Source organism: Boleophthalmus pectinirostris, unplaced genomic scaffold (genome assembly GCF_026225935.1).
Source record: "Boleophthalmus pectinirostris isolate CB_2022bp ecotype Guang Dong unplaced genomic scaffold, ASM2622593v1 HiC_scaffold_17, whole genome shotgun sequence".
NCBI lineage: Eukaryota > Metazoa > Chordata > Actinopteri > Gobiiformes > Gobiidae > Boleophthalmus > Boleophthalmus pectinirostris.
In genome coordinates this window covers 5,184,226-5,256,314 of record NW_026571115.1, presented here as the reverse complement: position 1 = coordinate 5,256,314, position 72,089 = coordinate 5,184,226, and the positions used below count along the sequence as shown (strand labels likewise).

The 72,089-nt window shown below is 43.1% G+C and overlaps 1 protein-coding gene across 1 annotated transcript; it reads left to right on the top strand.

Moving 5' to 3' along the window:
- The first annotated feature begins 25,125 nt into the window (after positions 1-25,125).
- gsg1l (gsg1-like) lies at positions 25,126-62,274 on the top strand. Its single transcript, XM_055152773.1, has 5 exons — positions 25,126-25,414; positions 38,340-38,387; positions 47,341-47,493; positions 60,929-61,040; positions 61,953-62,274. Exons 1-5 carry the CDS (start codon positions 25,126-25,128, stop codon positions 62,272-62,274), a joined length of 924 nt encoding a protein of 307 aa, XP_055008748.1.
- Positions 62,275-72,089: the final 9,815 nt, after the last annotated feature.

Below are 72,089 nucleotides of genomic sequence, written 5' to 3'. Positions count from 1 at the left end.
AGATCACATACAAGTCACATTAAACTGGAAATGTGAACGACCTCGCAAAAACATTGGATTTCACCAAAAAAAATTGGAATCGAGCATTAAGCCCTGCAGTCTGAACGTGGCCTATTTCTTATTCTGTAAAACACTTTGAATTACTGTGTGTAATTTACCTTGCTTATACTTAGAGATTCTTGTATGATTACAGTACAGTCGTCCCTCGCTATAACACGGTTCACCTTTCATGGTCTCGCTGTTTTTTTTTTTTTGCAATTTTGCATGCTTTTTTTTTTTTTACAGTGTATGAATGTGCATAGTGTTCTGTAGACACTGTCAATCACTCTCCTCCATGTCCTGTCTCCTGTCTAGTACAGAATGTGCTGACTTTGCCATATTTCCATCAATGTTGGATCTGTATCAGTGTGATTCTGAAGTGCTGTATGTTTACAAGTTTTCTCCCTGACAAAACCCACAATGTCGACAAAACATTCTGCACCGACAAAGTCTCCTGCGCTCACACCCAAAAGACAGAGGATGATGTAACCATCACACAAAAAGTTGGACTTGTGGACACGCTGAAAGAAGACAGAAGTTACCGTGGTTGTGACAGAGTCCTGCGTTGGTACGAGCAAATAGCTGCTGAAATGGGCAGTTTTTAACATTCTGTAATTTTACGGGCGGGTATGCGGGCGGATAGACCACTACGCTGGAACACTGGTCCTTTCTCCTGCTGTCTCCCCCGAGCCCGTCCCGACAGTGAGTCCTGGTTTAGTCCTGGTTTAGTCCTAGTTCAGTCCTGATTCAGTCTGTGGCATAGGCAGTGCAAAAGTTCGATATAATCTCGGGTTACCGGGCAGGTGAGGCTGGGTGTGGTGTTGTACCGTGCGAGTGCGAGTCTCCAAAAATGGACCTGTACAGGACTGTGCGCAGTAGTATTACAGAATAAATGAATCTTCAGTTCGTTATATAAAGAAGGAGGAAAATAACAAAAGGATGACAGCAGCAATTAGTTTTAAGAAGGATTAAAAAAGGTTTGTAACTGTCCTGTGTGACAAAAAAGTGTATCAAGTGTGTGGTGATGGGTTTTACACACTTAAAACATTTAGAATCATTGTAAAATATAAAGTTGACTACTTTGTGGATTTCACCTGTTGTGGGTTATTTTTAGAACAACCCCATGATAAACGAGGGATCAGTGCATACACAAGTTTAATGTCATACTGTGGAACATGTCTATGGACAAAAGCGTTTTCCAGACCCTCCAGCACAAATGTTACACAGTGTACTTTAAAGTGTAAGCAGACGTCGACAGGAGTGACAGAAGTGAGTGTGGTGAGTGTGGTCTGCTGGGTGAGGGTTCGATGGACAGATGTTGTGTAAATGTGGACTGTGACACAGATTTGTGTTTCAGCTTCAGCGTTTGTGGATTGAACGTTTTTGAAAAGAGCGTCAAATGAAAAGAGGAAAGAGAGAGGCTCTCCCTCTCCACATTTGACTGAAAACAAATGTAGTTCAAGTTCCATCCGTCGGCGCTCAAATGGACTTTTTCAACCAGGTGAGATTCCTCGACTCTGCACCTGATTGGCTCATTTCTCTTCACCTCCTTTTGGGGTTTGTGCCGAAAATGAACCTGAGCCCTGGAGAGACAGAGATGGAGAGATGAGAGAGAGAGGAGAGAGGATGAGAAGAGAGGAGAGGGAGATAGAGGGAGAGAGGAGAGGAGAGAGGGAGAGAGAGAGAGAGAGAGGAGAGAGAGAGAGAGAGAGAGAGAGAGAGGAGAGAGAGAGAGAGAGAGAGAGAGAGAGAGGAGAGAAGAGAGGGAGAGAGAGGGAGAAAGGATAGAAGGAGAGAAGAGAGGAGGGGTAGAGGGTAAGGATGGGTGGAAGCAGAGGGAGAGAGAAAGGAGGAGAGGAGGGGAAGAGGGAGCAAATCCAAAAGTCCATTTTCCTGCTGTAATATCAGACACAAGTTACTGATCAGTTGAACAGACATGGATTTACTGAGTCATTGTTACTCCTTTTTTTTTTTTTTTTTAATTAGAAGTCATATTGATGTAAATAAATGAAGTAAAATATATAAATCTTGTCTTAATTAAATTAAATGATTTGTGATGAAATAATCAAATAAATATTACAAGTCTAGTGTTTAGTGGAGATGTAACGATATCCAAATATTATCATGATATACATCTCCTGGTCAAATATTTACTGTCATATTCTGAAGAGGTTAATATAAATGGAGATGGGACAGTTAAAATACCTTGTCAAGATTTTGGTGTGAATTATTTGCATCATAATCCCAAAAAATCAAGTAAAAACATATAACTTCATGTTGTCTGTGCTGAACTGAATCATGGGAAATGTAGTTCTGTATGTTCATAAGCTGTTGCAACTGTAAAACTGCATTTACGCAAAATAATTTTTGATTTGATATATTTTTACAGTCTACGATATTATTATTTTGACGATACAATCTCACCATATTTCAGTTATTGTTACATCACTAATATTTACTGATGAATCATAAATGGTATTTTTTATATAGCACACACACACTGCACACACACACACACACACACCCACATGCACACACACACACACACACACACACACACACACACACACACACACACCTGCACACACACACACACACACACACACACACACACACACTGCACATGCACACACACACACACACACACACACACACACACACACACACACACACACACACACACACACACACCTGCACATGCACACACACACACACACACACACATGCACACACACACACATGCACACACACACACACACCTGCACATGCACACACACACACACACACACACTGCACATGCACACACACACACACACACACACACACACACACACCTGCACATGCACACACACACACACACACACACACACACTGCACATGCACACACACACACACACACACTGCACACACACACACACACATGCACACACACACACACACACACACCTGCACACACACACACACACACACACACACACACACACACCTGCACACACACCTGCACATGCACACACACACACACACACACACACACACACACACTGCACACACACACATGCACACACACACACACACACTGCACTGCACACACACACACACACATACACACACACACACACCTGCACATGCACACACACACCTGCACATGCACACACACACACACACACACACACACCTGCACACACAGACACACACACACACACACACACGCACACACCCTGACACACAAACACACACACACACACACACACCAGGGTTTTAATTCTGTTAAGAGTGAGATTTGAACCATCAACCTTGAGATCAGTGGACAAACACTTGAACGGTCAAACGAACTGCTGCATAATTTTACTTCATTTATTTACATTAATATGACTTATAGCTTTAAAGAAAATGTAGTAGTATTTCCTCAGTAAATCCATGTCTGTTCATGGTGGAGGTAAATATATTTGACTTCATCCTGACAAATAAACTTAGTCTGATATTACAGCAGTGAAATTCCTTTAAAAGTGTGAGTGCAAATTGTTATAAGGATTTTTTCTACTAAATCTTACAAGTGATTTTTTCAGTGCAGAAAGAGAGACGGGGGAGAAAGAGTGAAGAAAGAGAGAAGGAGGGAGGGGAAAGGAGAGGAGAGAGAGAGAGAGGGATTTAGAGTGAAAAATACAGAGAGAGCACGTGCAGGGGAGGAAAAGAGGGAGAGAGACAGTTTGACGTTTGTCTTCCGTCAAAGTGAGCGTGTGGAGAACCAGAGCAGGTCGACTGGAAGTTTAACCAAATCTCTAAAACACAACAGAAGTTAAAGACACATTCTGTCACTTTTCTTTTCTGTTGTTTCTGTTGGATTTTCTGCTGCCTCTTGGCTCCATGGAGATGTTACTTCTTCCTCTGGGATTCTCCACGGTATGGCGTTAAACATATCTGTGTGGCCGTATCACTTTGTCAGCGCCCGATCTCCACGGAGACAAACCAGAGGACACCACTTGACCGAGTTATGAGTCAGATCTGTGGAGAAACGAGCCCAGACGCAATAAAAACACATGTCCAAGAAAATACTAGATACATACGTTTATTAGTTTAAAGGCTAGTTTACTTTTTTGACATTCTGAGTCCCACCTCCCTTTGCTCTCTGCACTAAGTCACTCCCCCTTCAGAGCACGTGCCCCCCGTAAATGAAACTCCTGCACATCACATCGGGTTGGTCAAGTTGCTGTTACAGTTTTGCATCTTGTTTTTGTTTATTTATGGAGAATCGTCGTACCGCAGCTGACCGCGAGGAAGGTTTGAACAGGTCCTAGGAAAGATCACTGGATGACTCAAACATGCACGGATGACTCTCAAACCTCTTCAGACATGTTTCTGATGAGGGAACGAGGTTATAAAGGTGGTAAAACTATCCAAAAAGTCGATATTTTTGCATACTACCCCGATACTACCCCCTCTTTAATGCTCTACCGTGTAATATTCCAGGAAAAGTGAAGCATCTCCATGGAGACGAGCAGGCGGCACTGGTCAGCGTCTCTTCATTACATTCACACTCTGCTGGTTCGCTGTAATAAAGTTGCTGTTGTTGTTTTTGTCTCTGAATTTTCCTCCTCGTTAATAACGATGACACTAATGAAACACCTCCTCCAGTCTGTCCCTTCTGCCGACGCGCGGACACACCTGGTCTCCACGGCGACGCCACCTGGTCTCCGCGGCGACGGCACCTGGACTCCGCGGGAGCCAATGGGAGCGGGGCGTTTGAGTCCCCGCCCTCCCCCCGAGAGTCACACGTCACGGTCCAAAAGCCAAGTCTTTAAGTGTTGACTTTTACAGACGGATCTCTGCTCGTTTGGCAACGCAGCTCCCACTCGCACCACCCACCTGGTCTCCACGGCGACGACGCCTGGTCTCCACGGTGACGACGCCTGGTCTCCACGGTGACGACACCTGGTGTACGCGGTGACGATGTCTGGTCTCCACGGTGACGCACAGGTGTGGAGCGGCCCTGGGAAGATTGTGTAATGAAACACCTTTATCTGAGCTCAGGCCAAAGACAGAGACAGAGACACAGAGAGACACAGAGAGACACAGAGAGAGACAGAGAGACACAGAGAGACACAGAGAGACACAGAGAGACAGAGACAGACACAGAGAGAGACAGAGACACAGAGACAGACACAGAGAGAGACAGAGACACAGAGAGACACAGAGAGACAGAGACACAGAGAGACAGAGAGAGACACAGAGAGAGAGACAGAGAGAGACAGAGAGACACAGAGAGAGAGACAGAGAGAGACAGAGAGAGAGACAGAGAGACAGAGAGAGACAGAGAGAGACAGAGAGACAGAGAGAGACAGAGAGAGACAGAGAGAGACAGAGAGAGACAGAGAGAGACAGAGAGACAGAGAGACAGAGAGAGACACAGAGAGACACACAGAGAGACAGAGAGACAGAGAGACAGACACAGAGAGAGACAGAGAGACAGAGACACAGAGAGACAGAGAGAGACACAGAGAGACAGAGAGAGACACAGAGAGACAGAGAGAGACACAGAGAGAGACAGAGAGAGAGACAGAGAGACAGAGAGAGACACAGAGAGACACACAGAGACACAGAGAGACAGAGACAGACACAGAGAGACAGAGAGACACAGAGAGAGACAGAGAGAGACACAGAGAGAGACAGAGAGAGACACAGAGAGAGAGAGAGAGACACACAGAGAGAGACAGAGAGACACAGAGAGACAGAGAGAGACACAGAGAGACACACAGAGAGACACAGAGAGACACAGAGAGACAGAGACACAGAGAGAGACACAGAGAGACAGAGAGAGACACAGAGAGACAGAGAGAGACAGAGAGACACAGAGAGAGACACAGAGAGACAGAGAGAGACACAGAGAGAGACACAGAGAGAGACAGAGAGAGACAGAAGAGACAGAGAGAGACACAGAGAGACACACAGAGACACAGAGAGACAGAGACAGACACAGAGAGAGACAGAGACACAGAGAGACAGAGAGAGACACAGAGAGAGACAGAGACACAGAGAGACAGAGAGAGACACAGAGAGAGACAGAGAGAGACACAGAGAGAGACAGAGAGAGACACAGAGAGACACACAGAGACACAGAGAGACAGAGAGAGAGACACAGAGAGAGACAGAGACACAGAGAGACAGAGAGAGACACAGAGAGAGACACAGAGAGACAGAGAGAGACACAGAGAGAGACAGAGAGAGACACAGAGAGAGACAGAGAGAGACAGAGAGAGACACAGAGAGAGACAGAGAGACACACAGAGAGACACACAGAGACACAGAGAGACAGAGACAGACAGAGAGAGACACAGAGAGAGAGAGACAGAGAGAGACCACAGAGAGACAGACAGACAGAGAGAGACACAGAGAGAGACAGAGAGAGACACAGAGAGAGACCAGAGAGACACAGAGAGAGACAGACACAGAGAGAGACAGAGAGAGAGACACAGAGAGAGAGAGACAGAGAGAGACACAGAGAGAGACACAGAGAGAGACACAGAGAGACAGAGAGAGAGACAGAGAGAGACAGAGAGAGACACAGAGAGACACAGAGAGACACACAGAGAGACAGAGACAGACACAGAGAGAGAGAGAGAGACACAGAGAGACAGAGAGAGACACAGAGAGAGACAGAGACACAGAGAGACAGAGAACAGAGAGAGACACAGAGAGAGACAGAGAGAGACAGAAGAGACACAGAGAGACAGAGAGACACACAAGAGACACACAGAGACACAGAGAGACAGAGACAGACACGAGAGAGACACAGAGAGACACAGAGAGAGACAGAGAGAGACACAGAGACAGACACAGAGAGAGACAGAGTGAGACACAGAGAGACACACAGAGACAGAGACAGAGACAGAGACAGAGACAGAGAGACAGAGACACAGACACAGAGAGACACAGAGAGACAGAGAGAGACAGAGAGAGACAGAGAGACAGAGTGAGACACAGAGAGAGACAGAGAGAGACACAGAGAGAGACAGAGAGAGACACAGAGAGACAGAGAGAGAGAAAACACACAGAGAGAGACAGAGAGACACACAGAGAGACACAGAGACACAGAGAGACAGAGACAGACACAGAGAGAGACAGAGAGAGACACAGAGAGAGACAGAGAGAGACACAGAGAGAGACAGAGAGAGACACAGAGAGACAGAGAGAGAGAAACACACAGAGAGAGAGAGCCAGAGACACAGAGAGAGAGAGACACAGAGAGAAACACAGAGAGAGAGAGACAGAGACAGACAGAGAGAGAGAGAGACAGAGAGAGAAAGACAGAGAGAGAGAGAGAGAGAGAGAGAGAGAGACACGGAGAGACAGAGAGAGAGAGACAGAGACACAGAGAGAGACAGAGAGATTAAGTAAGAGAGAGACTGAGAAGAAGAGAGAGGGAGAGAGAGTGTGTGAGAGGGACAGAGAAAGTAACAGAGGGAGAGAGAGAAGAAGAGAGGGACTGAGAGAGAGGGAGAGAGAACGGAAGTGTGGGATGAAGATATATATATATATATATATATATATATAGAGAGAGAGAGAGAGAGAGAGAGAGAGAGAGAGAGAGAGAGAGAGAGAGAGAGAGAGAGAGGTGCAGTGTAAAAGACAATAATCACTTTAATAGTGAGTGTGGTGTTTGCTGTTAAACAGAGATTTAAACACTTAAACATTATATAATGTGAAATGTTACAAATATTACACAGAGATTTGGGTTTGTCATGAATGATTTGATTGTTTTTATTCAGGTTCATGATAAAGACAAGAGACACTTTATTTAGAAGAAATTAGTGCTTAGTGTATGTGTGTGCCTGTATGTATATATATATATATATATATATATATATATATATATATATATATATATACACATATACATATATATATATATATATATATATATATATATATATATATATATATATATATATATATATATATATATATATATATATATATATATATATATGCATGGGTATGTATATGTGTATATAATGTGCATGTAGGTATGTATATATTATATCTGTGTATATGATGTGTACTATATCTGTGCAAATAATATACATATATTTGTTGTTGTTGTTAGATTTGTAATGCAGTGCAGGTACTGTGCAATTATCACTTACATTGTACAGGAAATGAGAAGTCTGTATATGTTCTTTGTTCATTTGGGACGGTAGAAAAAAGGGGTGGGGTTAAATAAGTATCTACTTCCTCCCACTCCGTTTTCGGACACAAGGAAAAATTGGCGTAACATTTATTTTGCCTGTTATTATAGAATAGAAATAGTTACTTTTTGTGTTATATCTATGTATTTACGTTTTTTTAAATTTATGTTCTGTGTATTACATATGAATATATGTTATAACACATGAATGAACATTCAGTCATATTCAGTCATTTATCCCTCAAGGAAAATGCAGTCTCTGAAGGCACCTGTGAGGAGCAGAGAGTCACTGTTGAATCTGGTCATTTGTGTAGGAGATTAGAGTCAGGACCTGAGTGTCTAACAACATGTCTACATTCAACTGTAAACATTTGATTTGTCTCCATGTGAGTGAAATAATATTGACCTGTACAGAGTTGTGATGTGATCAAACACTCATGTTTGTGTGAATGAAACAAAAAACAAAAAGCATAACAGCTCAACCACAGACTGTGTGGAGCAGCGACTCTACCCTGAGCTCCTCTTATCATCCCTCTCTGTCTTGTTTGTCTTCAGCTTTCCTCTTTCTCTCTCCTGTCTCTCCCCATTCCTCTCTTTCACCACCTTTCTCTGCTCTCTCATCCCTGTCACCTCTCTGTTTCCTTGTCACTTCTCCTCCCTCTCTTCTCTCCATCTCCTCCCTCTCTTCTCACCTCCCTCTCTCCCCTCCCCTCTCCTCCCTCTCACACCTCTCTCCTCTCCTCTCTCCCTCTTCTCTCCTCTCTCCCTCTCCTCTTTCCTCTCCTCCCTCTCTCCTCTCTCCCTCTCTCCCCTCTCTCTCCTCACCTGTCTCTCTCCTCTCTCTCTCTCCTGTCTCTCTCCTCTCTCTCCTCTCTCCTCTCCTCCCTCTCTCTCTCTCTCTCCTCTCTCCCTCTCTCCCCTCTCTCTCCTCACCTGTCTCTCTCTCTCTCTCTCTCCTCTCTCTCTCTCTCTCTCTCTCTCCTCACTCTCCTCTCTCTCCTCTCTCTCTCTCTCTCCTCACCTCCCTCTCTCCTCACCTCCCTCTCTCTCCTCTCTCTCTCTCTCCTCACCTCCCTCTCTCCTCTCCTCCCTCTCCTTCTCTCTCCTCTCTCTCTCGTTCTTCAGTGATTGCGTTGTCGTAGGTGAGCTGTGATTTGTGGTGGTGTTTCTCTAGGAGTAAACGACAGAGTCAGACCTGCTCCGCTCCGATACTCCGCTCTGATTTCCCCGACACACGACGCCTTCGCTGACCTGAGGGATCGCAGGAATCCTCATTACCGGGTCTCAGCCAGGAACGAGATACAGAGAGGTTCATTTACTTCACACCGTCTGCACTTCAGCATCCTCTGACATATTTCCCTGTTTCAGTGTGAAAGGAGCTCCACTCACTCCACACACTCACACAAATTATCACTTTTTTTTTTTTTTTTTTCATTTTGAATGAATTGTTTCTGTTACATTAAAGAGGCCATATTTCCTAAATCTGCTTTTGAAAGGTTTTAACTCTACATAAATATGTTTCATACTGGACTTGTCTTGGGGCCCGGTCAAGCAGAAGTAAACAACAAGGCCAAAAATTCAAGTTAATGCATCTGATATAAAAATGTATTCAACAGATACATATGTACTCTAGTTTATGAAACTGTTGACCTTTTTTCTGTACCATTTTTGGTTCTAAAGTTCCATACGTTTTAAACAGACCATGTATGAAACATGGAACAAAAATTATTTCCCAGATTTCAAAGACCTGCAAATCATGTAAATAAATGGATGTATTTCATCATATCTTGTGTTATTCCATCTTTGAACTGTTGATGAAGGTACAGGATTAAAAAAAAAAAAAAAAGTATTTAAAATGATAAAAATTTGCTTGGAAGGACTGACATATTTTATAGAAATAGTTTCCTTTCATTTTGAAGTAATATTAAAGTATTCAGAAGAAAAAAGTTGACAAATTATGTAAAATCCTGCACCTTCTACTTGTTTGTACAATTTTCCCTCCGTTACCATGACCTTTCTTAATAAAAAATCTCATTAGTCAAAAAGTAAGAGGTTTTTCAACCTAATCTTGTACCATATGGTAGAAAACTATATGAAGCAAATATTCAAACCAGTTTGTTAAGGATATGGAAGTGAGAACCAAGAGTTATCACTGTTTGGATTTATTGCCCAAAAAGTGCTGCATATTTCATTCCCTCTGTTACCAACATGAGTTTTTACATTTTTTGTCAACAACTTGAAAGAATATAACAGGTTTAACTTGACCCTGTTGGAGTGTAACTCTTTCCTACATTCTGATACTTTACTTATTTCAATAGTTCCTCTAGTTTCTGAATAAGAGACATTTAAATGTCAAAAATCTGCCCCTGTTTCCCTCCGTTACCACTTGACCTGACCCCTTGTTTTATACATGTTTGAGTTTTATACATTGTTTGCCCTGTGTTTGAGGCTTAAGTGCTCAGAAATTTTCAGTTTTCACCTTCCCCCTATCTCCGCCCATTATTCAGACATAAGATTCAAAATCTTAAAAAGGTCCAATATTAGTAGTGCTGTCAAGAGATAAAAAAATGGAGAGATTAATTAATTATGACCTGTAATTAATTAATCTAATGAATATCTTTTTTAATCTCACCTTAAAACTGGTGAGAAAAGCCTTCAATTTGAGGTGTTTTCATTTAAATTCATTATTACATTATTGTGGCAGATCAAAAGACTGATACAGAACAAAAAAAGTGACTTTATAAAGTCATTTATTGTTTAACAAAGATGCAGTCACATTCCACAGTATCATCATTATTATTACTATTACTAATCTGCATAAATAAACTCAACTTTACAACATATAAACCATAATCACTCTACATCAGGAGTGTTCACACTTTTTCAGCATGCGAGCTACTTACAAAATGACCAAGTCATAATGATCTACCTACTACAAAGCCAAGCAAACTGCACTGAAACACTCTGTGTCCCTTTTTGGACCCTCACCCACACTTTGAGAACCCCTTCTTTAAGAGATAATAATGAACATTTCCAAAAATGTTAAATTAACTCTTGAACAGATTGGACTCATATAAACACAGAGAAAATGTTCAAATTCAGTCTGTGAAAGTCAATTTTAACACTCCACTTTTTGCTGTGTAGAGATTGGCAGTTCCAGAGCTGAAATGATCCAAATGATTCTAGTGAAGTTGTGTGGAGTTTAAAAACACAATGGAGCACTTCCTGTATTACCACATGACATCACAAGGTGGAACAGAGTGTGTGAATGAAACAAAACACAACTCCAGGTCTGTTTGTGATGAGGAAACAACTTTAGAGCAGAGATTAGAAAACAGTGTAATAACGTAAAAAAAAAAAATGCATCTGAAAGCTGCTGGAATGAAGAAAACAGAGGAGGAAAAGTTCCACAGTGCAGCTTTAACTGGAGTCATATCACTGTGGTAACGTTTATGATCTGACAGTGTGTTGTTGTTTACTGCAGCCTGCGGTTGAAAGTTCATTCATAAAAACTCTCCAGTCCAATCTTCTGTCTGTTTCTCAAACGTAATTAAACCAAAGCTCAGAGGAGCATTTCTGCCACACTCCTGCGCTTATGAATCACAGAAGAAGACAAACAGGAAGCTCCTCCAGGAACTAGCATCTGCGCTAACCCCACTGAAGCCCATCACAACAGCAGACTTTATTAAACCCAATCGAGCGACTCATTACAAACACTCATGACTATTCTGCACAACAACCACCACGAGTAACAGAGAGACATCCACGAGTAACAGCCATGAGCGACATCCACGAGTAACAGCCATGAGCGACATCCACGAGTAACAGCCACGAGCGACATCCACGAGTAACAGCCACGAGCGACATCCACGAGTAACAGCCACGAGCGACATCCACGAGTAACAGCCACGAGCGACATCCACGAGTAACAGCCACGAGCGACATCCACGAGTAACAGCCACGAGCGACATCCACGAGTAACAGCCACGAGCGACAACCACGAGTAACAGCCATGAGCGGACATCCACGAGTAACAGCCACGAGCGACATCCACGAGTAACAGCCACGAGGGACATCCACGAGTAACAGCCACGAGCGACATCCACGAGTAACAGCCATGAGCGACATCCACGAGTAACAGCCACGAGCGACATCCACGAGTAACAGCCACGAGCGACATCCACGAGTAACAGCCACGAGCGACATCCACGAGTAACAGCCACGAGCGACAACCACGAGTAACAGCCATGAGCGACATCCACGAGTAACAGCCACGACGGACATCCACGAGTAACATCCACGACACCACGAGTAACAGCCACGAGGGACATCCACGAGTAACAGCCATGAGCGACAACCACGAGTAACAGCCATGAGCGACAACCACGAGTAACAGCCATGAGCGACATCCACGAGTAACAGCCATGAGCGACATCCACGAGTAACAGCCATGAGCGACATCCACGAGTAACGGCCACGAGTAACCACCACGAGTAACAACCGTGAGTAACGGCCACGAGTAACAACCGTGAGTAACGGCCATGAGTAATGACCACGAGTAACAACCGTGAGTAACAACCACGAGGAACGATCACGAGGAATGACCACGAGGAATGACCACGAGCGACAGCCACGAGCGACATCCACAAGGAATGGCCACGCCACGAGTCAGGACCACGAGTAATGGCCACGAGTAACGACCACGAGTAACGGCCATGAGTAACGACCATGAGTAACGACCATGAGTAACTACCACGAGTAACGGCCACGAGTAATGACCATGAGTAACGACCACGAGTAACGACCATGAGTAACGGCCACGAGTAATGACCATGAGTAAGGACCATGAGTAACGACCACGAGTAACGACCACGAGTAACGACCACGAGTAACGACCACGAGTAACGACCACGAGTAACGACCACGAGTAACGACCACGAGTAACTACCATGAGTAACGACCACGAGTAACTACCACGAGTAACGACCACGAGTAACGACCACGAGTAACGACCACGAGTAACGACCATGAGTAACGACCACGAGTAACTACCATGAGTAACGACCACGAGTAACTACCATGCCGCGAGTAATGGCCGCGAGTAACGACCACGAGTAACTACCATGCCGCGAGTAACAGCCGTGAGTAATGACCACGAGTCAACACAAATCCCTGCATTTACCATACTATCTGACAACAACAGGAGCCACCACATGACTAAACGCCTCAGTCAAGTTTGTCGTCCCATTGACAGACGCTGACTCGTGCAGTGGAGCAGACACTGAACTCACTCGTGTCTGGATGGATGAATGATGATAATAATGATAATAATGATAAGTGTTTGTACAGAGCTGTTTTATCCATTTTGGTGTGCTCTGTGGTTGAGGGCAGAGGATGAAGAGGAGCAGAGGATGAAGAGGAGCAGAGGATGAAGAGGAGCAGAGGATGAAGAGGAGCAGAGGATGAAGAGGAGCAGAGGATGAGAGGATGAAGAGGAGCAGAGGATGAAGAGGAGCAGAGGATGAGAGGATGAAGAGGAGCAGAGGATGAAGAGGAGCAGAGGGTGAGAGGATGAAGAGGAGCAGAGGATGAAGAGGAGCAGAGGATGAGAGGATGAAGAGGATGAAGAGGAGCAGAGGGTGAAGAGGAGCAGAGGATGAGAGGATGAAGAGGATGAAGAGGAGCAGAGGGTGAAGAGGAGCAGAGGATGAGAGGATGAGAGGAGAGAGGATGAAGAGGAGCAGAGGGTGAGAGGATGAAGAGGAGCAGAGATGAAGAGGAGCAGAGATGAGAGGATGAAGAGGATGAAGAGGAGAGAGGGTGAGAGGAGCAGAGATGAAGAGGAGCAGAGGATGAAGAGGAGCAGAGGGTGAAGAGGAGCAGAGGGTGGAGGATGAAGAGGTGAAGAGGAGCAGAGGATGAAGAGGAGCAGAGGATGAAGAGGAGCAGAGGATGAAGAGGAGCAGAGGGTGAAGAGGAGCAGAGGGTGAAGAGGATGAAGAGGAGCAGAGGATGAGAGGATGAGAGGATGAAGAGGAGCAAGGGTGAAGAGAGCAGAGGATGAAGAGGAGCAGAGGATGAAGAGGAGCAGAGGAAGAGGAGCAGAGAGAGGTGAAGAGGAGGCAGAGGATGAAGAGCAGAGGATGAGAGGATGAAGAGGATGAAAGAGGAGCAGAGGATGAAGAGGAGCAGAGGGTGAAGAGGAGCAGAGGATGAAGAGGAACAGAGGGTGAAGAGGAGCAGAGGATGAAGAGGAGCAGAGGGTGAAGAGGAGCAGAGGATGAAGAGGAGCAGAGGATGAAGAGGAGCAGAGGGTGAAGAGGAGCAGAGGATGAAGAGGAGCAGAGGATGAGAGAGGATGAAGAGGATGAAGAGGAGCAGAGGATGAAGAGGAACAGAGGATGAAGAGGAGCAGAGGGTGAAGAGGAGCAGAGGATGAAGAGGAGCAGAGTGACCGTGCGGTGTTAAATCGGTGTGACATGTTGTTTTAGAGGCGGCTGATTCCCGTCGCTGGTGTTTCGTGGTTATCTGCCGGAGCTCAGGGCGGCCGGGGGATTGGTTTGTCCAGATTTGGTGAAGGATTTTGGGGATTATCTGACCTCCTGCTCTGCTCCTGTCACGGCGGGCGACAGGTGCAGGAGGAGCAGGCGATAATGGAGAGAGCGTTAAAGCCTGACAGATCCAATAGACTAAACCTGCACTGATCAAGAGCACAGATGGAGAGAGATCGCTACAAAGATGAGAATTTTAAAGGAGGGTTTCCCCACATCTGAGACAAAAATTCAAATCAAAAATAACTTTTACTGACAACAATTATAATGCTGATTGATTCTTAATTACAAAAACACTGGACATGTTATCATTTGGTGTTTTCTCCAGACGATTCTCGAGCCTCACATGAGTCTCATCTGTGCTGCCACTTTTAAAGCTGAAATCCACTTGCTTTAAAGGTTGTATGGAGGATTTTTTTTTTTTTGTTTCAAATTGTCAGTGAAAGTTTAAAATATCATTACAGGGACGCAGCAGCCTTGTAATTATGATGACCAAAAAAAAAAGAAAATCTATCAAGTGTGGACGTAGTGAGGGCAGATAAACATCAGCCAATAGAGGCTTTGCACCGTCACGTGACCCCTATAGCAACGGTAACTACGCCGCCATAACACTGGGTACACTATGTCATTGACTTCAGCAGCATCGGATTTGTTGTGGATTTGGTTGTTCTAGACCAGAGGTGCTCACACTTTTTCAGCATGCGAGCTACTTACAAAATGACCGAGACATAATGATCTTCCTAATACAAAGCCAAGCAAACTGCACTGAAACACTCTGTGCTCCTTTTTTGGACCCTCCCCCACACTTTGAGAACCCCTTCTTTAAGAGAACTTCCTCTGGCACTTTACACAAAACTGTGAAAAAAATGAAGGAAGATTTTTAAACCTGTTCTTTAAAGTTCCAAACTGGAGTTGCATTCTTTTCTGGTTTTGCAGTGATATTTACCAGCCTCTGCACGTTTACCAAACCAAACGCACATCGTGACAAACACAGATGCATTTGTGCACTTTTGTTAGGCAAACTTCAGCCAAATGTGGCAGTAGGTCTGTTCTGTAGATCTGCTCTATGCTGTAGACCTGCTTTGTGCCAACACTGGAACATAAATTTAGACTGGTTTTTGCTTCACGTTTGGTCTTGCTCTTCTAATCAGCCGCACTGTGGGAGGGGCTTGTGTTCGCTGTACGCAGGAAGGAGCGAGAGCGTGAAAAGGCGAGGGGCGGCGTGCTGACGTGAGGCAGATGGACAGGTAGGATGTTTAGGAAGTTGAACCTGCCCTGTGATGCACGCTGGTACACGAGGGCACACGCTGTTGCAGACGAGCCGTGCATAGGGAGCGTGTGTGTTTTGGGATGTGCTGTAGAGTCTCCGCGGGTTTCAAATGAGCGCACAGGCTGCACTGAGACGCCCCACACGCTCCTGCACCCGCTACAAGTTTATTACCAACAGCAGCGGCCGTAATGAAATATGATCGCACTTGTTGAGTGTCAGACCTTGAGTGAGAGACAAGACCGAGTCCAAACGCGATCGAGTCCGAGATGAGACACGGCGATCTACCCACATGACCTTGGCGATTGACTGGTAGATTGCGATCGACGTATTGAGCACCCCTGTTCTAGATGCTCTGAACGGGATAAAACGATTTGTTTCTTCACTGTTCCTCTGGAAATTACTCATCAGGAGCTCAAACAAGGGAATTCAAAAAACAAAAAAAAAAAAAAAAAAACGGGAATTATGGCTAGAGAACATAAATAGCGAAGAGATTTCCTCTGGTACCATCAAGACACACTCACGTCACTTTTATCAAGGTATTTGCTATTTAAATAGTTTCATAGTTTATTTAATGAGAGAAGCACATTTACTGAACTAAAATGTAAAAAGAAAACATTTACAGTGTGAGTGGCAGTAGAAACTGTATCTTCCAACGCACATATAAACATGTCACTCTTCGTAGGACCCATGTTTTCTTTATTGTCTTGTTTATCCACAACTATGTCTTCTAGAATGAATCACTTTTTGCGAGTGGATCTTTCTAACATTTGCAAGGATCTTTTCATGGCCGATTCTTTCGAGGTTCGGCTCACAGACTCTTCGACTCGTGCTTCATGTTGATCACAGGAGCCCAGTGTGGGTTCGTTGAATCGTAAACTAGTGCGGGTTTTCCTGGATAAATTAATGAAATTTTAGTTCAGTAAATGTTCTCCTTTCATTAAATAAGCTATGAAACAATTTAAATAGCAAATACCTTGATGAAACTTTGGGGGTCTTGATGGTACCATTGGAAATCTTTTCACGGTTTATTTTCTCTAGCCATAATTCGCGTCTTTTTTCGATAATTCCCTTGTTTGATCCTGATGAGTCATTTCCAGAGGAACTGTGAAGAAAAGATTCGTTTTATTCCTTTCAGAGCGTCTAGAACAACCAAATACACAACAAAACTGCTGAAGTCAATGACATAGTGTGCCCGGTGTCATGGCGGCGTAGGTACCGTTGCTGTAGGGGTCACGTGATGGTGCAAAGCCTCTATACAATAAATCTGACACAATTTACTGAAATAAGTGGAAGAAATCACATACAGGGCAATGAAATTAGAAAACAGAAAACAGAACTAGTGATGTGCACTTTAAAAACACACAGGATCAGTTGGATGATGTCAACAGAGACTGACTAAATAGTAAACAGGATTATACAAACACATAAGTAGTACACACAAGTACATAGAAGTGAAAGACAGAATAAAAAACAGCATTATGACATGACTGGAGAGTTAAGAGTTCATGTGTTCATGTGGCGGCGGCTGTGATTTCAGTCTCTTACCGCCGTCTGCTCCGCTTGGATGACTCCTCTCTGTTTTCATAATTAAACGGTTTTTGAGGCTCAGACCTGAGAAAATAACATTTATGTAAATGGAGAGTGAGCGGATCAGTGACGCGACGTGTGACAGTTTTCAAGAAGAGAAAGAATCACCGGAATGTATTTTTCAAACATGAGTGGCGAAAGGGGGTTGAGATGTGCTTTTATTTTATCTTTTGTAAATAATCTTTCATATGATCTGTGTTGTTTATGATGACATGAGGTCAGATATAACTGAAGTAACAAATAACTGAAGTGTCCGTGGGGAATGCAGTGATCACATAAAAGAGGAAATACATTCAACTGTGTTTTAATGATGTGGTGAACATTTGTGTAGAGCACACGTGTCAAACATACGGCCCGGGGGCCAGATCCGGCCCTCCAAGACCTTTAATGTGGCCCTCGGCTGATTTTCTACTAAAATATTTAAATTATATTTTCTATTAAAATCTTGTTAATTTTCTGTGGTGTTTATCACAGCAGCGTCTCCAGCGTCTCTGTACGTGGCCCCTCCCACCACAAATGAAGACTTGTCTCTTTCCAAACGCTCTTAAAGGACGATCGTTTTGACTGTTGACCGTGACACCCTCATCAGAAAAATGTCCAACATGAGAAAAGTGGAGCCAAGTGCAGGATTTTAAAACAAAAATTGACTTATTCCTGTTTACATACAAGTTAATGTTAAAACATTGTGTTGATATTGCATTTTTTTTAAGTTTCAGGTTGTTCATAATATTATAATATTTTGTAAAAGAAAGAGTTCATCAATTAAAAAAAGATTTCTGTAATAGATTTGTGTTTCTCTGCACAAATATTTGAACTTATTGATATTTTTGGGGTTTATATGCCATGAGTTTTCTGATCCAAACACTTTGGGATCAAAGTAGGTTGGATACAGCCCTCGGACCAAAATGAGTTTGACACCCCTGGTGTAGAGGAAACCTGCAAACAGTGTGTGTCTGCTAAAGTCCATCACTTCTGCTGTGTGCTGGAGGCCAAATCAACACAAATCTAATACATACATCATGAATTTCAGACGTCCGGTCATTGCACAATTCATACTGGGAAGGATTTTCTGAAAAAGTGAGCATCAAACCTCCATGTTTGTTTTCCCAGTGGGATGAGTCTATTGACAAAGTCGATTTTTTCAAGTCTTTTGAACCATATCACTTTTGTTTCTCCTTCTGGTATCGTCATGTTTTAGTTCTGGGATTTGGACATCGTAATTGTGTGGTTGTTGGGTGTTGGATCTGCACTATAGAGACCTGAACCAGGACTGAACCAGGACTGAAGTGACCATAATCTCCTTTATGGAGATTATGACTACATGTATAATCATGCAAAATGTATAATAAAATTATTTATTTATATTTATTTATTTAATTATAATACAATACATTTACAAAACAATATTATATCTATTCTAACTCATATCTTTCAGTAGAAATCACATGTTTTTATTACTGTTGTGACAGTAATTTAGATTGTGGAAAGATTTCTTTCAATCTGTCTTTGTGTAAATGAATGTGATTTGTACCTGAAACCCAGAGCAGTCATGAACATGTGTAAAGGTTCATCAGACACAACTGTCTCCTCCTTCAGGAAGCCCTTTGTTATCATCAACTGTATGTTCATTTAGCACCAGCCTCTGAAACCAAAGTCACTCTGCTTTGATATGTATGTAACTTGTATTTCTGTGTAAATACTCAGAGCTCAAATGCTCTGGGGCAGATACGTCGGCAGATACTGGAGAGATACTTGGAAGTGGGGAGATGTAGTAGGAACATACTGCTGGTGGGGTGGGGAGAGGCTGTTGGGCTTTGGCCAGAACAGACGTAGGCCCTGTCCATATCTGCTGTAACAAGAATAAACCTCGACCTATATTCCAAAAACTCATCGGGCTTCTCAAATGGATTCATTATTTATCTTCAAGAGATATATTATTTTTGCCACAACACGGTGTAAATGAAAACGATGCATAAACTATTCATGTTTGAATCATCTCAAACTCAATCAGGTTATGTTGACAGGTGAAACTTATGAAACAGGTGAGACAGATGAAACAGGTGAGACAGGTGAGACAGGTGAGACAGGTGACATGACAGTGACACAGATGAAACAGGTGAAACAGGTGAGACATGAAACAGTGAGACAGGTGAACAGGTGAGACAGTGAACGACAGGTGACAATGAGACAGGTGAGACAGAAACAGATGAGACAGATGAAACAGGTGAGACAGATGAAACAGATGAGACAGGACAGGTGAGACAGGTGAGACAGATGAAACAGGTGAGACAGGTGAAACAGGTGAGACAGATGAAACAGGTGAGACAGGTGAAACAGGTGAGACAGATGAACAGGTGAGACAGGTGAACAGGTGAGACAGACAGGTGAAACAGGTGAGACAGATGAGACAGATGAGACAGGTGAGACAAGACAGGTGAGACAGATGAAACAGGTGAGACAGATGAAACAGATGAGACAGATGAGACAGATGAGACAGGTGAGACAGGTGAGACAGGTGAAACAGGTGAAACAGGTGAGACAGATGAGACAGATGAGACAGATGAGACAGGTGAGACAGGTGAGAGATGAGTGCTGCACCCAGGGACCCATCTCCATCTGAGGAGCTCAGTCACACGGAGGAGCTCGGAGTAGAGCCGCTGCTCCTTCACGTCCGGAGGAGGACACACCGGAGCTCTGGAAACCACAGGAGCTCGTCAAAGAACTGGAGAAGGACAAAGAAAACAAACTGTCCAGTATTAAAGCCACACTCTGGATCATGCTGGTAAAACATCCCCACAGAGACAAAGATGGCTGTAATTTGTGACTTGTAGAAGAGGCTGGATCTGGAGCACAGAGAGTGACGGTCCTCTGTCCAAACTCAGGACGGTCCAATCGGAGATGCTCATTTGTGTCACGAGTCTCTCAAATGTAGAAATAACTCTTCTCCAAAATCCTCCTGTCACTCAGAATAAAATCTAGAACTTATAACAAAGACAAATAACAGTTTAGTGCTTTGTTTGTCTGTGTGTTTTTATATCTGAACAGACCATGCACCTCTCTGATTGGTTAATCCACCTGTCAGTCACAGCCTTTGGAATCAGGGAGACAGGATCCCAGCACGTCCACACACGTTTGGAAAGTTTAGTGGGTTTATGTACAGCCCTCTCTCAGTAAGTTGTCAGTTTCCTTCTTCACTGACGCCGAGATCTGGAGCGAGCAGATTTCAGAGGAGATGTTCTTCAAAGATCTGTGAGTCCGTGGCTTCAGTCTGGGCTTTGTTTGACTTTAGATAAATCCAGACACGATCAGGGTGATTTACTCTGCTCTGATAGGACGAAAATCACCACGGAAACAAGTAACAAGGGACCAAAGAGTGGACACCCAGCTTTTGTCTCAGCTTCTCTCTTTTCTTTCATGTGAATAAATCTAAATTACAGAGACTCTGTAACTCTGCAGCTCAACAGTGGACGCCTCCTTTGACATTCACAACCTTTTACATCAAATAATATTGAACGACCGTTATTACACTAGTTTCTCTTTTGTGCTGATGTTGTTTTCTCATCACAAACACACCTGGAGTTGTGTTTTGTTTCATTCACACATGTTTAACTCACAAACTCGAGCTTGTGATGTTATGTGCTCCATTGTGCTTTTAAAGTTCTTACACCTCCACTAGAATCTTTTGGATCATTTTAGATGCCACAAGATGGAACAGAACATTTTGAGCCTTGGTACGACGGAGTCAGATTAAAAAAAAAAAAAATGCTGGCGCTACGAGAATAAAGTCGTAACATTTTGACATTAAAGTCGTAAAATTATGAGAATAAAGTCGAAGCCAGAAAAAGTCATAATTTTACAGGAATAAAGTCGTAATATTATGAGAATAAAGTCGAAGTTAAAATAAAGTTGTAATATTATGAGAATAAAGTCATAATATTACGAGAATGAAGTCATAATAAAATCAAAGTCAAAGTGAAAAATGCAGCAGAAGAAAAACCTTGTTTTTCAATATAAAACCAAAAATAAGAAAATGAACAACAATTTTCTTCATTATTTGCGCCTCTGGACTGAACCAGGACTAAACCAGGACTAAACCAGGACTAAACGAGGTCCGAGACTAGGACTTAGACTGGGATGAGACAAGGACTGAGACCAGGATTGAGACCGGGAACAGGACCAGGACTGAAAACGGTTTAGTCCTGGTTTAGTTCAGATTCAGTCCTGGTTCAGTCCTGGTTCAGTCCGTATGCGGCACATTAGTCCCGCATTGCATTTAAAGTCACGGAAACGCCATTTCCCATTTCCGTGACTTAAACCAGGACTAAACTAGGACTAAACCGTTTTCAGTCCTGTCTGGCCCCGGCCTCAGTCCTGGTTTGGTCCCGGTCTCAATCCTGGTCTTTCTGGTTTGATTCCGGACCTGGTTTAGTCCTGATTCAGTCCTGGTTCAGTCGAATGAACGAATGATACACGGATTCTTCTCCTTTACAAAATGCTCCAAATTCTCCATTCTCCACTTCTTCAGAGTTTCCGAGCAGCCGATATTCTCCTAATATTACCACTTTATTTTCACTACGACTTTATTCTCGTAAAATTATGACTTTATTCTCGTAAAATTACGACTTTTTCTGGCTTCAACTTTATTCTCATAATATTACGACTTTAATGTTGAAATGTTACGACTTTATTCTCGTAGCGCCAGCATTTAAATTTTTTTTTAATCTGACCCTTATACTCCGTCGTACCTTGGAGATGAAGACAGACTAATAATAACGTGCTACTCAAACATGTGAATGAAACAGAACACCGGTGTTGGCCTCTTTTTTACAGTCTTGGTCTTGTCTTGGACTCGAGGTCTGAGTGCGATCATATTTCATGATGGTAAATGTGCAGAGGTGCAAAACCAGGAAGATCAAGTCACTGTAAATGTTCTGAAGTGGAAAAAAACTCACTTGATTCACTTTGAAGCAGTTTTGTGCAAAGTGCCAGTGGAAGTGGGATTTTCGGTGCAGTACAATTTACTTGGATAATCTTAAACCTAAATGAAGATTAATCAGATCAAATGGAGATAGATTTATAAAAACATTGACATAAATGTGCCAAAATATCTGTAAAATACAAATACATGTAGAAAATGACAAAGAAGGTCTTGATTTGGTCTCGATGGGCTGTGGTCTCAATCTTGTCTTGGTCTCGACCTTTATAATTCTTGGTCTTGTCCTGGTCTCAGGACCCTGTGATCTGGACTGGTCTTGGTCTCAGGACCCTGTGGTCTGGACTGGTCTTCCTGGACTGGTCTGGTCTCAGGACCCTGTGGTCTGGACTGGTCTTCAGTCTCAGGACCCTGTGGTCTGGACTGGTCTTCGGTCTCAGGACCCTGTGGTCTGGACTGGTCTTCAGTATCAGGACCCTGTGGTCTGGACTGGTCCTGGTCTCAGGACCCTGGTCTGGACTGGTCTTGGTCTCAGGACCCTGTGGTCTGGACTGGTCTTCGGTCTCAGGACCCTGTGGTCTGGACTGGTCTTCAGTATCAGGACCCTGTGGTCTGGACTGGTCTTCAGTCTCAGGACCCTGTGGTCTGGACTGGTCTTCAGTCTCAGGACCCTGTGGTCTGGACTGGTCCTGGTCTCAGGACCCTGTGGTCTGGACTGGTCTTCAGTCTCAGGACCCTGTGGTCTGGACTGGTCCTGGTCTCAGGACCCTGTGGTCTGGACTGGTCCTGGTCTCTGGACCCCTGTGGTCTGGACTGGTCCTGGTCTCAGGACCCTGTGGTCTGGACTGGTCCTGGTCTCAGGACCCTGTGGTCTGGACTGGTCTTGGTCTCGTTTAGTGTGGTTTTAACTTCAACACTAATGACACTCGTCCGATCATTTTAGGCTCCTTAAAATCTTTTGTTTTGTCGAGTTAAAGTTTGAAATGTGCTTTTGAACTGAAGACCGTCGCGTCACAGACTTGAGTGACTGACTGTGTAATTAAACTCTTAAAGAAACATTTGGAAAATGTGTCAAAACTCGGATGGATCGAACGACAGGAGCCACACGAGCCACATGAGCCACAGGAGCCACAGGAGCCACACGAGCCACAGGAGCGACGCCTGCCTCTGACACTGCTCTTTCCTCTGAACGGTCCAAATCAAATCCACTGTTTAAATCTACAGAGAGAAAGAGAGAGAGAGAAGACAGGGAGAGAGAGAGTGATAGGGATGGGGTAGGGGGAAAGGAGGGAGAAGAGGAGAGAGCAGGAGGAGGGATGGAGAGGTGGAGTGACAGAGGGAGATGAATGAATCCATATTTCAGAGGATAATAATAATAATAATAATTATTATATATATTTTGTAAATTTGTTTCTAGTGACATACATTTACTCCTACTTGAGTCCTATTTGTATTGAAGTAGCAGTACTGTTACTTGAGTAAAGGTTGTAGTTGGTCTTCACTGTGAGTGTCGTGATGATCTGAAATAATGTGAACATTTGTGTTTCTTGGAGTTGATCAGATCTGACTGTGTTTGTATAAATGGACATGAGTGACCTGCACATTCCACAAGACGTGTTCATGGGGACGCCCCGTACCTGTTCAGATTCAGTCACTCTACATGATCCTGGATTTTTATTTTGCTGCTGTTTTGTCCACAAATCAATTCCTAAATATTGAACTCGAACCATCACCGCAGACCTCAGTGAGCTTCATTTGACTGGAGCCGAACGCTGTGAGTGACGTCACACTCCTTTAGTGTGTGGATGTGATTTAGTTTGTCTCATTCTTGTGTCGTGCAGATCCAGTGCAGTACAAATATTACAGTACACGAGACACTTGAATTACTCTTAGTACTTTTCCCAAACGCTCACAGGGAGGAGAGACACAGCACGTGTCACGTGTTTATTTCAGCCTATTAAAAGTTAAATAAAGACTGACATGAAAATAAACTGGTTTACAGACTGAGGGCTCCGCGTGTGACACGTGATCAGACTTTGGGGAGTTTCGTCTCAAACCTTTTGTAAAGCTCATTCATCTTGTGTTTTGTGTTGACAATAATAAAGTGCACAGCTCTGACTGTTGACTTTATTTACGAGGGGGACGTCAGTGACGCTGGTGACGCACGGGGAGAGAGAGCACGCGCGGCTTTATAGCTCCTCGCGCTCTGTTTTCTGGGACTTTAGAGGAGCGGGACACAGACGGGACCGGGCCGCTGGATATGTCACGTGCTTCTTTTTTTTACTCTGTCCTCCCGTTCACCAGAGCCTCCACCCGCGCGCCCTGAGCGCACCCTGAGGACCTCCACCCGCGCGCCCTGAGCGCACCCTGAGGACCTCCACCCGCGCGCCCTGAGGACCGGAGCCGCGGTGCCAAGCGCACGAAACATAGACTGTATCCAGAAGTAAAAGTACACGTAGAGCGTGTATAGAAGTACACATACACAGTCTGTGCCAGGGGCGCGTGCCATGCGTCTCCGCGGCGGCTCCACGCGCACCCTCTGACCGCCGTCCGCGGTCCGGACATGAAGAGCACGCGCAGGTGTCGCGCGCTGCTGTCCGTGGGTCTGAACTTCGCGGCGCTGCTCTTCTCCACCACGGCGTTCATGAGCACGTACTGGTGCGTGGGCACGCAACGCGTCCCCAAACCCACGTGCAGCAAAGTGCGCCGCTTCAACTGCATCGACTACGGCGTGAACGAGACGGACCAGAGCAAAGTGCACTACAGCTGGGAGACCGGGGACGACCGCTTCCTCTTCCGCCGCTTCCACACCGGCATCTGGTACTCGTGCGAGGAGAACGTGCACGAGGGAGGTGCGTGACGGGCTCATACACACACGGACATTTCACACACGTACAACTGAAGAGTTTTAAGTTTGTGTTTACAGTCACATGACCTGATGCACACGACCCACAGACCCGAGGTCACTCACACAGAGGTACACTTCACACAGAGTCACACTTCACACAGAGATACACTTCACACAGAGTCACACTTCACACAGAGATACACTTCACACAGAGTCACACTTCACACAGAGATACACTTCACACAGAGGTACACTTCACACAGAGGTACACTTCACACAGAGATACACTTCACACAGAGGTACACTTCACACAGAGGTACACTTCACACAGAGGTACACTTCACACAGAGGTACACTTCACACAGAGTCACACTTCACACAGGTGTCCAGTCCTCCCCCACACGGGTGACATATTGATCCAGCTCACGTCCAACATGTGGAGTCTCTCTCATCACACACACCTGTCCCTGGGTGCTTTGGGTAGAGCCACTGCTCCTCTCCTCTGAGTCTCAGAGCGCACAGCGAGTCACTCTGACTGACAGACAAACTCTAGAGACAAATAGAGACAGAGGAAAAGAGAAGGAAAGAGGGGAAGAGAGAGAGAGAGAGAGAGAGAGAGAGGACATGAGCTGCTGTGGATCTGAACAGAAGAGTAAGAATCAGATGATTATTCCCAGCCCCAGAACAGAGAGAAAAACAGATGGACAGAGGAGGAGAGAGAGAGAGAGAGAGAGAGAGAGAGAGGGAGAGAGAGAGAGAGAGAGAGAGGGGAGAGAGGGGAGAGAGAGAGAGAGAGAGAGAGAGAGAGAGAGAGAGAGAGAGAGAGAGAGAGAGAGAGAGAGAGAGAGAGAGAGAGAGAGAGAGAGGGGAGAGAGAGAGTTGTGTTGTTCTTCTCTGGGACACATTTATATATATATAATATAATAAAAGAAGTTTCTTGTAACAGTAGCTGCAGAGGTGTTTTTATCATCTGTGCATAAAGTCAAAAAGTTGAGTCAGACACTCCAAGTGTTGATAAAATAATAATATTTATATTTATACCATAAGATATTTATATATAATATAAATGTTGAAGTGAAAGTCATCCTCTCTCTGCTTCAGCTTCTGTTTGATTTCGTCAGTGAGGCTTTAGCCTCTTACTCTGTGTCCTGCCAAAATGATGTCATGCAAGTCTCACACGTCGCCATGACGACCAGCAGAGTGCTGATTGGTTCCTTTGGACTTAAAAAAAAAAAAATATATATATATATATATTTTTATGATTTATAGGACATATTTAAATGTAAATATTTAACACAATATGTAAATGTTCAAATGTTGAAACAGAGTGAGCGTTTCATTTGTTGTGTGTGCTGTTTGGATTCTTGTGTGTGACAGTGTTTGTTGTGGATAGGTCCAGGAGTTACAGAGAGGTCAAGCACAGTGACAGGGTCGCCTCACAGCAGCACAGACCCTCTGGAATCTCGGGTGTTTGTGTGGGAGTTTGCATGTTCTCCCTGTGTGTGGGTGGGTTTCCTCTGGGCCCAACATCCCCCCCCCACTGTCACTTTAGACGTACTCACAGTGAGCAGAGTAACCACAGCGTTTACTCTACTCGAGTATTGTTACTTCAGTAAAAGTCAGACTAAAAGTATGCTGCTAGAAAATACACAAAAACATAATACGACACTACAAGTGGACAAACCTGATGTGATGTGCAGGAGTTTCATGAACAGGATGGAACCTGACTGTGTTGTGATAGTGCTCTGAAGGGGGAGTGACTTAGCACAAGGAGCAAATGGAGTGAAACTTGTAAAATATGGGAATAGGTTGTTTTAGTGAATATTACATTTTCCAGAAACCTTCAAAGGGAACGTGAATATGTAAATATCTGATGAAACAAAACACAAGTCCAGGTGTGTATTTGAGGAACATTATAACAAAGCTTAAATCTCACAGGAGTCACTTGAACCGTCCTGCTGCCCTCACTACATTTTTGTACATCTGTGCTTTTCTTTTTAGTATAACTTTGGCTACATTGCACCAAATAACACCAAAATTGGCCAGTTTGTGTATTTTTAATGTCTGTGTTTTTTCAAGCTCACATTAATTAAACAGTCTATAATCAAAATACTCACACTTCTGCTCCTTCCGTACAGTTTTGTCCCATTGACTTCCATTCAAAATGATTTTGTTTACTGCCATAACTTTAATGTTTATTGCTAGGTGTGTTCTATCAAAAACGACAAATAGAATCGATCGATTAAAATCACAAAAAACTTATTCCCTTTCCAATACAATTCTAATACAGAGCTCTGGGTCAGATCGGGGTCCCTAAAGTATAGAGGACTTACTGTATTTTCTGGGCTATTAGACGCGCTCTTAAGCCTCCAACTCCATCAAAAAACGACTGTGCGCCCACAATCCAGACGCCCTATACACGAATCCACTCGAGTGTCCCAGCACGACTTCAGTAAACTACAAAGCCGCACCATGTAAACACGCATGGAGAAGACAGAGATCACACAGCCAAAACCACCCACAGACACACTCATCACTCCACGCCAACGAGGAACGGAACGGAGGAACAAACCGAAAAAGCCACGAGTGCAATGTGCCACTTCTAGACACAATGAACAACTGAGTCACTGCGAACACGCCGACAATCCGTTGGTCCCAGACAGCACCCTCCCTACACACCACAACTGAACAAAGCCCAGAGTCACCGTGAACGCCACAAACAAACAAAACCACTCACCCATCACACTGTTGTGTTTCCTTTAAAGTCCCACGCGGTTTCTTTGTGAAAAAAGTTTGACAATAGACCATTTAATGACAGTGCGTCTTATAATCCAGAACACCTAATTCGCCATTTGAGGAGCGTTCGTTCCTCCGTTCCGTTCCTCGTCGGCGTGGAGTGATGAGTGTGTCTGTGGGTGTTTTTGGCTGTGCGGTCGCTGTCTGCTCCGTGTGTGTTTGTAGTTTTACTGAAGTCGTGCTGGGACACTCAAGTGGATTCGTGTATGGGGCGCTCTGGATTGTGGGGCGCACGGTCATTTTGTGATGGAGTTGGAGGCTTAAGAGCGTGACCTATAGCCCGGAAAAAACGGTTACTATTTTTAAAGGCTTGCACAAGGTTTTAACATTCAATAGAAGTAAAATACATCCTCTTTAAAACGTTACAAGTAAATGTAAAGTATTTTCCGGGCTATTACACACACTCTTAAGCCTCTAACTCCATCAAAAAACGATCGCGCCCCACAATCCAGAGCGCCCCATACACGAATCCACTCGAGTGTCCCAGCACGACTTCAGTAAACTACAAAGCCGCACCACGAAAACCCGCATGGAGAAGACAGCGACCGCGCAGCCAAAAACACCCACAGACACACTCATCACTCCACGCCGACGAGGAACGGAACGGAGGAACAAACCGAAAAAGCGAGTGCAATGTGCCACTTCTAGACACAACTGAACAACTGAGTCACTGCGAACATGCCAAAAGTTTGACAATAGACCATTTAATGACAGAGCGTCTTATAATCCAGAGTGTCTAATTCGCCATTCGAGGAGCGTTCGTTCCTCTGTTCCGTTCCTCGTCGGCGTGGAGTGATGAGTGTGTCTGTGGGTGTTTTTGGCTGTGCGGTCGCTGTCTGCTCCGTGTGTGTTTGTAGTTTACTGAAGTCTGTGCTGGGACACCTGAGTGGATTCGTGTATGGGGCGCTCTGGATTGTGGGGCGCACAGTAGAGATGCGAGATTGCGGTTACAGCGGGTGGATGACGTGACGAAAAATAATATTTTAATTAAATTTGTGCGGGTGGCGGTTTAACTACTCAAATGAAAGAATATATATATTACAGGTTATATTGTTAAGTGTTATGGCGCGTTTATTGAGCCCACGCACTCACGGTGAGGTTCCGAACAGGGAGTTAAACCCTGAGCAAAGAGCAGCGTTTTGTTACGAACGATTAAGAATGCGAACATGCACGTTGAGCGAATTTTGGAATGAATGAGCTCTAGAGTTTGCATTTTTTACGAGTCTCTTTAGTTTGTTTGCTATATGATTGTTCTAAAATCTAAAATCAATGGGCAGATGGCGGGCGAGTGCGGTTTTGAAAATTGGTCAAAACCTTGGGTGCAAATGGACAGCGAGCGGATGATGAGTTTTGTGTCGTGGTTGCGGATGAAAAAATAGCCCATCCGCGCATCTCTAGCGCACAGTCATTTTTTGATGGAGTTGGAGGCTTAAGAGTGCACCCTATAGCCCGGAAAATACGGTAACTATTTTTAAAGAGGTGCACAAGCGTTAACATTCAATAGAAGTAAAATACCTCCTGTTTAAAACGTTCCGAGTACATGTAAGTGAGAATGACAAACCTCTGCGTATTGTCACAAGTTCCCAGAGCCCCTCCTCCACCTCTCCAACCTGTTTAAGTTTCATAATCCTGTTGAGATCTTCCTGTAGTTTAGCGACCGCGCTGTCTCCCTGATGAAGTGGAGACGCCCGGGTTTGTCTCGGAGCTCATCTGTCCTCGTTAAGACGTAATTACCTTCAAACGATTCAGAATCGGTAATGAGACCCGTGCAGCACCTCCAGAAGAGCCCGAACTGAAGCTCCTCTCCCAAAAACACATCTGGAGAGTCACCTGCACAAAAGAGTCTGACTTATACCGAGCAGCAGAGAGAGAAGAGACTGTACGTGTGTTTCATCTGACAAATATTACAGTCACATTTCAGATTTCAGCACTGTTGGACAAGTTACTTTAAAACTGTAATGTGTTATTTATTACTTATTACTGTCATTTCAACGTAATTTGTTACATTACAATATTACTGCATTTAAATGTAAGGCGTTACATTACTATTGCATTACTTTAAGTTACTCTCACCAAAATAACTGCGAAGATGCTGAACTTTTGCGCTGTATATGGACTGAAGCAGGACTAAACCAGAACTGAACCAGAGCTGAACCAGGACTGAACCAGGTCTGAACCAGGTCTATACCAGGACTAACCTCAGACTGATTCCAGGACTGAAGAGGAAGACTAAACCAGGACTGAACTAGGACTAAAACAGGACTCACTGTTGGGACGGGCTCGAAGGTGACCGCAGGAGAAAGGAGCGGCTCTGCTCCGCACCTCACGGGGGTAAGAACGGCTGTTGCCCGATTCGTGCTTTACGGTCACCCTGCTGCGCGGGCTCGCGGCCCTGATTTCAGCAACTATTTGCGGGGACCCGACCCAGTGCAAGACTCTGCTACAGCGCGTAACTTCTACCTTGCTTTAGCATGTCCAGAAGTCCAACTTTTTGTGTGATGGTTACATCTTCCTCTGCCTTTTGGGTGCGACTGCAAGACACTTTGTCGATGCAGAATGTTTCCTCGATGTTGTGGGTTTTGTCGGGGAGAAAACTTACAAACATACAGCACTTCAGACGACTGTAAACCAGGTCTAAACCAGAACTGACCTAAACAGCGTAGAGTTCTGTGTCGGTCCTTTCGCCCTCGGTTACCTGACGTCTACGCGGCCGTGTCTCCGGAGTTTCACCGCTGCTGATATCGCAGTGATTTTAGCTAATTTGTATGAAGAAAAACCCACCACTTCAATCCAGGTTAAAAAAGCTTTGTAACGCGTGTTACTGACATTTGTACTGAGTAAAATATTACTATTTTTTCCCCTGTAATGCCACATTACTGCGTTACAGCAAAAAGCAATGCATTACTGTAATTTGTTACTTTTATAACGCGTTACTCCCAACACTGGATTTCAACTGGAGACTGCGTTTTAAGTGGATGTTTTAAATCGGTCCAGGAGTGTTCACATTTGAGAGAAATTGAAATCTGAACGGTTAAACTAATACAAGAGTCTGATTCATTTAAGAACATATTTGTAAAGGTCTAGGGTTCAGGGTTTCAGCTTTTACACAGAAAAAGACCCCAGAGAGACGCAGTATTTTGGATTTCTACAGGGATTGGCCAGTCACCTTTCCACCCCCACCAATCCACGGACGCCACCTGTGGGAGCGCAATGTATAGGCGAGTTTCATTGTTGACAAAAGTGTGCGTTGCATGCTGGGAATTATTTTCATCAGCGGCAAGAAACTCTAATTCAACATGACGGACGGAGCGAGAAAACACGTAAAGGGTATTGGTCCTGGTTATTTATCCACTCTAACGGCAGAGGACCCAAGACCATTTGACCAGAAATTGGTCATAAGCATCGATGGAGCCAAATCACCCTTTTCAACCCCGACAAAAGGTGAAACCAAACCAAATTTCTGGTCAGAATCACCAACTACCTGGACAAATATTCACTTTGGCGATATCCACAATGACTTGGTGGAAACTCCTGGGCCATTCACAGCAGAAAAGATGAAAACCTCCAAGAGTCTCGATGTGTTGTTGAACTTGTTGGAGTCCACGGTTTGTTAGGATCTTCTATGTTTGCTCTGCGAATGTTTGAAAGCCGTTTAATTCACCGTTAGTGGTTCTTTTCACTCAGAATACGAAAAAGACATTTTCCTTCTTCCGTGCTTCTATTTGTGCATCTGATAATGCAGCAGGAATTTACCATTATTCGGGGATAAATACGTGAGGTTACGCACTGTGTTTGACGCTACCGTGTTTCTCGCCTCCGACCAAAATATTTCCCAGCATGCAACGCGGGCTTTTAATAACAATGACGTCAGCTGAAACTCGCCTATAAAAGGACTTTTTTGGGCTGGATCCCTGCGGTCAGCTCATCCTTTTGTTTGGTTGATCCTTGGTTGATTTTTGGTTGTCTCATTTTGTTTTTCGTTAAAATGCCAGCGGTTGCCTCTGGGTCTGGTCAAGTGGTAACGGAGGGAAACAGGGGCAGATTTTTGACATTCAAATGTCTCTTATTCAGAAACTAGAGGGACTATTGAAATAAGTAAAGTATCAGAATGTAGGAAAGAGTTACACTCCAACAGGGTCAAGTTAAACCTGTGATATTCTTTCAAGTTGTTGACAAAAAAATGTAAAAACTCATGTTGGTAACGGAGGGAATGAAATATGCAGCACTTTTTGGGCAATAAATCCAAACAGTGATAACTCTTGGTTCTCACTTACATATCCTTAACAAACTGGTTTGAATATTTGCTTCATATAGTTTTCTACCATATGGTACAAGATTAGGTTGAAAAACCTCTTACTTTTTGAGTCATGAGATTTTTTATTAAGAAAGGTCATGGTAACGGAGGGAAAAGTAACAGAGGGAAAACTGTACAAACAAGTAGAAGGTGCAGGATTTTTGCATATTTGTCAACTTTTTTCTTCTGAATACTTTAATATTACTTCAAAATGAAAGGAAACTATTTCTATAAAATATGTCAGTCCTTCCAAGCAAATTTTTATCATTTTAAATACATTTAAAAAAAAAAAAATCATGTACCTTCATCAACAGTTCAAAGATGGAAAAACACAAGATATGATGAAATACATCCATTTATTTACATGATTTTGCAGGTCTTTGAAATTTGGGAAATAATTTTTGTTCCATGTTTCATACATGGTCTGTTTAAAATGTATGGAACTTTAGAACCAAAAATGGTCCAGAAAAAAGGTCAACAGTTTCATAAACTAGAGTACATATGTATCTGTTCAATACATTTTTATATCAGATGCATTAACTTGAATTTTTGGCCTTGTTGTTTACTTCTGCTTGACCAGGTCCTTCTGTTGAATTCATCGAGACACTTTGTTTTCGCAATACAACTTCAGTTAGAGTTTGTAGTGTTGTACTTAGTTAGGGCTCCTTTGTTTAGTAAATTATTACCTCCGCCAAGGAGGTTATGTTTTTGCCGGCGTTTGTCTGTTTGTTTGTTTGTCTGTTTGCAACATAACTCAAAAAGTTATGGACCGATTTTGATGAAATTTTCAGGATTTGTTGGAAATGTGAAAAGGAAGAACTGATTTCATTTTGGGGGTGATCCGGAAGAAATCCTGGATTCTGGATCACTTTGAAATTTTAGTTAACATTGTGGTAAATGGGGCCAAAAATTTTGTTTCTCAATATCTCGGTTAATTATTGACCAAACCCCATGAAATTTGACTCAGGGATGGACAATGGGATCCTCTTTCATATTCCAAAGGCTGATCCGGATCTGATCCAGAAGACTGATTTTATCGCAATTTATATAAAAAATGGGGGTAGTCCTTGGCGGAGGTCTGCGCTCTCTGAGTGCTTTTCTAGTTCTGTTTAAAATCCTTTTTATTTCACCATAACTTTCTGTATATATATTTTTTCTTTTCCCTACACTGTAAATAATAAATCCACAATTTTTAGTTAAACCTTAAACCTCTTATTTTTTCCCCTTCCCTTTCTCCCCTGGCAGAGGTGATGTAACAGTATTCAGGATTAGTTTCATTGGACTTTAAGTGGGTTTAACTGTTGGATATAACACATGTTGTGTTACAGTTTTGACTCTACAAACATGTTCAGAAGTGTAAGTGTTTCTTGTATTAGTTTAGTTCAGATTTCAGTTTCTCTCAAATGTGAATGCTCCTGGATGTGTTTAGAAGTTCTGTATTAAACAAAACTTGGACTATTTTTAACTATAAATATTGTAGAAGAGCTGGACATAGAGTTTCTTTTGGATACACTTTTACTGTTTTATTTCATGTTCAAAGTTTATTTGATTCATTTAATGTTTTATACATCACAAAACTGCTCTAATGTTCAGATTTGTAGCTGATATTTATTTGCAATTTGAAAGTTTGGTGTAAATTATCATTAACAAAGGGTTTTTTTGAAAGAGAGTGAAATGCTGAATAAATGCATCATGTAAGTAAAAAAATAATCGTTTGAATAATCTTGACTTTATTGATCAAAATAACTTTAACTTCTTGGGTTCTTTTTAAAGACAATGTAGTAAAGTGTATTGACCTTATGGACATGTCTCTGCTGCTGCTGCATCTTCAGAACTGTCCTGGTGTTGATGTTGAAGTGTCGTATACATTTACTGTTTTGTCTTTAAAAAGAAAGAAAGTACATCAAAAGAAAAAAATGAACATCTTTGGCTTGATTGACCAAAATAATCGTGATCATGATTTTTTTCTCAGCGCGCATGTATACAGGATATGGTTAATAACCGGGACACTGATGAACACACTCAGTGTGTGTATGTGTGTGTATGTGTTGTGTGAATGTGAAGTGTAAATGTGTTCGCTTTGCTTCATCCATCCTCTTTTCATAGCTGCATGTTTGTGTCTGTGTTGTTTGTTGTTTTGTGATTTGAATGTGCAGGTTTGAAATAAATAAATAACTTCCTGTATCACCACATGACATCACAAGGTGGAACAGTGTTTTCAGTTTGAGAGAAGAACTTATCTTAAATGTGCAGGGTTTATATGTTAAACATGTGACTGAAACAAGTCCAGCTCTGTTTGTGATGAGGAAACATTATAACACAGGAAACAGTGGAATATAGAGCCTTTAAAATATGGAAACATTTTCCCAAATCAAAATCACAAAATCTGTTAGAATATTTTGAATTCATGTATCCAAAATCTTTATCTGTTTTATTGACTCAACCTTCAGTCAAATCCTCCTGGTGTCTTCTTTCTCACAGCAACCCAGAAGTGTCTTGCCAAAGGACAACAGACAGTTTGAGCAGCAGGGATTGAACCCCCACCCCCACCGCCTCCCTACAGTCTCGTCTCAGCTCAGCGTTCGGGTTGTGACGCTTTGATCACGCACAAATTCAAATTGTTTTTGTAAATTGATGTGATCAAAGTTTGCCCCAAAGGTCAAATAATCCTTAAGGAGATTTAGAATTTTCACAGAAATGAACGAAAATAAAGACGGAATTAAGACGCCATCTGTTGTTGACGAGATTTAGTGCAAATGATTTTAAACCCACCGGAGAGAGAAGACTGACATCTGAACTGAAAACACACGCAAGGAGGGCATCTGACACACACAGAGGGCATCTGACACACACAGAGGGCATCTGACACACACAGAGGGCATCTGACACACACAGAGGGCACCTGACACACACAGAGGGCATCTGACACACACAGAGGGCATCTGACACACACAGAGGGCACCTGACACACACGGAGGGGAGGGCATCTGACACACACAGGAGGGCATCTGACACACACAGGGAGGGCATCTGACACACACAGGGAGGGCATCTGACACACACAGGGAGGGCACCTGACACACAGGGCATCTGACACGGGAGGGCACTGACACACATGGGAGGGCATCTGACACACACAGGGAGGGCATCTGACACACACAATGGGGAGGGCATCTGACACACACACGGGGAGGGCACCTGACCACACACAGGGGAGGGCATCTGACACACACACGGGAGGGCACCTGACACACAGGAGGGCATCTGACACACACACACAGGGAGGGCATCTGACACACACGGGGAGGGCATCTGACACACACAGGGAGGGCATCTGACACACACAAGGGGGAGGGCACTGACACAAGGGAGGGCACCCTGACACACACAAGTGATGGGAGGGCATCTGACACACAGGAGGGCATCTGACACACACAAGGATGGGAGGGCATCTGACACACAGGGAGGGCATCCTGACACACACAAGGATGGGAGGGCATCTGCAACACACAAGGAGGGCACCTGACACACACAAGGAGGGAGGGCACCTGACACACACGGGGAGGGCACCTGACACACACAAGGAGGGAGGGCATCTGACACACACAAGGAGGGGAGCCTCTATTTGGACGCCTTTGCAACTGTCGCATGCTTGCAATTCGCACAAAGTTTGTTGCGATGGTGGACGAGAATCCACGACCAGTTCGCCGCAAAAGAAAGTCAGTTTTTGAGGTCACTGAAAGAAGAAGAGAAGAAGAGGGAAAGGAGCGAAGACAAACTGAGGTGATTCTTGGAGATTCCTTCCAGGGATTGCGCGACTGAAGCAGACGAAGGGTCTAAAAACTGACGCGTCGGTCGCTAAAATATTTCTCAACAGTAATTCTGAATGTGCACTGGATGTAAACACGCGTGATTTTTAGAGTAAGGAGGCGGGAGGAGGAGATGTTTCTACTGATGGAGCTGTGGAGGAGGACGGTGGTGTCACGCATGCACATTTGAAAAAGGACTGTGGCTGTATTTCTCTTTTCTTAAACAATCCTCTGTACAACCTTTAAAAGTGCATTGTGTGACTTTTCTTGTGGAGGGTCCGTCAAATGCTTTTCTCCATGGAGATGTTATTGACCTGCACTCCGTCATATGAAAGTGTGTGTGTGTGTGTGTGTGTGAGTGATGGTGGTTTTCGGAGGGGCCGATGGTGCAGATTGGCAGCTGTGCTTCTGTCAGTTTGCCCCAGGGCAGCTGTGGCTACAGTAGTAGTTGACCACCACTGAGTGCAGAGTGAATGAATAATGAACTGTAAAGCATCTTTGAGTGTTCAAAAGAGCGCTGTATAAAACTGATGCATTATTATTATTATTTTTCAATTTTAGTGCATTTGTCTTGGAAAAAATCGTGTGTTTTTTATATATTTAATATTTATTGGGATTTTAGCCAAGTGTGATGGATGAATTTAACTAATTGCTTATAGATTAAACCATTTTGCACTGGAGCAAAAAGCTGTAACACTTTATTTTGTAATTATGTTTTTCTATGTGTTATACATGCATCATGAATTTCAGACTTCCGGTCATTGTGCAATACATACTTTCTGCTGTTAGGATCCAACAACCACACAATTACAATGTCTGAATCCCAAAACTAAAATATGACAATATCAGAACCAGAAACAAAAGTGATATGATTCAAAAGACTAGAAAAGATCGACTTTGTCAATAGACACATCCCAGTGGGAAAACAAACACGGAGGTTTGATGCTCACTTTTACTGTAAATTCTTCCCAGTATGAATTGCACGATGACCAGAAGTCTGAAATTCCTGATGCATGTATTGTACATAATGTGGATGAATGAAATGTGAAATGTGGGACCTGCCTCTCAAATCTGCAAAACCAATTTACCTTTGGGTACGAATAATACGACCTCACCCCAACCCTAACCCTAACCTAAACACTGAGTGTGGAGTGAATGAATGATGAACTGTAAAGAGCTTTGGGTGTCTTGAACTGCTTTATAAATGCTACGATTAATTAGTTAATTAATTAATATTGCTTTGTCTGGAATATTTCACAGTATGGCATTAAAGGAACAGTTGAGAATTTTGGACATAGGGCCTCATTTCCTAGTGAGCCAGAGTGTTGGAGACGCGTGGAGACACTTTTTGAAATATTCCATCCTTGTATTTGGAGAGGTTGTTGATGCTAGGCTAGTGCATGTCAATGGCCATAGTTCTCCTGCCACTAAAAACAGTCTTACCCACTCCACAAAACACCCGAAACAAATCTATTATTACACCAGACTGTCCATGTGTGTGTCTGTGTTGATAGAATCATTTTAGAAGTAAAACTAACTTTGCATTTGACGGATTTCTGTGTGAGCAGCAGCAGTGAGTTGTACTTCCTGATAGAAAACTCGGCAGTGGCGGACTGATATATGAGAAAATAGTCCCTCAACATGTGACGATTCATATGATGCAAGGTTAGATTTATTTCAAACATTATTCTATCCACACAGACATTTACACGGACTATTATCTCCACATGTCTCCAACACTCTGGCTCACTAGGAAAATTAGGCTGTATGCCCAAAATTCCGGACTGTCGCTTTAAACGTTTCTACCTTTCTTCATGGAGACCAAACCAGACCAAGTTACAGGTCAGATCTGTGGAGAGGTGTGCACACTCACAGTCAGAATGTGTAGGTCTGTTTAATGTCACACTGTGGAACATTCCAGGCAGAGCTATGACATTTCCATAAAAACAAGAAAGTGACTGACCCAGTACCGAAAAGTTACACAGTGCATCTTTAAAGTAGTGAGTTGATCTTGTTCTTGTGTGTTTCAGGTGAAAAGTGTCGCAGTTTCATAGACCTGGCTCCAGCTTCAGAGAGAGGTGAGGACATATTTCTGTTTCTACCTCATCCAGACTAACTCCACAGCAAAACAAACTTAAACTCTGTCAACCCAACATCATCAGGGGTGTAATGTATGTGTGTTTATGGGAACATGTTCAGCAGTTCCATGGTGACACAAAGCACACAAATCCGTGTATCATTCGTTCATTCGTTTTTCAATATAAAACCAAAAATAAGAAAATGAAAAAACAGCTATTTTCTTCATTATTTGTCTCCAAAACCAAAATAAAAAAACGGATAACGATTCGTTTTTTCAGTTTTCGATTTTGTGTTTAAATGAAGAATGGAAAAAACGGATAACGGCCGTTTCCCGTTTACGTGACTTCCGTGACGGCGAAGCTGGACTTTTGCACCGCATACGGACTGAACTAGGACTGATCCAGGTCCGGGACCAGAGTGGGACTTGAGCAGACTCCAAGCTTTGACTCCAAGCCTCCGCAGGGTCCGAACCCCAGCTTCGAGTTCCGGCTCTGCAATGGACTCTGATGGACCGTGACTAATGGACCAGACCAGAGACCGTGACCTCCGGTCTGGACCCGGTCTGGTCCCGGTCTCAGGGTGCTTACACACAGACAGTAGTTGGTGCACACCAAACGGTCCAAACGGACAGCAGGTCCAAACGAACTATTCCAACCAGTGGAAGCAGCTCTGGTTCTGTCCAGGCTCAGATGAGCTGGAGCGGGGAGTGATGTTAGGAGCCTCGGCCTGAGAAGTGCTTTACCCGGGGAAGAACCAAACGGAGGACGAATAGTCAAAACAATAACCAACCAAACTGGATTCATGCTTTTGTCCGGATGCATCAGTCCCGCTCTGCTTCTGGTCTGGTGCCGGTCTCAGTCCCGGTCTGGTTTCGGTCTGGACCCGGACCTGGATCAGTCCTGGTTCAGTCTGTAATGCAGTGCAAACGGCATCGCAGTCATGGAAGTCACGTAAACGGGAAATGGCATCCAGGTCCGGGATCACACCGGGTACAGACCGGGACCAGACCGGAGCTGAGACCGAGACCAGGCTGGGACCAGACTGGAGGCTCAGAGCCCATGGCAGGACTGGAGCTCGAAGCTGGGGCTCGGACCCCGCGGAAGTTCGGAGTCAAAGCTCGGAGTCCGCTCTGGTACCCGCTCTGGTCCTGGTTTGGTCCCCGACCTGGATCAGTCCTGGTTCAGTCCGTACGCGGTGCAAACGTTCGGCATCGCAGTCACGGAAGTCACGTAAACGGGAAACGGCCATTATCCGTTTTTTCCATTCTTCGTTTAAACACAAAATTGAAAACTGAAAAAATTAATCGTTATCTGTTTATTTATTTTGGTTTTGGAGACAAATAATGAAGAATGTTGTTTTTTCGTTTTCTTATTTTTGGTTTTATATTGAAAAAACGAATGAACGAATGATACACGGATTCACACACTAGCAAAAACCGCCACGTCTTTCTGGTCAGTTAAAGTCTGACTTGAGTAACGGGGCTTGAGACAGAGCAGTGCCTCTGGTTAGCATTGCATCCTGAGGGAAAGTGGATGACATCAGCTGCAAAGTATCAATAAAACGAGAGAATGATGTTTGTGCCACAGAGGACGTGTCTGTGGGCGTCTCTGTCTCTCACTGTGAGGACGATTTAATCATGAGAGCGGCACATGGCTCAGGTGTGAGGCCATCTGGAGCCGCGCACGAGGGGAGCGTGCACGAGGGGAGCGTGCACGAGGGGAGCGTGCACGAGTCTTGTGAATCAGTTTGTAATATTTGATGTAATAATAATCATTTCCATTGGTGCTTTTCAGATTGTAGAGCATGAGGATGTCAAATCTCCAAAAGCTGAACGCATAAATGTTAAACCTGACCATTTCTGTTAGTGCTGCGACAGAAACGTGCGTCTGAACAAGTGTCCTGTCTGTACTTAAATATGACTGGTCTGTAGGATGATGATGTCGTCTGAACAGCAGCTGTGTGTTTGGGGTTTTCTTTCAGCTCCATGTTTCACTCACAAACTCAGACATGACAGTTCTGGAGCTGAACATTTTAAAACCTGTTTGAGTTTGTAGTGCACGTGAGGAGAGTGCACGTAGAACAGTGCAAGTGAGGGGCGTGCACGTGAAGAGAGTGCACGTGAAGAGAGTGCACGTGTAGAGAGTGCACGTGTAGCTGTGCCCTTGGTCGGTGGAGCAGGACGAGCAGCGTGAATGTGACAGTGGTTTATGGCACAGCTGCTGCTCCCCACACCAACACCAACACTCTCAGACTCTGAAACTCTGAAACTCTAACTAAGACTCTCAGACTAAGACTCAGACCAACACTCTCAGACTCTGAAACTCTGAAACTCTAACTAAGACTCTCAGACTAAGACTCAGACCAACACTCTCAGACTCTGAAACTCAGACTAAGACTCTAAAACTCAAACTAAGACTCTGAAACTCAAACTAAGACTCTGAAACTCAAACTAAGACTCAGACTCTCAGACTAAGACTCTTGGACTCAGACTCTCGGACTAAGGCTGCGTTCAGACTGCAGCCTGAAGTGACCCAAATCCGATTTTTTGGCTTCTATGTGACCTGTATCCGATCTTTTAATGACAGTCTGAACGGCACAGATCCGAATTTTTCAAATGCGACCCAGGCCACTTGGATATGTGGTCCTGAATCCGATACATATTTTGACATGCGACTTCAGTCTGAACGGCCAAAGCGCATCCATCCGACCTACACGTCATTAACAAGCGACAAACGTCACTATTCTGCGCTGAAGCAGGCGGAAACCGGAACTGTAAAATTGCCAGGTGCTCAATGCTCGCGACCATATTTGGACAACTTCCGTAAACACAGAGCACGCTCGCTGCGGTTGACGCATGGGGTTGACGTCATCGTGTCCTCCAGTGCGCATGCGGGACACTTTCGGGCCGTTTACCGTTCACACTGAAGTCACAGACAAGTCGCATTTAATTGGCAATGTGAACGACCTCGCAAAAACATCGGATTTCACAAAAAAATCGGAATTGAGCATTAAGCCCTGCAGTCTGAACGTAGCCTAAGACTCTTGGATTCAGACTCTTAGCTACAGACTCTCGGACTAAGACTGAGACTCTCAGACTCAGACTCTCAGACTCAGACTCTTGGACTCAGACTCCCAGACTCAGAGACTCAAATGAACTCCTCCATTTAAGATTTAGAATTGAAAAAATAAAATCCTGAACTCAGACTAAACCCAAACTTGGTCCTTCTAACTTTATACATAACTGACTTTGGCTCAGTCCTGGTTCAGTCCAGGTTGAGTTCTGGTTTAGTCCTGGTTCAGTCCTTATATAGTCCTGGATTAATCCTGGTTGAGTCCTGGTGTACTCCTGGTGTAGTCTCGGTTCAGTCCTGGTTTAGACCTGCTGTAGACCTGGTTCAGTCCTGGTCTAGTCCTGGTTTAATCCTGGTTCAGTCCTGGTTTAGTCCTGGTTTAATCCTGGTTCAGTCCTGGTTCTTAGTCCTGGTTTAATCCTGGTTCAGTCCTGGTTTAATCCTGGTTTAGTCCTGGTTTAATCCTGGTTCAGTCCTGGTTTAATCCTGGTTCAGTCCTGGTTTAGTCCTGGTTTAATCCTGGTTCAGTCCTGGTTCAGTCCTGGTTTAGACCTGCTGTAGACCTGGTTCAGTCCCGGTCTAGTCCCGGTCCAGTCCCGGTCTAGTCCTGGTCTAGTCCTGGTCCTGGTCTTGTCGTGGACACACTCGGGGGAGCACTTGATCACAGTTGTAATGTCTCCCCCCGGCTCAGGAGGAGGGGCGGGTGGGGAAATCAAACGCACCCTCGCGGCCTTATATGGTCGTTATAAAGACGTGTGTCAGAGCTGTTTCCTGTTTGTGAGCTTCTGAAATATGAATTTGTAAAAAAAAGAATCCACCAGGGCCTCGTTAAACTCAGGACAAAGCAATAGATAGAAGTCCAGCAGTATTCATAACTGTCTGTGTAAAGGTTCACTGTGGAACTTTTTGATTTAGAGCTTTTTTATTACTCATGTGAACTTTGGAGTTATTGTTGTTTCTCCTCAAAAAAAAAAAAAAAAAAAAAAAGAGCTGGAGTTGTGTTTTGTTTCATTCACATGTTTGAGTAAATCTTTTTTATTAGTCTGTTTACATCTCCAAAGCTCCAGATGCTCTGTTCCACCTTGTGATGTCATCAAGTGGTAGTTTTCAAGTGAACAGCTCCTTTTATCTTTAGTTCAGTGGAGATTAAAATGATCCAGATGATTCTAGTGAAGGTGTGTGGAGTTTAAAAACACAGTGGAGCACTTCCTGTATTACCACATGATGACATCACAAGGTGGAACAGTGTTTTTAGTTTGAGAGAAGAACTACACTGGAAAAAAAACCAAAAAACTATATCTAGTTAAATTAAAATGAGTTAAATTAAGAATATTTTGCTTTATTTGATTCAGTTCGCCTTGAAATGTAAAATTATCTGCAAATGGAATAAATGTGTTTTTTGTTTTTTTTTAATTCAAGTGACATTTGATTTTGTTTCTTATTTTAAATGTAAAAAGTTGTTGTTTTTCTTATTTTCAGTGTAGCAAGATGTATTTTCATATTTTAAGAAAAAAAAGTCTTGTTCCATTGTCAGATCATTTTATTTTTCAAGTGAAATTTATTAAAATCAGGATCAAACTTTCTTAATTCAAGTCGTCTGAACTGGACTGGATTTAGTTTTTTGCAGTGTGAGTGTAAATGTGCAGGTTTGTGTGTTAAATGAAATGAAACAAAATAAAACTCGTGTCCAGGTCTGTTTGAGGAAACGACATTAGAACAAATCAGAACAGAGTCGCTTTAAAAGATACTCCAGCAATCCCAGTGTACGTGGAGTGAGGAGGTTTAAAGTGGGGGTAAACGATTCACAATTGAACCAGGACTAAACCAAGATTAAACCAGAACTGAGCCAGGACTAAACCAGGACTAAACCAAGATTAAACCAGAACTGAGCCAGGACTAAACCAGGACTAAACCAAGATTAAACCAGAACTGAGCCAGGACTAAACCAAGATTAAACCAGAACTGAGCCAGGACTAAACCAGGACTAAACCAAGATTAAACCAGAACTGAGCCAGGACTAAAAAAGGACTAAACCAGGACTAAACCAGAACTGAGCCAGGACTAAACCAGGACTAAACCAAGATTAAACCAGAACTGAGCCAGGACTAAAAAAGGACTAAACCAGGACTAAACCAGAACTGAGCCAGGACTAAACCAGGACTAAACCAGGACTAAACCAGTATTAAACCAGCACTAAACCATGTGTATGTGGCCAAACCATCTTGTCGAATCCTGATCCCGTCAGATCTCAGAAGCTCAGCAGGGTGGGGCCTGGTTAGTACTTGGATGGGAGACAAGTCAAGAGCCACAGTGGGGCGCTAGTGGGAATAACTGTTATTGTGTCCTTAGGCAAGACATATCACCCACATGAAAGTGGTGTGTGTGTGAGTGATGGTGGTGGTCGGAGGGACCGATGGTGCTGATTGGCATGGCAGCCACGCTTCTGTCAGTCTGCCCCAGGGCAGCTGTGGCTACAATAGTACCTTTCCACCACTAGATATAGGCGAGGTTTCATTGTTGACAAAAGTGTGCGTTGCATGCTGGGAATTATTTTGGTCGGCGGCAAGAAACACTAATTCAACATGACGGACGGAGCGAGAAAGCACGTAAAGGGTATTGATCCCGGTTATTTATCCACTCTAACGGCAGAGGACCCAAGACCATTTGACCAGAAATTGGTCATAAGCATCGACGGAGCCAAATCACCCTTTTCAACCCCGACAAAAGGTGAAACCAAACCAAATTTCTGGTCAGAATCACCAACTACCTGGACAAATATTCACTTCGGCGATATCCACAATGACTTGGTGGAAACTCCTGGGCCATTCACAGCAGAAAAGATGAAAACCTCCAAGAGTCTCGATGTGTTGTTGAACTTGTTGGAGTCCACGGTTTGTTAGGATCTTCTACGTTTGTTCTGTGAATGTTTGAAAGCCGTTTAATTCACTGTTAGTGGTTCTTTTCACACAAAATACGAAAAAGACATTTTCCTTCTTCCGTGCTTCTATTTGTGCATCCTGATAATGCAGCAGGAATTTACCATTATCGGGGATAAATACGAGAGGTTACGCACTGTGTTTGACCACTATCCTGTTTCTTGCCTCCGACCAAAATATTTCCCAGCATGCAACGCGGGCTTTTAATAACAATGACGTCAGATGAAACTCGCCTATAGAGTGAATGAATAATTCTGAAGAATGCTCTGTAAAGCAACTTTGTGATGTATGTCTATGAAAAATGCTATAGAAATAAAGACTTACTTACTTAAACCAGGACTAAACCAGGACTAAACCAGGACTAAACCAGGTCTTACCCCCATGGGACGCGGAGCTCTGCGTCGATTGCAGTCACCAGATGGTCTACGTGGGAGCACCTCTGGGCCCATCATAACACTCAGTTCTGGTTCAGTCCTGGTTCAGTCCTGGTTCAGTTCTGGTTCAGTTCTTGGTTCAGTTCTGGTTCAGTCCTGGTTCAGTTCTGGTTCAGTCCTGGTTCAGTTCTGGTTCTGGTTCAGTCCTGGTTCAGTCCTGGTTCAGTTCTGGTTCAGTTCTGGTTCAGTCCTGGTTTAGTCCTGGTTCAGTCCTGGTTCAGTCCTGGTTCAGTTCTGGTCAGTCTGGTTCAGTCCTGGTTCAGTCCTGGTTCAGTTCTGGTTCAGTCCTGGTTCAGTTCTGGTTCAGTCCTGGTTCAGTCCTGGTTCAGGTCTCTATATGACAGTAGTCCAGATTTCATGAGTCTGTGCAGTTTGTTTTCATCGTTGCCTGTAGCTCCAATTTGACATTTAAGTTGTAGCTATTTTATATTTGTTATTATCTTATCTTATATTATTAATTTAAGATATTATTATAATTTAAGATATATTATTATTTAGATATTATCTTATATTATTAATTTAAGATATTATTATCTTATATTATTAATTTAAGATATTATTATCTTTAATTAATATTATTATCTTATATTATTAATTTAAGATATTATTATCTTATATATTAATTTAAGATATTATTATCTTATATTATTAATTTAAGATATTATTATCTTATATTATTAATTTAAGATATTATTATCTTATATTATTAATTTAAGATATTGTTATCTTATATTATCTTCCGTTGGGAGAAGTGGGTGGACCCCACATACCACAACCACTACACCCCTGAGAAACCCTGTGCAGTATTATTATTACACTTCCTGCTTTCCCAACACACAACATGTACAACGCACACACACACCACACACAACACACACAACACACATAACACACACACACACACACACACACACACACACACACACACACACACACACACAACACACACACACACACACACACACACACACAACACACAACATGTCACACACACACACACACACACACACACAACACACACACACACACACACACACACACACACACACACACACACACACACACACACACACACACACACACACACACACACACACACACACACAACACACACACACACACACACACACACACACACACACACACACAACACACACACACACACACACACACACACACACACAACACACAACACACACACACACACACACACACACACACACACACACAACACACACACACACACACACACACACACACACACACACACACAACACACAACACACACATACACACACACACACACACACACACACACACACACACACACACACACACACAACACACACACACACACACACACATACACACACACACACACACACACAACACACACATACACACACATACACACACACACACACACACACACACACACACAACACACACACACACACACACATACACACACACACACACACACAACACACATAACACACACACACACACACACACACACACACACACACACACACACACACACACACACACACACACACACACACACACACACACACACACACACACACACACACAACACACACAACACACATACACACACACACACACACACACACACAACACACACACACACACACACACACACACACACACACACACACACACACAACACACACACACACACACACACACAACACACACACACACACACACAACATACAGAACACATACACAACACACACAAACATACAGAACACACACAACAACACACAACACACATAACACACATAACACACACACACATACACAACACACACAACACAACACACAAACACACATACACACAAACACACACACAACATACACAACACACACACACACACACAACATACAGAACACACATAACACACAACACAACACACAACACACAACACACACACAACACACACAACACACACACATACACACACACACAACACACACAACACACACAACACACATAACACAAACACGGGCGGCAGTAGCTCAGTTGGTAGAGCATTTGCCCACTGATCTGAAGGTTGGCGGTTTGAATCCAGCTCTCAAAACATCACAAAAAAAACATCTTAGGTTGAGTGGTCAGATCCACTGACCCACAGGTTGGCTGGTGTGATTCCAGCTCCCACAGATGAATGCTGCTGTTGTGTCCTTGGGCAAGACACTTAACCCCCTAGCCCCTAGTGTCTGTGTACACTGGTGTATGAATGGGTGAGTGGTTCCTTGTTGTAAAGTGCTGTGAGTGCCTTGAACGTGGAAAAATGTGACCATTTACCACACACACAACAGGTCAAACAGGTCAAATCCTTCAGTTGACCTGGAGATGGTCCCACATCTCCTCACACGTTTAACTAGAGACACTGAAGGATGTGTCAAATTCAGAGAAATTCCCTCACAAGGAGACAATAAAGTACCTAACATGTTTCTCTCTGCTCCACTCATCGTCTGTGTCAGGAGTGCTGTGGCTGTCCGTGGTCTCGGAGGTCCTGTACATTCTTCTGCTGGTGGTTGGTTTCAGTCTCATGTGTCTCGAGCTCTTTCACTCCACCAACGTCATCGATGGACTCAAACTCAACGCCTTCGCCGCCGTCTTCACCGTGCTCTCAGGTAAGAAAGAACCGTCCAAAGTGTTGAGAGTCTGATACAGCCACATTAACTGTGAAAAAAAAAAAGTATATATATATATTTTTTGGTTGGTGAAAAAAAAAAAAAAAAAAAAAAAAAAAACACACTTAGAGAAAATAGAGCCCAAATGACTCTTTTTTTTTCTCTCTCTCTTGCCTCTCAGGGCTTCCAGGAAATACTTAGGTTCTGAGTGTTTTTTTGTTGTTGTTTTTTTTGTTTTTTTCATCAGCCACATTAACGGTGGAAAAAAAAAAAAAAAAACAAGAGAAAAAAAATAACAGTATAATTTTTTTTTTTTTTTTTTTTTTTTTAGAAAATCAAGCCCAAATGACCTGCCTCTCTTCTTTTTTTTTTCTTTTCTCTTGCCTCTCAGGGCTTCCGTAGTTTTTTACATCTCTATTAAATGTGCATAACAAAAAGCTCTAATTACGTAAAACTCCATCTGGTGTTTTTGAAATTGGCAAGGCGAAGTGTCTTGCTCAAGGACACAACAACACTATGCACTAGTCAGACATGGGCTTGAAGGTTTGTGGGTGAAGTTCTGCCATTAACTCACTGTCACCACGTTAGTCAACACGCTGCGACTAAACTAAAGCTGCACTCTGTCACTTTTCACTTGAGGCTCTGACACTCGCTCGTCGCCATGGAGATACTATTGCTTTACCGGGAATATTCCACAGTAAAACATTAAATAAAACATGTGTCATTAAAGAGGCACCACCAAGCGAAGGAGAGATGGTATTTTCTTGAGTTCTTGCATTTGCACATGAATGACTGAATGAACACAGATTTAATGCCTCACTGCGGAACATTCCAGACAGTCTGACTGGTTTAAATATGTTTGCTGTTGTTGTTTGTGTTAGTGCAGCTCTTTAGTCGTTTATCCTCAGACTTTGTTTTGGTTCAGATTCAGCTCAGATTAAGCCGAGGTCGTCCTTGAACCTTCTGCTCCTGACTTTGTGCCAATGAGCAACACATAAACCTCTTAGACCAAATCCACTGGCACCGCCTTCACTGCTGCTTTCACTGCCCTCGCACACTGTGGGACGTTTCAGTGCATGAGTTAGTCCACAAATGACTTCATTTGACAAAAATCACTTTGAATTATTTACATGCTTTAGTCCTGCTTTAGTCCTGGTTTAGTCCTGGTTTAGTCCTGGTTTAGTCCTAGTTTAGTCCTAGTTTAGTCCTGGTTTAGTCCTGGTTTAGTCCTGGTTTAGTCCTGGTTGAATCTTGCTTTAGTCCTGGTTTAATCCTGGTTGAGTTCTGCTTTAGTCCTGGGTGAGTTCTGGTTTAGTCCTGGTTTAGTCCTTCTCTAGTCCTGCTTTAGTCCTGGTTTAGTCCTGGTTTAGTCCTAGTTTAGTCCTGGTTTAGTCCTGCTTGAGTCCTGCTTTAGTCCTGGTCTGGTTTAGTCCTGCTTTAGTCCTGGTTTAGTCCTAGTTTAGTAATGGTTTAGTCCTAGTTTAGTCCTGGTTTAATCCTAGTTTAGTCCTGGTGTAGTCCTAATTTAGTCCTGGTTTAGTCCTAGTTTAGTCCTGGTTTAGTCCTGCTTTAGTCCTGGTTTAGTCCTGGTTGAGTCCTGGTTGAGTCCTGCTTTAGTCCTGGTTTAGTCCTGGTTTAGTCCTAGTTTAGTCCTGGTTTAGTCCTAGTTTAGTCCTGGTTTAGTCCTGCTTTAGTCCTGGTTGAGTCCTAGTTTAGTCCTGGTTTAGTCCTGGTTGAGTCCTGGTTTAGTCCTGGTTTAGTCCTGGTGTAGTCCTGGTTGAGTCCTGCATGTATCTTCAAACATACAGCACAGAGTGAAGTAAAGTTGGTATTTTCTGAGTAATAAAAGTATTTTAGTTTCTTTCACGTCCTGCTCAGAACAGGGACACACAGTTCCTCTGGAGCGTCTCTCGTGTGAGGGTCGTGTTGATGTGCACTGTCCTCTGTCATTAAACAAATAAACTAAACTAACTGATCTTACACATTTACAGCAATAATTTATTCCTATTTTAAAGAAGATAAAACATATGTCCAGACAGTTTAATATGAGTCTATATCAGGACTGGGACATAGTTTTTTTTTCCATGAGGCCACATGAGAAACAGAAAAAAACTGTGGAGGCCAAAATGCTTCACTCAATCCTGCAGAATATAAACTGTATTTCTTTATAAAAAAGTATTAAATCTTGTCATTTAGACGAGCTGCTCAGACTGGGAAGAGTTTATGTTCTGACTAAACAATGAAAAAGTGAAACTGCTGAACAAAAAATGTCATTTTAAAACACCTCTAAAATTAAACAATGCAGCTTTAGTTCATGCATGAGGTCAAATGATAAAATATGTTTATTTTGTAATTACAAATGAGCTTAAATGATCAGAATCAACAAAGAGCTGTATAGTGTCCCTGGAGCTGCACAAGGCCCAGGTCTGGTCTTTATGATAACAAATCGAAACAAGAGTTTTACATCAGACTTGAACCAGGATTTAAACAAATGTCTTATTATTGTTTGAAAACACAATAAAGAAATATTTATTTAAACGAGGAAACAATACAAAGTTTCAGTTTGTTCGTTTTAAACATAAGATTTTGGCCTCTTCATTTCTGTTCTAATCTGCTCTGTTCATCCTGCTGCCTTTTCCCCGTTCAAAGTCTCCCTGAGTTCGATTTTCCTCCTGAATCAGTTTTCCGAGGAAGTTGCCTAGCAACAAACATGACACGCCCCGTTTCCTGGGACGGTGCGACTCAAACCTTGGTGCTGGAAAAAGTCGACTGAGCAAGAATTACAAGTCAGAATCCAAGATGGCTGTGATGTGTAAATATGAAGTGTTTTCATTGTGTTTTTAGTCACTTGTATTACTGCAGTACTTTACCTCGTCTGTATTACTGCAGTACTTTACCTCGTCTGTATTACTGCAGTACTTTACCTCGTCTGTATTACTGCAGTACTTTACCTCGTCTGTATTACTGCAGTACTTTACCTCGTCTGTATTACTGCAGTACTTTACCTCGTCTGTATTACTGCAGTACTTTACCTCGTCTGTATTACTGCAGTACTTTACCTCGTCTGTATTACTGCAGTACTTTACCTCGTCTGTATTACTGCAGTACTTTACCTCGTCTGTATTACTGCAGTACTTTAACTCGTCTGTATTACTGCAGTACTTTACCTCGTCTGTATTACTGCAGTACTTTACCTCGTCTGTATCACTGCCTGTGGGTTTGATAGTATAACTGCAGTACTTTACCTCGTCTGTATTACTGCAGTACTTTACTGTGTCTGTATCACTGTGGGTTTGGGGATCGTGTTGTGGTGAGGCCAATATTAAACAAATACTTGATTTATCGATTTATCGTTAACGTCCGTAAGTTTGTAAGAGAAGAGAAATCAAAACATAAAATGAAGAGCAATGATGTCAGCTCTGCCATTGTGTCCTTGGGCAGCACACTTTACCCATACTGTTATAAGTGGTAAGTGTAAGAGTAAGGGCTCGTTGCAGTTGGATCGGCAGCCATATCTGAGCCAGTCCGCCCCAGGGCAACTCAGGTTCGACTTTTCTGCCACGATTCATGATTCATGTGCTGTTCTGAAAGCAACACCGTGATTGGTTCATTCCGCCTGTCAGTCACTCAGAGCATGACGGAGGCTGACCAACAGGAGGAGAGGCCACATTAAAGCTGCACTGTGTCACTTTTCTGGTGGAAGGTGCTGCTTAACTTCATCAGAATGTTCCACAGTAGAGCGTTAAACTTACCTGTCTCCAGGAAAACAAATACGTGACGCCAGCAGGCCAAGTTACAGGTCAGATCTGTGGAGAGGCAAGCCCACTCAGAGTTCAAACGCAGGCTTTTCAAGGTTCTTTAAGCAGAGTGGCAGAGTGGTTAGCGTCAGAGTGGCAGAGTGGTTAGCGTCAGAGTGGCAGAGTGGTTAGCGTCATCACGACCTGTTTTACTGCAGCAAAAGGAACAAACGGAACCCGAGTGTTTGTGGCCGTGGACCAATGAAAAATGTCCTCTCTGAAAAACTGTCAGAACAAATCAATAAAAGTGCAGAGTGATTGTGTCCTGAGGCCGTCCAACAATAACACCACACTCTGTCCTTTAAAGGGCACTGTGGAACTTTCCTGACGCACAGGCTCGTCTCCATGGAGATGCTGATGCTTTGCCTGGAATGTTCCACGGTTTAGGGCATTTAACATGTTTATCTAAAGTTACAAAAAATATATCTGTAGGACTAAACGGGAGGGAGGAAGGGATGGGTCTGGAGGATTAAAGGGGAGAGTGAGGGGGTGGGGTCTGGAGGACTAAAGGGGAGAGGGGGAGGGTCTTGAGAACTAAAGGGAAGAGTGTGGGGGGGTCTGGAGGACTAAATTGGAGAGTGAGGGGGGAGGGGGGCGGGGTCTGGGGGACTAAAGGGGAGAGTGTGGGGGCGGGGCGGGATCTGAAGGACTAAAGGGGAGAGGGGGGTCTTGAGAACTAAAGGGAAGAGTGTGGGGGGTCTGGAGGACTAAAGGGGAGAGTGATGAAGGAGGAGGGTAAGGGTCTGGAGGACTAAATGGGAGAGAGGGGGTTTGGAGGACTAAAGGGGAGAGTGAGGGGGGAGAGGGGCGGGGTCTGGAGGACTAAAGAGGAGAGAGGGGGGTCTTGAGAACTAAAGAGAAGAGTGTGGGAGGGGGGGTCTGAAGGACTAAAGGGAAGAGTGAAGGAGGAGGAGGTGCGGGGTCTGGAGGACTAAAGGGGAGAATGAGGGTGGAGGAGGGGAGGGGTCTGGAGGACTAAAGGGGAGATTGAGCAGAGGCGGGGTCTGAAGGACTAACAGGTAGAAGTGAGGGAGGGGGGGGGTCTGGAGGACAAAAGGGGAGTGTGAGGGGGAGGAGGGAGCAGAGTCTGAAGGACTAAAGGGAAGAGTGGGGGTCGGGGTCTGGAGGACTAGAGGGGGGAGGAGGAGCAGGGTCTGGAGGACTAAAGGGGAGAGTGAGGGGAAGAAGGGGAGGGGTCTGGAGGACTAAATGGGGAGTGAGGGGGGAAAGGAACGGAGTGTGGAGGACTAAAGGGGAGAGTGAGGGGGAGGAGGGGTCTGGAGCACTAAAGGGAAGATTGAGGAGAGAGGAGGGGTGGGGCCTGGAGGACTAAAGGGGAGATTGAAGAGGCGCGGGGTCTGGAGGACTAAAGGGGAGATTAAGGAGGAGGAGGGGCAGTGTCTGGAGGTATAAGGAACAGTGTGATCGGTCTAACAAGTATTCACACTGCACACTCCGCCCCTGCAGACAGGTGTTTGTATCAGAAACACCTGTCTGCAATCAGGGCAGTCCTGTGTGATGTCACATAGTACTTGAAATTGCAGTGGTAAATTTTTTACCACAAAGCTGCAAATGGACCTAGTTTGTTCTAAAGTTGCCAAAAATGACTTGGAACTACAGACTGTATAAAGAAGTAGACTAAGCGAGTGTGACGTCACCCACAGAGTTCAGCTCCAGTCAAATGAAGCTCAGCGACACTTGCAGTTATAGGTGTGAATTTGGAGCCGAGTTCTATATTTGAAATTCCTACCTTGTATCGTAGCAACCAAAGAGGCAATACGGAGCAGGGCTGTTGAAGGTAATGCCCCCTCCCTTACCTTAGAGACGCTGTCAATCAAATTGAGAAAGAAAGCGCCTGATTAGTCTGTTATTAATGTTCAGATCTTGATTTAAAGACAAAATAGCAAAATAAAAACCACAGGATCAGTTAGAGGGAGTTAATACAAACATTTACGACCAAAATGATGAGGGTCACTGCAGCAGTTACAAAGAGAAGGGTATGGAGTAAGAAAGCTTTCAGATATATTCATGCACATAGAATAGAAATCCGTGTATATTTTGCTGTAGTTGCGCATAAAATAAATATTCGTAAACTCTCAAATCAGTCCAGTCCTACATTAAATATATTGTGTGTTTTTTATCCATCAGAATACGAATTGAAAATTACGACGCCAAGAATTTCAATTACGGGTAAAAATGGAGTAATGGCACAACAAGGAGCTACAACAGTGACCAGTGTAGTGCATGTTCATGTTCATTGAACACGGTCATTTTTCTGTGAACTTTGAACTGAACGCAACACTTTTGTAAATCTAGAACTTGAACGTGAATTTGTTCAAATTATGTGTGATGAACGACGTACGTCACTGTTGGGGTTCAATTAAACATCAGAATTTGTTTTCACTCGAGGAGTCGAGTGACAAGGTCTGCTCGCACTTTTTAGTTTCACTGTGGACTTGATACAAGAGGCTAAACACGCCCAGTCAAGTTTGATCGTCTTTCCCATTGACATCCCATTGAACCAGTGCTGCGTGTGTACGTCCTGCTGCAGCTGTCAGTGAAGCCGCCTTTGCGTTGACGCATGGCTGTGGTTTCATCAGGGCATGGCTCCGGCTCTGTGTTTCTCAATGGGAAAGCATTAATCAACAGTCTTTGTGGAGCTGGGCTCGTTCACAGGATACTGAAGTGCCCAGGAGTACATTGTGCTGATGATAAACGCACAAATACAACAAAAGATCCATGCTCTCTGTGTATTTTGATGGGGATATGCACATATGCTCACATAGAGTGTTAAAAAATAGGATGAATCCTATTTTCTGAAATCTCCGTGTGCAGGATGTGCAGCTCCATACGCAGGTGCAGTGGAGCCGCCCTCATTCACTTTCAGTGCATTCTACAAATCATGCTTCACAGAAAGAACACATATAGTCATGTCCTTTAGTCCAACAGAAGCTGATGCATCAGCGCACAAGGAAAAAGCTGCTTTTTTCCAGCATTTACAGTTTATGCAAATGAGCCATGTGATTTTAAGTTTCGTTTCTGTAAAACGTAAACAAATATGTCAAAGCTGAATTAAACACAGTATAATGTCAGACGTGCTGAGGTGGCTCTACAGTGCTTATGGTTTTTATGTTGTAAAGTTGTTGTAAACTGGAAGTCAGTATGAAGACTAAGTTCAGACTTTAATTTACATATCTCACCTAAAAATAATATTGACTGAACATTGAACTAGGTCAAAATTAAAATTGTGAACTCTGAACGTGAACTGTTCACTTTGAACATGTGTGAACTGAACTTTGAACTAGTTCATGAAAAGTGTGAACTTGTACAACACTGCAGCTGACCAACACGTGTGTTCATTAAAATTTATTGTGAAAATAAATCTAAAATAAACTGTCTGTGAATTCGTATTTGTAAAGCGTAATCGTAAATTTTCATTTCGTAATTGTAATTCTTGACGTTGTAACTTTTCAGTTCGTATTCTGATGGATAAAATACACACAATCTATTTTATGCACGACTGGACTCATTCAAGAGTTTACAAATATTTATTTTATGCGCAGTTACAGACAAATATGCACCGATTTCCCAAATACTCACAGATTTCTATTCTATGGGCATGAATATTTCTGAAAGCTTTCTTACTCCATAGAAGGGCAACATTTTTTCAGTAAAAAGTGAATTGGGAAGCGTGACGATGCTCACCTCGGCTACCAGCTCCATTTCTGTACAGTCTATGGTAGAAACATCTCAGATAATATTATTAAATGACCATACGCAAAGTTTTGTAGCAAACAAAGGTGAATTCAGAGTTGAGTCTGACTTTAAACAGTGATTGATCGGGTGTGTTTTTATGGATCGCTGCAGAATGATGGATAATGTAATAACAGCTTTTGATTATAGAGTGGAGCTGCTCGGATCCGTCACTGACACGTCTCAATGATTAACTTCATAGATCTGTGTTGTGTAATTAGCACAGTGCAGAGTTAATATAACTTCATTATAAAGGTATTGACCTGGACGACTGCACTGCTCACACTGTGTTTTGGAACGAGTTCTTGTAGAAGGACGCAACAGTAACTGAAATATTGTCATATCGTATCACCAAAGAGCTCACAGAAATATCATGGACCATCACAAAAGATCGAATTACACGTCTTTTTACGTCTTAAATGAATTGTTATGGTGCAGCAGTAGTTAAAAGAAACAAAAGGAAGTACATAGACCATAATTCTTTGCTCCATTTCAGTCCAATTTACATGATTAAAAAACATATTAAACACTTTTAAATCCGAACTCTTTCGTGTGAAGAATCCCTCAGTCGTCCAGGTAGAATCCATGAGGAGAAAATTCAGTTTGTCGACTGGACAAAAGTTAGTTTGGTTGAAGACGTTTCTCAGCTCATCCAAGCTGCTTCTTCAGTTGTGGTCAGATGCTGGTGGACACTTCCTTATATCCAGTGTTGGGAAGGTGACTTTTAAAATGTAATCCCCTACAGAGTACAGATTACACACACCAAAATGAAGTTTGTAACGGAATCCATTAAATTACTTAAAGTGAGTAATGTAATCTGAATACTTTGGGTTACTTGATTTGCTGTAGAGAAGCAAAGACTCGGACATCTTCACATAAGATGTTTTGTCTGTCTTTACTTAACCAAATTCAAAATATTATTGATAGAAGACGAGGAGACACGTCCACACGGCATGATTTAGTCCTGTTAAATCCTGTCTGAGACATAGTTTAGACCTGGTTTAGTCTTGGTTTAGTCCTGGTTTAGTCCTAGTTTAGACCTAATTTAGACCTAATTTAGACCTGATTTTAGTCCTGGTTTAGATCTGGTTTAGACCTGATTTAGTGCCCGGCAATGAGTGGAATTACTGAAGAAAAAAAAAAAGAAAAGGAAGGGATATAGCCCAAAATGTGAAAACAGGAAAATACCTTTTTTTTGTTTATTTCAACCAAGTAACTGTAATCTAATTACCACTTACTGAAACAGTAACTGTAACCGAATACAGTTACTCATAATTTGTACTCTGATTACGTAACTCTGGTACATGTAATCTGTTACTCCCCAACACTGCTTATATCTGCAGGGAGGAGCAAACCACACTGAAACTAACACACACTTGTTTACAGTTTCTGTTTGTTAGTTTGGCCTGTTGACCTGTACAGGGTGTGGGGTCTAATTAACAGAACAATTCATGGCCATAATGGAGCTTCCACACCTCTGGACCTGACCTGACTACACCTGTTGTTCTCTTGTTTGTTTTGATTTAGGTTTGAGGATGGAGTTGTAAATAGGAGGTAGATGGTGTCTGAGTCCATTTCTGTTTAGAGAAGGATTCCCTTTCGAAACAAAAATGAATTCTTTCACTCCCCTCTCAAACCAGTGTTTCTCTCTGGCTAAAATCTGGACCTCACTGTCCTCAAATGAGTGGCCTGTGGCTTTTAAGTGGAGATGTACAGCAGACTGAGGTCCACTGCTGCTCTCTCGTCTCGTCTTCACTGCACTGAATGGAGTAGACCACGTTGCTTTGTTTGTGGCTCGGTGTTTTGTCCTTTGGTTGGACCAGTTTCTGTCTTACCGGGATCTCATGTTGACTGAAAATCTTCTGTAGTTTTTCAGAAACACCAGCCATGTAGGAATAGTTCCCCCCTTTCTCCTGGGTTCTGATTCTCTGTTGTCCTGTTTTTTAGTTCTCGGTTTTGTTAAAGGCCCACTTTGGATCTCCACAAACAGAGAGGGCTTTGTGCACATGTTGTTCTTCTTTCTCCTTTCCCTCTGTGCTTGTAGGCACCACTTGAGTCCTGTGTTGTAGTGCCTGAATAACTCCAAGTTTGTGTTGCAGTGGGTGGTGAGAATCAAAAAGCAGGTACTCCAACCTGGAGTCGCCGGTCTTCTCCTATCATTACTGCACAACCTAACAAAGCCAAAGTGTTGTTCTTGGCATCTTCACGGGTGAATTTGATGTTAGGATCTACAGCATTAACATGTGCAGTAAATGGTTCCAAATCTTGAATTTTGATTTTAGAAAAGTTATCATTAACGCTTTCATTTATGACAGAACCAAAGGCTTTTCAAGTCAAGGTTTTATTGCTCAAAAATACCTAGAAAAACAGACACAGCGGGGTCACCTCTCCACAGATCTGACCTGTAACTTGGTCTGGTTTGGTTTCCATGAAGATAGAAAGGTTTAATACCAAACATTAATCAGTGTTGGGAAGGTTACTTTAAAATGTAATCCCCTACATATTACAGATTACAGACCCCAAAATGTAGTTTGTAACAGAATCCATTAAATTACTTAAACTGAGTAATGTAATCTGAATACTTTGGATTACTTGATATTGTCATGCTTTTTAAAACTACACGAATGTACCAACCACATCCTGAAAATTCATGTTTGTTCTCTTCAAATTGTCTGTTGAGCCCAAGTCTCCATGAACAGACTTTTATTTACTGTAGAGAAACAAAGACTAGAATATCTTAAAATAAAATGTTTTGTCTGTTTAAAGACAATAAAAAGTCCAGTCTTGACTTAACCAAATAAAAAATATTATTGATAGAGAAATGATTTTTATATAAGATCATCTTAAATTATGTCCACACTACTGTTAGTGTCATATTGTTTAGTCCTGATTTACTTCTGGTTTAGTCCTGGTTTAGTCCTGGTTTACTTCTGGTTTAGTTTAGTCCTGGTTTAGTCCTGGTTTAGTCCTGGTTTACTTCTGGTTTAGTCCTGGTTTAGTCCTGGTTTACTTCTGGTTTAGTCCTGGTTTACTTCTGGTTTAGTCCTGGTTTAGTCCTGGTTTAGTCCTGGTTTAGTCCTGGTTTACTTCTGGTTTAGTCCTGGTTTACTTCTGGTTTAGTCCTGGTTTACTTCTGGTTTACTTCTGGTTTACTTCTGGTTTAGTCCTGGTTTACTTCTGGTTTAGTCCTGGTTTACTTCTGGTTTAGTCCTGGTTTAGACCTGGTTTAGTCCTGGTTTACTTCTGGTTTAGTCCTGGTTTACTTCTGGTTTAGTCCTGGTTTAAACCTGGTTTAGTCCTGGTTTTGTCCTTGTTTAGTCCTGGTTTAGCCCAAAATGTGAAAACAGGAAAATCCCGCCGTGTAATCCATTTATTTCAACAAAGTAACTGTAATCCAATTACCACTCTCTGAAACTGTAACTGTAACTGAATACAGTTACTCATAATTTGTACTCTGATTACATAACTCTGGTACATGTAATCTGTTACTCCCCAACACTGCTGTTAATATCATGTGTCAAGTCAGAATATCTCCTTGGACACTCCCCCAGAAAAGTTCCACAATGCAGCTTTAAAGATCAGTTCTGTCACAGTTCTGCCTTTTTGTTTACATGTTTTCCCCAGTCCAGTTCCATTTCTCAGTCTCTTCCGGTCCACCTTTTGCCACCTCCCTCCTTTACCTGCAGCTGCCCCTCATTCAGTAATCAGCCCAGGCCAGTCTTTATATACTCCCTCTGCTCATTCAGTCTCTGCCAGATTGTCAACCTGTCGAGACATGGAGTCAAGCTTTCCCTGAACCTCTGGATCTCTCTACCCTGTAGTCTGCATTTAGTGCAATTCTGATTTATTTCCTTGTTGGTCACACCTGCTTCTGTGTTTATTTCCCATCTTATTTTCCTTGTAGACTATTTCCCAGTTTCTGGATGATATTTTCGTTCACGTTTGACATCATATACTCCTTTGTTGTTGTCAGTCTGATATGTTTATACAGTATTTAACAAATTTATCATTACCTGTTAAAGGACACTTTCTGTTCAGTTAAGCCTTTGTTTGCCTGCACGCTTGTGTTGCATTTGAGTCCAAGTTACCTGTGTGATAAGTTTGGATTCTGAGTGTAATCCTCAGGGCTGTGCGATCAATCACACTTCAATCATGAGTCTGATTACGGCTGTGATCGATTACAGAACATGAGCGATAAAGATGATGAACTTTAACAGTTAATTTACACACATGTTGGGTTAAGTTAAGGTTCATGTTCACTCTACTCACAGGGAAACTCGTCCTACATTTGACCTTCCTTCAGTGTCTTTGGGACAACATCTCTAGACCTTGACCTCAGTGTTGGGGAGTAACAGATTACATGTACCGGGATTACGTAATCAGAGTACAAATTATGAGTAACTATTCAGTTATAGTTACTGTTTCAGTGCGTGGTAATTGGATTACAATTACTTTGTTGAAATAAATGGATTACACGGCGGGATTTTCCTGTTTTCACATTTTGGGGAAACCCAGGACGAAACCCGGGACGAATGACATTAACAGTAGTGTGGACATAATTTCAGGCGGCAGTGATTTCATATAAAAATCATTTTTCCATCAATAATATTTTTAATATGCTTACGTAAAGACTGAACTTTTTATTTTCTTTTAACAGACAAAAAAAAACATCTTATGTTAATGTCCTGGTCTTTGTTTCTCTACAGCAAAAAGTTGCTTGTTCATGGAGACTTGGGCTCAACAGACAATTTGAAGAGAACAAACAATTTTCAGGCTGTGGTTTTTACATTCATGTAGTTTTTAAAAGCACAACAATATCAAGTAATCCAAAGTATTCAGATTACATTACTCCAAGTAATTTAATGGATTCTGTTACAGACTACATTTTGGTGTATGTAATCTGTAATCTGTAGGGGAATACATTTTAAAAGTAACACTCCCAACACTGCTTGAGCTAGTCTTGGTCAGACCTACTTTAGCTGGAGGATTTAACCTTCATGAATGTCTATGGCAGAAAGTTCAGCAGTTACCATAGTGAAGCAATGCACACATTCACAAACCAAATAAGTGTGTAGAATCCTTCAGTCGTCCAGGTAGAATCCACGGCAAAGGAGAAATTCAGTCAACTGGACAAACATTTATTTAGGTTGAAAATGTTTCTGAACTTGAGGAACAGAGACAGAGCTTCAGACAGAGCAGAACCTCCCCCCTGTGGAATATTGTCAACATCAGCTGAAGTTGTCCATGTTTTGGGTTGATGGGGGAAACTGGAATCCCCAAAGGAAACCAACCCAAACACGGGGAGAACATGCAAACGCCACACAGACTGGCCAGGGAGTTAAACCCGGAACCTTCTTTCTGTGAGGCTGTGTTGTTTGAGTGGAGGTTGTTCATGGATTGTACCTTCCTACAGGACGAGTACTACAGTTTCTCTCAGATCTGTCATAATAGTGAGGCTCTGTGTTGTGTTCAGGTCTGATTGTATTTTCCATTACCTTGTTGTATCATAAGTTGTGTTCAGGTCTGCTTGTATTTTGCATTTCTTTGTGTGTTGTGTTGTGTTCAGGGCTGTGTGTATTTTTCATGACTGTTGTGTTCAGGGCTGTGTGTATTTTTCATGACTGTTCAGGGCTGTGTGTATTTTTCATGACTGTGTTGTGTTGTGTTCAGGGCTGTGTGTATTTTTCATGACTGTGTTGTGTTGTGTTCAGGGCTGTGTGTATTTTTCATGACTGTGTTGTGTTCAGGGCTGTGTGTATTTTTCATGACTGTTGTGTTCAGGGCTGTGTGTATTTTTCATGACTGTTCAGGACTGTGTGTATTTTTCATGACTGTTGTGTTGTGTTCAGGGCTGTGTGTATTTTTCATGACTGTGTTGTGTTCAGGGCTGCTCGGGATGGTGGCTCACATGATGTACACTCAGGTGTTTCAGATCACTGTGAGTCTGGGCCCTGAGGACTGGAGGCCGCACAGCTGGGACTACGGATGGTCCTTCTGGTCAGTGAACGCACCACACTCACTCACTACAGCTGCTAGTACTATTACTCCTACTGCTCCCCGTATACTACTACTATTACTATTATTACTACTACTACTATCATCGTCATCATCAGGATAAAGTGGTCACGTTTTTTGGTTGCAGTTAAAAGGCCCACAGCAGAATTTAGTTTTGAGTGTTTAAATGTGTAAATGAAACAAAATACAACTCCAGGTATTTTTGTGATGAGGAAAAATCTGTATCATTGGTTCATTCATTTTTCAAAATAAAATCAAAAATAAGAAAATGAAAAAACAACAATTTTCTTCATTATCTGTCTCCAAAACCAAAAAAACAAAACAATTTGTTTTATCAGTTTTCGATTTTGTGGAAATAATGGAAAAAACGGATAACTGTTTCCCGTTTTCCGTGACATAAGCTGCAATGCCGGACTGAACCAGAACTAAACCGGGACTAAAACAGGACTAAACCACAACTGAACCAGGACTAAAACGGGACTAAACCAGGACTGAACCAGGACCAAACCTGGACTAAACCAGAACTAAAACGGGACTAAATTGTGACTGAACCGGGACTAAAATAGGACTGAACCAGGATTAAAATAGGACTAAACCAGGACTGAACCGGGACTGAAACAGGAGTAAACCTGGACTAAAACAGGACTGAACCGGGACTTAAACGGGACTAAACCAGGTCTAAATCAGGACTAAACTGGTCTTGGTTTGGTCCCGGTCTCAGTCCTGATCACCTGACGGTCTATGTGGGCGCAACTCCAACAAATCGTTCTCCGTTTTTTCATTTTGGCTTTGAAAACAAATAATGAAGAAAATAGTTATGTTTTTGTTTTCTTATTTTTGGTTTTATTTTGAAAAACGAATGAGCTCTTGGTCTGTCTGTTTGTTTGTGTTCAGTCTGGCGTGGGCGTCGTTCACCTGCTGCATGTCGGCCTCCGTCACCACGCTCAACTCCTACACCAAAACCGTCATCGAGTTCCGACACAAACGTAAACTTTTCGAGCAGGGTTTGAGGGAGGAGCACACGTACCTGGACCCGGACGCCTTCCACTACTTCAGAGAGCGCCCCCTGCAGTCCATCTCCGGAGCCGTGGAGGTCTACCCCAGCCACAGCCCGCCCGTGCCCGCCGACGCTGCACCGAGCCGGGGCAAGGCCAGAGCGCAGAGACCCCCCCTGGAGCTGGACAACACGGACTCACTCGGGGAGGAGCAGTGCTGAACTCGAGCAAAGAAGATTCAAGGGGAGGTTAAAGGGGAACTTAAAGGGACAGTGTGCGGTTTTACAATTTACCATTTATAAAAACACTATTTGACCTGATTATCCAAGTGAAAGGAGCTAAAACTTATCACAGCTGTAGAGGCTCAATCAGTATCAACACATTTTGGACTTAATTTGAAAATACGACTGACACTTAAAACCACACTGTAACTTTTCTGATGAGGGTCTGTCATCTGCTTGTCTTCATAGAGAGGTTAGGTTTTTTTTTCTAAGACCCTGTCCACACTAGTGTGTATTTGAGTCATTTTTTCGTTGTGGATGCAGTGTTTGTTCACACTAATGTGATGGAAAACGGCTACAGAGACGGAACGATCTGGTGTTCCTGTTCGTACAAATCTGATCCGGCACTGTGTGGACACCTGAAAACACTGATACTCTGATGTAGGTCTTTGCGCCGCCGAGTAATTCACCCACAAAATACTAAAGCTGTGTTCAGACTGCAGCCTGAAGTGACCCAAATCAGATTTTTTGGCCCCTATGTTCCTGTATCTGATCTTTTAGTGACAGTCTGAACCACACAGATCCGATTTTTTTCAAATGAACACTGACACTTGGATATGTGCTCCTGAAACTGATACATATCTGATCTTTTGACATGTGACTTCAGTGTGAACGACCAAAGCGCATTCATTCGACCTACATGTTATCAACAAGACACAAATGTCACTATTCTGCGCTAAAGTAGGCAAATTGTTAATGAACTCCGTGTCACTGAAGTGAAGCACATCACCACTCACCTGTCTTGGCTACGTCTCCACATCCACACGTTCCTTTCAACGGACTGAACCACAAAACACCACGGCCAAAAACCTCGTCCTTCTCCTTCTCAATCTCCTCCTTAAAACAAGTAAGTTGTTCATGTTCTGGCTCCGGTACGAGAGGAACTTTAAAATCTCCAGGTGCTCGATGCTGCGTCCATGTTTGGACAACTTCTGTAAACACAGAGACGCTCGCTGCGGTTGACGTCGTCGTGTCTCCAGTGTCACATGCGGGACACTTTTGGGCCGTTTAATGTTCACACTGGAGTCACATACAAGTCACATTTAATTAAGGTGACCATATTTGCATTAGTGAAAACCCGGAAACCTTACCGGGGGTGGGAGGTAAGGGAGCTAATCTTGGATTTAAGAGAGAACGCCGAGCAGTTTGTCTGCAAAGCGGACTGTCCTGCGGTCACCTCCGAGCCCGTCCCGACAATGAGTCCTGTTTCAGTTCTGGTTTAGTCCCGTTTTAGTCCTAGTTCAGTCCTGGAATCAGTCCTGGTTTAGTCTTGGTTCAGTCTGTGGCGTAGGCAGCGCAAAAGTTTGATATAATCTCGAGTTAACGGGCAGGTGCGGTCCTGTACTGCGCAGGTGCAGTGTTGTACTGCAGGTCTCCAAAAATGGACCCGTGCAGGACTCTGCGCTGTAGCTCCATTACGGAATGAATCTTGGGTTCGTTACATAAAAGGAGGAAAATAACAAAAGGACGATAGCAGCAATAAGTTTTAAGAAGGATGTAAAAAGGGTTGTAAGTGTCCTGTCTGGAAAAAAAAGTGTATAAGTGTGGTGAGGGGTTTTACCGCCTTTAAAACCGATATAATCATTGTAAAATATAAAGTTGATACTTCGCGGGTTATTTTTAAAACGTAACCCCAATGATAAACGAGGGACACTGTACTCTCACCTCACAACCTGTGCACATGGACTCCCACTTGTCTTGACCGGGATGGGAAACAGAATTTCTTGTACAAGTCATTGTTAAATGCGCATTTCCTCTTCGGTATGTTGCATTCTGACCGACTGTGTCTCGCTCCTTCTGAGTCACAGACGCTACGAGAAATGCTCAGTTTAATGCCCCCAGTGAACGGGAATGAAAACCCGGACATTTGCATCACTTTAAAAAAAAAAAAAAAAGCCCAGGACAGGACGCAAAATATGAACATGTCCGGGGAAAAACGGACGTTTGGTCACAATACATTTAATTGGAAATGTGAACGAGCTCGCAAAACATCAGATTTCACCAAAACAATCCAAACGTAGCCTAAGATAAATGTGATAAATGTTACACACTGTCTCTTTAAGTTCTCCAGAAGCGCTGATGCAGATTTGATAAAGGGCGTTTGAGTTTGACTGTGATGTTGGTGCTGATGTCGCGCTCGGCTCTGTTCAGTGAAGCCGTCGAGACGCTGCACCAAACCTGGAGCTGTTTTCACGTGTAAATACTGACGTAAATATATGAACTAAACTGTAGGATTTCTCTCTTGTATAAATGATGATGTTACTCATGTTAAAGGAGCCAAACTCTCTGTATTTTTCCAACAGTGTCTCGTTTCCAACATGTTACTCACTGTGAATATTGTGTGGAGCGTCTGAAGTGTGAGCACGTTCTGTCTCACCATGAATGTACAAACTGTTATTGAAATATTAAAACTATATATATCAAATCCAGCTTAGATTTTTGCAATTTATATGAATTTTAAACTAAATTGTAGCTGTACTTAATAAAAAAAATCATAGTATGTGTGTCACTCCACAGATCTGACCTATAATGTAGCCAAATTGTCTTCCTTGAAATAAATAGTCTAGAGGTTTAGACCTGGTTTAGATTTGGTTTTAGTCCTGGTTTAGTTCTGTTAAAGAATCACTGGTCGGACACAATAGTCTTGGCGGGGGGATAGATTCCAGGGGAGGCAGGACGGGTCTGGGTTGGCTGCAGATGGGAAGTCTGTGGAGATGGAGGCTGACCGGAGGCTCACAGAAACTGGTGGTAACGGGATGAGACTGGCTCCAAAACGGAAGAACTGGGGAACGGATAAAAGAAAACGGGTAAGAGTCAAAAATCTTCTGAAATGCTCAAAAAACACAAAAAGCCTGAGTTGTTCACCACTTGGTTGACGGAACGATCAGGCACTGGAGAGCAGGTCAGCAGGTCTTTTATTGCAGGAGATGATTACTTGATGAAGAACAGGAGTGGAGCTCAGCAGGTGCATGATTGGGGCCCCGCCCAGGAAATGCCAAATAAGGTAAGTAAATACACAGAGAGAGAGAGAGCAGGGAAAGGAGGGGAGGAGGAGCAGGGAGAACCCTCACAAGTTCTGGTTTTAATCCTGGTTTAGATCTGGTTTTAATCCTGGTTTAGACCTGGTTTAGTTCTGGTTTTAGTCCTGGTTTAGACCTGGTTTAGTCCTGGTTTAGATTTGTTTTAGTCCTGGTTTAGGTCGTTTTCACACCGCTAGTTCGATTATTTGCTCTGCACCAGGCAATAAAAGAGTTACTATGTAGCAAATCCCCTCCAGAGTGGTCCGCTTTCACACCGACAAACGAACCAAAATTGGTCCGGTTGATGTGCCTCTGTTTCCCGAGAAAACAGCGATGCCTCCAATTACCAATACGATGTTCCCAGTTAATACCACGGGCGAGGCTAAAAACAGGACATTTTGAAGTTGCATCAAAAGAATAGGCCACAGGTGTCAAACATAAGCCCCCCAAGACCTTTAATGTGGCCCTTGGGTGATTTTCTACTAAAATATTTGAATTTTATTTTCTATTAAAATCTTGTTAATTTTCTGTGGTGTTTATCACAGCAGCGTCTCCAGCGTCTCTGTACGTGGCCCCTCCCACCAGAGCAGCACAAATGAAGACTTGTCTCTTTCCAAACGCTCTTGAAAGGACGATCGTTTTGACTGTTGACCGTGACACCCTCATCAGAAAAATGTCCAACATGAGAAAAGTGGAGCCGAGTGCAGGATTTTCCAACAAAAATGGACTTATTCCTGTTTGCAAACAAGTTCATGTTAAACATTGTGCTGAAATTGAATTTTATTAAAGTTTCAGATTGTTCATAATATTATATAATATTAAAAGAAGAAAGAGTTCATCAATTAAAAAAGATTTCTGTAATAGATTTGCGTTTCTCTGCACAAATATTTGAACTTATTGTTATTTTGGGGTTTATATGACATGAGTTTTCTGATCACCCCTGGAATAGGCTATTGCCTATTGCCATGAAATTATTTGGTTAATTAATAGTCTAAAATAACATGCTGGTTGCTGTGTGATCACGGGGAACACCGGGGCCTCTGAGTGTGTAGGTCCCGAACAGGGGTACGCACTCAGAATTTGGACTCACTCTGGAGCCACATGTTCGCACATTGGTTCTTGCTCTGATCACCATGTATTACATTCTCTGTATTGGCCATGGTTGGCAAAATAATTCGGAAATGAATCGCGGCTGCGTCTGGAAAACAATCTGTTACTGTGCTGGAGTCGCCGAAGCCGTATATTGCGTCATTTCAGGCAGAGGAGACGCGTATCCCCTCCCATGATGCATTTCAAATAGTCCGTTTGGACCAGAGTTCGCGTTCACTCCAGAGGAACCGCACCAAAGTTGGTCATTTGGTGCGGATTCAAGCGAACCGAGACCTCAAAAAAGAGGTGGTCTCGGTTTGGTTCGGGTCCAATTGAAGGTTTCACACCAACACAAATGAACCAAACTGACCACTTTTGGTTCAAATGGACCGTTTGGTGCACACCAAATACTGTCGGTGTGAAGACTTGTTTTAGTCCTGGTTTTAGTCTTGATTTAGACCTGGTTTAGTCCTGGTTTAGACCTGGTTTAGTCCTGGTTTAGACCATGATCATCATATTGTGAGAGGTTAGTCAGGTTGTGTTTAAAGTGACAGTGGAGAAGACACATGTTTAAGAGTGGTGCTCCTCACAGCAGTGAAAGCTCCATTCCTCCTCACACACAGATGAGGGTGGTGGGGGTGGTGCTTGGTGACGTGTGACGGACAGCCCTGTCACACAGAGGTCACTGCTCCAGAGATTTACCTCCTCCCGTCTGCGCTGACCTTGTACCGCGACCCAACGCCCCTGACCCCCGAACAGCTCCTGCACACTGACACGATCTACTGCACCAGAGAGAGAAGTGTCCAGACGAGAGACGACACGAAGACGACACGAAGACGACACGAAGACGACACGAAGACGACACGAAGACGACACGAAGACGACACGAAGACGACACGAAGACGACACGAAGACGAGGAGGACGAGAGACGACATGAAGACGAAGAGGAGGACGAGAGACGACACGAAGACACGAAGACGAAGACGAGGACGAGGAAGAGAGTCATACAGCAGAAGACTGAACCAGGACTGAAACCAAGGCTCAGTGTTGGGAAGGTGACTTTTAAAATGTAATCCCCTACAGATTACATACCCCAAAATGTAGTTTGTAACATATTCCATTCAATTACTTAAAGTGAGTAATGGAATCTGAATACTTTGGATTACTTGGTTTGCTGTAGAGAAGCAAAGACTTAAATACTGAACCGTATTAAAAATATTATTGATAGAAGACGAGGAGACACGGTCTGCGCGGCATGATTTAGTCCTGTTAAATCCTGTTTTAGTCCTGGTTTAGACCTGGTTTAGTCCTGGTTTAGATCTAGTTTAGACCTGGTTTAATTTCCAGCAATGAGTGGAATTACTGAAAATAAATAAATAAATAAAAATAATGTGAAAACAGGAAAATCCCGCCGTGTAATCCATTATTTATTTCAACAAAGTAACTGTAATCTAATTACCACTCACTGAAACAGTAACTGTAACTGAATACAGTTACTCATAATAATTTGTACTCTGATTATGTAACTCCAGTACATGTAATCTGTTACTCCCCAACACTGCCAAGGCTACACTAAGGACTAAACCAGAACTGAACCCAGACTAAACCAGGTCTAAACCTGGACTAAAATCAAGACTGACCTAAGACTGAACCAGTACTAAACCAAGACTAAATCAGGACTGAATTGAGATTAAACCAGAACTCAACCAGAACTAAACCAGGACTACACTAAGGACTACATCAGGACTGAACCCAGATCAAATCTGGACTAAATCTGGACTAAACCAGGACTGCACCAGGACTGAACCAGGATTGAACCAGGACTAAACCAGGACTACACTAAGGACTAAACTGGAACTGAACCAGGACTAAACCAGATCTAAATCTGGACTAAACCAGAACTGAACCAGAACTAAACCAGGTCTAAATCAGGACTAAATCTGGACAAAACCAGGACTAAACAAGGATTGAACAATGACTAAACCAAGGCCACATTAAGGACTAAAGCAAACTGAACCAGGACTAAACTAGGACTAAACTAAGACTAAACCTAGACTGAACCCAGACCAAACCAGGACCAAACCAGAACCAGAATGCTCTTCATCACTTGCAGTCGGTCCAGAACTCTTCTGCGCGTCTTTTAACACTGAGCAAAAAGCGAGATGACAACACCCCAATTCTTGTGTCGTTGCACTGGCTTCCTCTGAATTTTAGAACTGATTTTATGGTTTGTTTTTAAAGCTTTGATTGGACTGGCCCCACGTTACGTCTCGGACCTCATCCAGATTTACTCCCTCTGAGGTCCGAGGTCCAGCTCCAGCTCGTGGGACCTAAGACGAGACATAAAACCAGGAGGACGGGACCTTCTCTGTGACTGACCCCAAACTCTGGAACACTCTGGAACACTCTGACCCCCCACGCCCCAACAGCAGACACAGAGTTTAAGTCTTTTTAATTTATTGTTTTAATCTATTTTATTTTATTGATTGTTTTGATTACTTTTGTTCATCGATTTTCTTCTTATTCTTTTATCTGTTGATTCTATTAGTTCCTTGTGTTTGGAACATAATAGTGCAGACTTTTTAAGGTGAAAGGTTTTCCATTATTTTGCGCAGCACTTTGGGAAGTGTCCTGTTTCTAAAATGTGCAGTACAAATAAAGTTGGATTGGGCTGGAGCGGGCGAGTGTTTATGGGGCTGTGGTCCGGTACAGTGACAGTGGGAGCTGCTCGGGCCTTGGCGTGTCACTTCTTTGGCGCTTCACTGGTTTAATGGAGGAACAGAGACATGATTCTTTCTCTCAGGGTAAAGTGTGATGAGGCTAAAAGCTCCCATCGACCCACACCATGAAAAACTACCACAGGACACAGCGCCACGTTCACAACCACACAGTACACACAGTTAAAGAGAGTAGAACAGGCTCAAATGATTTTCAAATGATCAGTTTTTGTTTTTTTTGTCATTCACTTTTTATTGGATTTTCATCTTGTATAAGGACACACATTAAAAATAGACAACATTCAAACAGTAAGAACAAAACAAAACAGTGGGGGTAGATATACAGACATCTACAGTCTTTTTGTCATTACATACCACAACCATTTTGACCAACAGGTTTCAAATATATCACTGAGTGCGTATACATGCACATCAATAACCCGGTTATTAGCCATATCCCAGTTATGTCAGTATTCGTGTTACTGCGTTTACATGCGCACTGAGAAACCGGGATACTCATATCCGCGTATACATGATCAAATGGAGTATCCCGGTTTCTTGACATAATCTTACAAATGCGCAGGCGCAAAAATTGAACTTAAATCAATTTCTTAAACCAGGAAAAATACAAACCGTGAGCTCCTTTAGCATAAGAAGCTAAGGAGCTACGAGATCTCCCACAATCCACTGTGCAGATTCTTCATTAAAATCTTCTGCATAAATAAACTCAACTTTACAACATATAAACCATAAACACTATAGAGACATCAGCCCGTTTGATCAGATCATTCAGCTGTGATCACATTTGTTTACATTTTACAGAAACGAAACTTAAGACCGTTTGGCTAATTAGCATAAACTGTTAGTGGCGATAAAAACAACTCGCTCCTTGTGCCGCTGATGCGATCAGTTTCTTTTGGACTAAATGACATGATTCTGTGGATTATGTGTGTTATTTCTGTGACAGAAGAGGTGCTGATGATGGTGAGTGTATTTCGTGCGTATAGTGTATAGGAGATAGTTCATGTTTTAGCTTTTCAGCGATCACACGAGTGCAGGTCGTACGAGTGCTGATTGTACGTGTGCAGGTTTAGCGCAGCTCTTTATTTTACAGTCATTTCACTTGTTTGGTCACTTTATTTATGTGACTACTGTTGTGGTGAAAGGCTGGAAAGTGTCTTTTGGACGCATGCGCACTCAACTTTATGTTGCAGTAACCGGGGTACTGCGTATACATGCCACAAGTAACCCGGTTACTATCGGAATAAACCAGCTACAGTGCATGTAAACGCAGTAACCCGGTTTCAGTAACCCGGTTATGGCAGTATCCCGGTTATTAGAAACCGGGATACTGAAACTGGGTTACTGCGTTTACATGCACCATCAAGAAACCGGGATACTCAAAAAACCCGATCATAACCGGGATACTGATGTGCATGTATACGCACTCACTCTGTAGCTTCAGCTTAAATGTAATCCTTTCCATTTAAAAAATATGATATATCAAGTCAATCCATTCATTTATTGTAGGTGTTTCCCGTCTAAGCCATTTCTGAGTTATTCCAATTTTGGCAGCCACCAGTAAATCTCTCATTAAGTATAAATCTGCTTTAGAAAGGTGCAGTAAAACTAAATCTCCAAAATACATTATTTTCAAATTATATTGTATCTTCCTTTTAAAGACCACCTCCAGTATCTCATGGACTTGTCTCCAAAATGGAGCCACAGAGGGACAATTCAAAAAAAAAATATGAAAATGGTGAGCTTGTACTTGACCACATCACCTCCAGCAGCTGCTCTCATCAGAATATTTAGATGTTTGAGCTGGTGTACAGAAATATCGAGTTACATTTTTCCAACAGAACTCCCTCTCGAATGATCAGTTTAAGGTCCTAAGATTACACATAGTTGTCTCTTGTGAGCTTTAAACCATGTTATTTACTGACATCCTCAAAAACAGAGCTGGAGTTATGTTTAGTTTCACATGTGTTTGATTAATCCTTTATTCTTTGTCTTCAGATGGTCGGGCTTTGGCTGCAGTGCAGGATCCACACAGGTTTGGTCTGGGACACGTGTCGCCCTGACAAGTTCATTTTCTACGTGAACTAGTTCAAAGTTCAGTTCACAAATTTCAAAATGCACACACACACACCCACGCACACTCATCATCATTCATCAGGCAGGAATACAAGTTAATACGAGTACAGTACAAGTAATACAAGTTCAGTTCACGTTCGCCCAAAACATAAATGCATATCGTACTCACTAAATTAATATCATTCAGTCTTCAGGTACAACACTGATGCTGGAGGTGGAGCCGGCCATCACCTCACTTACTGTTCCCCCTGAAGAGACACTGCAGACAAATGTCCAGTGTCGACCTGCTCTGTAAAGAATATGACATGGAAGCTCACATGGGTCAAATTGGAAACTCTGTCGCATCTGCTGCTTGTTCTGTCTCTTCTGTCTCTTTCACTGGAGGCTGTTCCTGTGGACCAGCCTGCGTAACGACTCCTCGATGTGTCCTTACGAGCTCTCACCCTCATGTCAAGGGAATTCAAGCTCTGCTCCAGGTTTGTGTAGCACATTCTCCTCTCTTGGAGGCCAGTTGGCAGAGACTGAGGAGTGTTCCAGTTCTCCCTGGGGAGCTGTTTGGCTCAGATGCCCTGGAACCCTTGAACGTACGGCTCAGACCAGCTGCACGAGACAGCAGCAGCATCAAATGATATGGTTAATGAATAGCCTAAAATAACAAATACTGGTTGCTACGTGAACATGGGGAACACCGGGACCTCTCTGTGTGCAGGTCCTGGTGTTTGAACATTGACACACACCTCTAATCTTGACACATTTGCACGTTGGTTCTTGCTCTGATCTTCGTGTATCACATTCTCTATATTTGCCATTGTTGGCAAAATATCCAATTCA

Coding starts and splice junctions, on each gene's coding strand:
- gsg1l (XM_055152773.1), top strand. CDS start 25,126: ATGAAGAGCACGCGCAGGTGTCGCGCGCTGCTGTCCGTGGGTCTGAAC. Junction 25,415..38,339: donor GGAGAACGTGCACGAGGGAG/GTGCGTGACGGG, acceptor TGTGTGTTTCAG/GTGAAAAGTGTCGCAGTTTC. Junction 61,041..61,952: donor GACTACGGATGGTCCTTCTG/GTCAGTGAACGC, acceptor GTTTGTGTTCAG/TCTGGCGTGGGCGTCGTTCA.